The sequence below is a fragment of the Arachis stenosperma genome, chromosome 1, assembly GCF_014773155.1.
Source record: "Arachis stenosperma cultivar V10309 chromosome 1, arast.V10309.gnm1.PFL2, whole genome shotgun sequence".
NCBI lineage: Eukaryota > Viridiplantae > Streptophyta > Magnoliopsida > Fabales > Fabaceae > Arachis > Arachis stenosperma.
This window is the reverse complement of record NC_080377.1, coordinates 58,006,658-58,078,746: the sequence shown is the minus strand read 5'-3', so window position 1 is coordinate 58,078,746 and position 72,089 is coordinate 58,006,658. Positions and strand designations below refer to the sequence as shown.

Genomic DNA, 72,089 nt, shown 5'->3' with positions numbered 1-72,089 from the left:
GGTCACAGCACCAGTCATCTCTGCACCAGACTGGACATTACCTTTTAAACTGATGTGTGATGCCGTGACCATGCCATTGGTGCAGTGTTGGGACAAAGGCATGACAAGCTTCTGCACGTCATTTACTATGCCAGTCGTATTTTAAATGACGCATAGAAGAACTACACAACCACAGAAAAAGAGCTACTTGCAGTGGTTTATGCCATTGACAAGTTTAGATCCTATTTAGTAGGATCAAAAGTGATTGTGTACGCTGACCATGCTGCTCTTAAATATCTACTCACAAAGCAGGATTCAAAAGCCAGACTTATTAGATGGGTGTTGCTTCAGCAAGAGTTTGATATAGAAATAAGAGACAGAAAAGGGACAGAGAACCAAGTAGCAGATCACCTGTCCCGAATAGAACCAGTAGAAGGGGTGTCCCTCCCTCTTACTAAGATCTCTGAAAACTTTCCGGATGAGCAACTCTTTGCCATCCAGGAAGTGCCATGGTTTGCAGACATTGCAAACTACAAGGCAGTAAGGTTTATACCTAAAGAGTACAGTAGGCAGCATTCAAAGAAATTGATCACAGATGCAAAGTATTATCTTTAGGATGAACCATATCTCTTCAAGAGATGTGCAAATGGAGTAATCCGTAGATGTGTGCCTAAAGAAGAAGCACAGAAGATCCTCTAGCACTGCCATGGATCACAGTATGGAGGACATTTTGGAAGTGAGCGAACAGCCATAAGAGTCCTCCAATGCGGCTTCTACTGGCCTACTCTCTATAAAGACTCCCGAGTGTTTGTACTTAACTGTGACAGTTGCCAAAGATTTGGCAATCTGCCTCACAGTTATGCCATGCCTCAACAAGGGATCTTGGAGATTGAGTTGTTTGATGTATGGGATATTGACTTCATGGGGCCTTTCCCACCATCATACTCAAACACTTATATTCTGGTGGCAGTGGATTATGTATCCAAATGGTTGAAGCTATTGCAACACCCACTAATGACACTAAGATAGTGCTAAAATTCCTCCAGAAATACATCTTCAGCAGATTTGGTACCCCTAGAGTATTAATCAGTGATGGGGTCACTCATTTCTGCAATAAACAGCTTTACTCTGCTTTGGTTCGTTATGGAGTTAGCCACAGGGTAGCCACTCCATATCATCCACAGACAAATGGGCAAGCTGAAGTCTCTAACAGAGAACTTAAAAGAATCCTGGAACGGACTGTAATTAACCGTAGAAGGGATTGGGCAAGAAGCTTGGATGATGCTCTGTGGGCATACAGAACAGCATTCAAGACTCCCATAGGAACTTCTCCATACCAGCTTGTGTATGGAAAAGCCTGTCACTTGCTAGTGGAACTAGAACATAAGGCCTACTGGACAACCAGGTTCCTAAACCTTGATGCCAAGTTAGCTGGAGAAAAATGTTTGCTCCAGTTAAATGAGCTAGAGGAATTCAGACTCAATGCTTTCGAGAATGCAAAAATTTACAAAGAGAAAGCAAAAAGATGGCAAGATAAGAAATTATCATCCAGTGTCTTTGAGCCAGGGCAGAAAGTTTTGCTATTTAATTCTAGGCTCCGATTATTTCCCGGGAAATTGAAGTCCCGGTGGAGAGGACGATATGTGATTACAAGTGTGTCACCATATGGATACGTAGAGCTCCAGGATAATGATTCTAACAAAAAGTTCATTGTTAATGGACAAAGAGTCAAACATTATCTTGAAAGTAATTTTGAGCAAGAATGCTCAAAACTGAGACTTAACTAAAGCTCAGTAATAGTTCAGCTAAAGACAATAAAGAAGCGCTTGCTGGGAGGCAACCCAGCCATTTACAAAGCTTATTTGTTAATTAATTGATTTTTACAGGTATATATCATGTATCATCAAGGTAAAATAGCAACTTCTTAAGTTCACAGAGTTACAGAAGGATTCAGAGGATAAAACAGCAAAAAAGGAAGCTCACTGGTGCGAAAAAGCTCGTAAAAGCTGTTTTGGGCGTTGAACGCCCAAAAGAAGCACCTACTGGGCGTTCAATGCCAGTAAGGATAGCCATCTGGGCGTTAAACGCCAGAAAGGAGCATCTTCTAGGCGTTGAACGCCGGAAAGAAGCACCTTCTGGGCATTCAACGCCAGATTTACAACGTCCTGGGTGTTCAGAAAAATGCGCAGTGACAAAGGACTTCCTGGCGTTCAACGCCAGAAAGAAGCAACAGCTGGGCATTGAATGCCCAGGAGAAGCTGCACATGGGCGTTAAATGCCCAAAACATGCAGCGTTTGGGCGTTTAATTCCAGGATGGTGGGGAGGAGGTAAATTCGTTTTCAATTCAAATTTTTTCCAATTTTCATGTTTCAATTCATGATTTCTTACATAAACATGTTACAAACTCTCATCTTTCAACTTCAATTTCAAAAAAAAATGTTAATCCTAAACATATTTCTTGATTTTTCTTTAATTTCTTCTCATATCTTTTTCAACTCATCATATCTTTTGAATTTCGAAATTGTCTCTCCTTCTATTCCTCTCCTTTCCTTTCTTTTGCTTGAGGACAAGCAAACCTCTAAGTTTGGTGTGATTTGCCATGATCACAGAGCTAAAACTCATCAAGATCATGGCACCTAAGGGAACAGAAAGAGCAAGGATGTGACTTGAAGGAATTGAAGCGTCAGAAATTATCTCTTGAAGGATCAAGCACCCCACAGCCTAGAGCAACACTGATGAGCGGATAATTTATACGCTTTTTGGCATTGTTTTTAGGTAGTTTTTAGTAAGTTCAAGCTACTTTTAGGGATGTTTTCATTAGTTTTTATGTTAAATTCACATTTCTGGACTTTACTATGAGTTTGTGTGTTTTTCTGTGATTTCAGGTAATTTCTGGCTGAAATTGAGGGACTTGAGCAAAACTCTGAAAAAGGCTGACAAAAGGACTGCTGATGCTGTTGGAATCTGACCTTCCTGCACTCGAAATGGATTTTCTGGAGCTAAAGAACTCCAAATGGTGCGCTCTCAACGGCGTTGGAAAGTAGACATCCAGAGCTTTCCAGCCATATATAATAGTTAATACTTTATTCGGAAATTGACGACGTAAATTGGCGTTGAACGCCAAGTACATGCTGCTGTCTGGAGTTAAACGCCAGAAACACGTCATGATCCGGAGTTGAACGCCCAAAACACGTTATAACTTGGAGTTCAACTCCAAGAAAAACCTCAGCTCGTGGATAGATCAAGCTCAGCCCAAGCATACACCAAGTGGGCCCCGGAAGTGGATTTATGCATCAATTACTTACTCATGTAAACCCTAGTAGCTAGTCTAGTATAAATAGGATAATTTACTATTGTATTAGACATCTTTTGACAGTTTAATCTTTTGACAGTTTATTCATTTGACAGTTTAATCTTTTGACTGTTTAAGTCTTTGATCATTCGGTCTTTTGATCATTCAGGGGGCTGGCCATTCGGCCATGCCTGAACCTTTCACTTATGTATTTTCAATGGTGGAGTTTCTGCACCCTATAGATTAAGGGTGTGGAGCTCTGCTGTACCTCAAGTTTCAATACAAATACTATTATTTCTATTCAATTCTCTTTTATTCTTATTCCAAGATATACGTTGCACTTCAACTTGATGAATGTGATGATCCGTGACACTCATCATCATTCTCACCTATGAACGCGCGTGACTGACAACCACTTCCGTTCTACTTTAGGCCAGGCTTATATCTCTTAGATTCCCCAACAGAATCTTTGTGGTATAAGCTAGATAGATGGCGGCATTCATGGGGATTCGGAAAGTCTAACCTTGTCTTTGGTATTCCGAGTAGGATCCCGGGAATCCGGAAAGTCTAACCTTGTATGTGGTATTCCGAGTAGGATTCCGGTATTGAATGACTATGACGAGCTTCAAACTCATGAAGGCTGGGCGTTAGTGACAGATGCAAAAGAATCAAGGGATTCTATTCCAACCTGATTGAGAACCGACAGATGATTAGCCGTGCTGTGACAGAGCATCTGGACCATTTTCACTGAGAGGATGGGATGTAGCCATCAACAAGGGTGATGCCTCCAGACGATTAGCCATGCAGTGACAGCGCATAGGACCATTTTCCCGAGAGGATGAAAAGTAGCCATTGAAGACGGTGATGCCCTACATACAGCTTGCCATGGAAAGGAGTAAGAAGAATTGGATGAATGTAATAAGAAAGTAGAGATTCAAGAGGAGCACAGCATCCCCTTACGCCTATCTGAAATTCCCACTATTGATTTACATAAGTATTTCTATCCTATTTTATTTCTGTTTATTATTAATTTTTGAACTCATCATAAACCAATTTAATCTGTCTAACTGAGATTTACAAGGTGACCATAGCTTGCTTCATACCAACAATCTCTGTGGGATCGACCCTTACTCACGTAAGGTATTACTTGGATGACCCAGTACACTTGCTGGTTAAGTTGAACGGAGTTGTGTCCACACATAGCCAATAGCCATTAAATAAATCTCATGCAAATACAAAGAAGGTCACAATTTCGTCCACCAAACACCCACTTCCCAAAATAAAGGTTGTTGAGTCCTAATCTTTGCCTTAACTCTGTGATAATTGTTCTTATTATGAATTTACCTTAGAAGTTATATATTAGTAGTAGTAATTAGTATCTCTATTTTGATTTTATCTCCAATTAAGCTATAATTTATTTTTCTCATCATCATCAAACATGAATAAAATAGTAGATTTTTAGAATAAAGAGGCAATAATTTTTTTGAGTTCTTAATAAGGAAAATTCTAATTATTTATATGTGGTGGCAATACTTTTTGTCTTCTAAATGAATGCCTGAACAGTGCATATTTTTTATATTGAATTTTATGAATGTTAAAATTGTTGGCTCCTGAAAGAATGATGAATAAGAGAAATGTTATTGATGATCTGAAAAATCATGAAATTGATTCTTGAAGCAAGAAAAAGAAGTGAAAAACAAGCTTGCGAAAGAAAAAAAAATGAAAAGTCAGTAATTTGCGAAAAAAAAAGCAAAAGAGGTAGAAAAAGCCAATAGCCCTTTAAACCAAAAGGCAAGGGTGAAAAGGATCCAAGGCTTTGAGCATCAATGGATAGGAGGGGCCAAGGAAATAAATCCAGGCCTAAGCGGCTAAATCAAGCTGTCCCTAACCATGTGCTTGTAGCATGCAGGTCCAAGTGAAAAGCTTGAGACTGAGTGGTTAAAGTCGTGATCCAAAGTAAAAGAGTGTGCTTAAGAACTCTGGACACCTCTAATTGGGGTCTCTAACAAAGCTAAGTCACAATCTAAAAAGGTTCACCTAGTTATGTGTCTGTGGCATTTATGTATCCGATGGTAATACTGGAAAACAAAGTGCTTAGGGTCACGGCCAAGACTCATAAAGTAGCTGTGTTCAAGAGTCAACATACTAAACTAGGAAAACCAATAATACTATCGGAATTCTGAGTTCCTATGGATGCCAATCATTCTGAAGTTCAAAAGATAAAGTGAGATGCCAAAACTGTTTGGAAGCAAAAAGCTACTAGCCGCGCTCATCTAATTAGAATATGAGCTTCACTTAAAACTCTGAGATATTATTGCTTCTTGATTTCTTTTTATCCTCTTTTATTTATCTAGTTTGTTGGGGACAAGCAACAGTTTAAGTTTGATGTTGTGATGAGCAGATATTTTATACGCTTTTTGGGAGTAATTTCATGTAGATTTTAGTATGTTTTAGTTAGTTTTTAGTAGATTTTTATTAGCTTAGGCAAAATTCATATTTTTGGACTTTACTATGAGTTTGTGTGTTTTTCTATAATTTCGGGTATTTTCTAGCTGAAATTGAGGGAGCTGAGCAAAAATCTGATTTAGGATGAAAAAGGACTGCTGATGCTGTTGGATTCTGACCTCCCTGCACTCAGAATAGATTTTGTGGAGCTACAGAAGTCCAATTGGTGCGCTCTCAATTTGGCTGGAAAGTAGACATCCAGGGCTTTCCAGAAATATATAATAGTCCATACTTTGCGCGAAGATGGACGACGTAAACTGGCGTTCAACGCCAGTTCCATGTTGCAGTCTGGCGTCCAGCGCCAGAAACAAGTTGGAGTTGAACGCCAAAAACACGTTACAACCTGGCGTTCAACTCCAGAAATAGCCTAGGCACGTGAGAAGCTTAAGTCTCAGCCCCAGCACACACCAAGTGGGCCCCAGAAGTGGATTTCTGCACCAATTATCTTAGTTTACTCATTTTCTGTAAACCTAGGTTACTAGTTTAGTATTTAAACAACTTTTAGAGACTTAATTTGGATCTCATGACATTTTTAGATCTGAAATTTGTACATTTTGGCAGCATGAGTCTCTAAACCCCATTGTTGGGGGTGAGGAGCTCTGCAGCGTCTCGATGAATTAATGCAATTATTTCTGTTTTCCATTCAAACACGCTTGTTCCTATCTAAGATGTTCATTCGCGCTTCACTATGAAGAAGGTGATGATCCGTGACACTCATCACCTTCCTCAATCCATGAACATGTGCCTGACAATCACCTCCGTTCTACATCAGATTGAATGAGTATCTCTTAGATTCCTTAATCAGAATCTTCGTGGTATAAGCTAGAATTGATGGCGGCATTCATGAGAATCCGGAAAGTCTAAACCTTGTCTGTGGTATTCTGAGTGTTGGGCGTGATGACAAACGCAAAAGAATCAATGGATTCTATTCCGACATGATCGAGAACCAACAGATGATTATCCGTGCTGTGACAGAGCATTTGGACCATTTTCACTGAGAGGATGGGAAGTAGCCATTGACAATGGTGATGCCCTACATACAGCTTGTCATGAAAGGAGCCTTGCAATTTCTGAAAGTAAGAAAGTAGTATGTTGTAGAGATTCAGAAGACAAAGCATCTCCAAAACTCCAACATATTCTCCATTACTGCATAACAATTATTTATTTTATGCCCTAAAAATTTTTATTGATATTATATCCTGAATAAGAGTTACAAAATAACCATAGCTTGCTTCAAGCCAACAATCTCCGTGGGATCGACCCTTACTCACGTAAGGTATTACTTGGACGACCCAGTGCACTTGCTGGTTAGTTGTGCGGATTGCAAAAGTGTGATTGCAATTTTATGCACTAATGCATAATCTCATGACTTTGGCTATAGCTTTGATGCACTTTAATTGCTTGATTTTAGGGCAAAGGAAGCAAGGAAGAACCACGTTAGTATTCACGTTAACCTAGTTAACATGAACACTAACGTGGAATGGTAAAGCTTGCAACGTTAATGAGAAAAGTGATCACCAATAACGCCTGCGAAGCCATCCATAGCCCACGTTACTTGCCACGTTAACTAAGTTAACGTGGTAGTTAACGTAGAAGCAAAAGGGAACTCCAACGTTAAGAGAAAACGTGAACACCAATAACATTTTCCTCCAATGTTAGTGGTAAAAGTGAACACCACTAACGTTGGAGAACTTGGCAATGACCCACGTTAAGAGTCAGGTTAACTTAGTTAACGTGAACTCTAACGTGGAAGAGGAAAACAAAAGCCAACGTTAGTGACACTCACTTTTGTCACTAACGTTGGACCCACTAGCATTGGCTACCTTAACTTTCACGTTAAGACCATTAACGTGAAAGTTAACGTGGAGTTGAGATCAAGGAGCCAACGTTAGTGACACTCACTTTTTGTCACTAACGTTGGGAAATGGCATCACTACTACGTTAAGAGCCACGTTAACTTAGTTAACGTGAGTTCTAACGTAGAGAATTTGGGCATTTGGAGCGTTAGTGACAAAGGTGGGTGTCACTAACGCTCTTGAAGGTGAAACACACCCACGTTAAGAGTCACGTTAGCTATACTAACGTGAACTCTAACGTAGGAACAAAGGGCACTAAGCAACGTTAATGGAAAAAGTGATTCCCATTAACGTTCGCGAAGGGGTATAAGCCAACGTTATTGGGAAAAGTGAGTCCCAATAACGTTGGCCAAAAATTGAAAAGGCAACATTAGTGGTCACGTTAAGACCACTAACGTTGGAGTTAACGTGGGTATATAAGGTTGGAACGTTAGTGGAAAAAGTGAATGCCACTAACGTTCTCGAACCCACAATGGCACTCAACGTTAATCTCACTAAATACCCAAGCCTAATTCATATTTCTCTACAAGCTGGGCCCACTAAAGATGAAAACTGCTTCAACTCAAGATCCAGAGCCCACATCCAAGACTTGAAGAACTCACTAGAAGATCAAGAGGAGTAGTATATATAGGAGTAATTTTGAACTATAGAGAAGCTTAGCACTTTTGGGAACTGCTCTCTATAGATTTACTTTTCTGCACTTTTAGCAGGGATTCTTCTTTTCTGCCATTTTTTATTTCTAGAGCTATGAACAACTAAACCCCTTTCATTGGGTTAGGGAGCTCTGTTGTAATTTGATGGATCAATTATAGTTTTCATTCTTCTTCTTCTTTCTTTTCTCTTGATCTTACTAGAAAGCTTACGATCTTAATTCAATTGGTTAGTTGTCCTGGAAAAGAAACTCTCCATAATTGGATCTCCTTTGAGCCTTGAAAAAGGGATGAGGAGATCATGCTAGAAATGCTTTCTCATATTGGACCAAATTAGGGTCTGGGCGGATATAGTGACATGTAATCCTCCCAACACTTTGATTTGGAAATACATGTGGTATAATCAGTGACCACACTTCATCTCTTCCCATGAGCAATTAAATCAAGGAATTGGGTAATTGTTCAAGCTTAGAGAGATTGGATTGCCAAGGAATTGGGATCAAATCACTTAAGATTGCCAAGGAGATCTGGTGGACGAAATTGTGATCCATATTCCTTGTATTTGTATGAAATCATTATTATGGCACCAGTTGAATTCACAACTCCGTTCAACTAACCAGCAAGTGTACTGGATCGTCTAAGTAATAAACCTTACGTGAGTAAGGGTCGATCCCACAGAGATTGTTGGTATGAAGCAAACTATGGTCACCTTGTAAATCTCAGTTAGGCAGATTAAATTTGTTTATGGTTTCGAAAATTAATAATAAAATAGAAATAATAAAAGGGATAGACTACTTATGCAGATTCATTGGTGGGAATTTCAGATAAGCGAATGGAGATACTGTATGGCTCAAGAACGCCTACTTTCCTACTGCTTCAACTCAATCCTTCTTACTCCTTTCCATGGCAAGCTGTGTATAGGGGTTCACCGTTCGACGATGGCTACTTTGTATCCTCTCTGGAAAATGGTCCTCTGCGCTGTCACTCGCATGGCTAATCGTCTGGACGCATCACACTGGCCGAAGGCTACATCCCATCCTCGCAGTGAAAACTACGCTCACGCGCTCTGTCACAGCACGGCTAATCACTGGTTGGTTCCCGCTCCTGCTGGAATAGAATCCCTTGATTCTTTTGCGTCTGTCACTAACGCCCAGCACTTGCGAGTCTGAAGCACGTCACAGTCATTCATTACCGGAATCCTACTCAGAATACCACAGACAAGGTTAGACTTTCCGGATTCCCAAGATCCTACTCGGAATACCACAGACAAGGTGAGACTTTCCGGATCCTCATGAATGCCGCCATCTATCTAGCTTATACCACGAAGATTCTGTTGGGGAATCTAAGAGATACACATTCAAGCTCGGTTGCATGTAGAACGGAGGTGGTTGTCAATCACGCGCGTTCATAGGTGAGAATGATGATGAGCGTCACATAATCATCACATTCATCATGTTCTTGGGTGCGAATGAATATCTTGAAATAAGAATAAGAGAGAATTGAATGAAAAGTAATAGTAATTGTATTGAAACTTGAGGTACAGCAGAGCTCCACACCCTTAATCTATGGTGTGCAGAAACTCTACCGTTGAAAATACATAAGTAAAAGGTTCAGGCATGGCCGAATGGCCAGCCCTCTGAGTGATCAAGAGACCGAATAATCAAAGGCTCAACAGTCAAGAGATTAAACTGTTAAAAGATGTCTAATACAATAGTTAAATGTTCTATTTATAATAAACTAGCTCCTAGGGTTTACATGAATAAGTAATTGATGCATAAATCCACTTCCGGGGCCCACTTGGTGTATGCTTGGGCTGAGCTTGATCAATCCACGAGCTGGGGCTTCTCTTGGAGTTGAACTCCGAGTTATGACGTGTTTTGGGCGTTCAACTCCGGATCATGACATTTTTCTGGCGTTTAACTCCAGACAGCAGCATGTACTTGGCGTTCAACGCCAAGTTACGTCGTCAATTTCCGAGTGAAGTATGGACTATTATATATTGCTGGAAAGCTCTGGATGTCTACTTTCCAACGCCGTTGAGAGCGCGCCATTTGGAGTTCTGTAGCTCCAGAAAATCCATTTTGAGTGCAGGGAGGTCAGATTCCAACAGCATCAGCAGTCCTTTTGTCAGCCTGTTTTCAGAGTTTTGCTCAAGTCCCTCAATTTCAGTCAGAAATTACCTGAAATCACAGAAAAACACTCAAACTCATAGTAAAGTCCAGAAATGTGAATTTAACATAAAAACTAATGAAAACATCCCTAAAAGTAGCTTGAACTTACTAGAAACTACCTAAAAACAATGCCAAAAAGCGTATAAATTATCCGCTCATCACAACACCAAACTTAAATTGTTGCTTGTCCTCAAGCAACTGAAAATCAAATAGGGTAAAAAGAAGAGAATATACTATAAATTCCAGAATATCAATGAATATTGATTATAATTAGATGAGCGGGACTTGTAGCTTTTTGCTTCTGAACAGTTTTGGCATCTCACTTTTTCCTTTGAAGTTTAGAATGATTGGCTTCTCTAGGAACTTAGAATTTCGGATAGTGTTATTGACTTTCCTAGTTAAGCATGTTGATTCTTGAACACAGCTACTTATGAGTCTTGGCTGTAGCCCTAAGCACTTTGTTTTCCAGTATTACCACCGGATACATAAATGCCACAGACACATAACTGGGTGAACCTTTTCAGATTGTGACTTAGCTTTGCTAAAGTCCCCAGTTAGAGGTGTCCAGCGCTCTTAAGCACACTCTTTTGCTTTGGATCACGACTTTAACCACTCAGTCTCAAGCTTTTCACTTGGACCTTCATGACACAGCACATGGTTAGGGACAGCTTAGTTTAGCCGCTTAGGCCTGGATTTTATTTCCTTGGGCCCTCCTATCCATTGATGCTCAAAGCCTTGGATCCTTTTTACCCTTGCCTTTTGGTTTTAAGGGCTATTGGCTTTTTCTGCTTGCTTTTTTTTTCGCCAATTTTTTTTTTCGCCATTCACTGCTTTTTCTTGCTTCAAGAATCAATTTCATGATTTTTCAGATTATCAATAACATTTCTCTTTGTTCATCATTCTTTCAAGAGCCAACAATTTTAACATTCATAAACAACAAGATCAAAAGACATATGCATTGTTCAAGCATTCATTCAGAAAACAAAAAGTATTGTCACCACATCAATATAATTAAATTAAATTCAAGGATAATTCGGAATTCATGTACTTCTTGTTCTTTTGAATTAAAACATTTTTCATTTAAGAGAGGTGAAGGATTAATGGATTTTATTCATAGCTTTAAGGCATGGTTACATACTAATGATCATGAAGTAGAGACACAAAACATAGATAAACACAACATTAAAAACCGAAAAACAGAAAGAAATAAAGAACAAGGAATGAATCCACCTCTAGTGGCGTCTTCTTCTTGAAGGTCCAACAATGTCCTTAAGCTCTTCTATGTCCCTTCCTTGCCTTTGTTGCTCCTCCCTCATTGCTCTTTGATCTTCTCTTATTTCTTGGAGAATGATGGAGTGCTCATGATGTTCCACCCTTAATTGTTCCACATTGTGGCTCAAACCTTCTAAGGAAGTGTTGAGTTGTTCCCAATAATTGTTGGGAGGAAAGTACATCCCTTGAGGCATCTCAGGGATTTCTTGATGATGAGCTTCCTCATGCATCTCTTGAGAACCGTGAAGGGTCTCTCTTGTTTGCTCCATCCTCTTCTTGGTGATGGGCTTATCCTCTTCAATGAGGATGTCTCCTTCTATGATAACTCCAGCTGAGTAACATAGATGGCAAATAAGGTGAGGAAAAGCTAGCCGTGCCATGGGTGAAGGCTTGTCGCTATTTTGTAGATTTCATTGGAGATGACCTCATGAACTTCTACTTCCTCTCCAATCATGATGCCATGAATCATGATGGCCCGATCCACAGTAACCTCAAATCGGTTGCTAGTAGGAATGATGGAGCGTTGAATGAACTCCAACCATCCTCTAGCTATAGGCTTGAGGTCCAGTCTTCTTAGTTGGACTGGCTTGCCTTTGGAGTCTCTCTTCCATTGAGCTTCTTCCACACAAATGTCCATAAGGACTTGGTCCAACCTTTGATCAAAGTTGACCCTTCTAGTGTAGGGGCGTTCATCTCCTTGCATCATAGGCAAGTGAAACGCCAACCTCACATTTTCCGGACTAAAATCCAAGTATTTCCCCCGAACCATTGTGAGATAATTCTTTGGACTCGGGTTCATACCTTGATCATGGTTCCTAGTGATCCATGCATTGGCATAGAACTCTTGAACCATTAAGATTCTGACTTGTTGCATGGGGTTGGTTAGGACTTCCCAACCTCTTCTTCGGACTTCATGTCGGATCTCCGGATACTCATTTTTCTTGAGCTTGAAAGGGACCTCAGGGATCACCTTCTTCTTTGCCACAACATCATAGAAGTGGTCTTGATGGCTCTTGGAGATGAATCTTTCCATCTCCCATGGCTCGGAGGTGGAAGCTTTTGTCTTCCCTTTTCCTTTTCTAGAGGATACTCTGGCCTTAGGTGCCATTGATGGTAATGGAAAAAAAACAAAAAGCTTATGCTTTTACCACACCAAACTTAAAATATTGCTCACCCTCGAGCAAGAGAAGAAAGAAGAGAAGAAGAAGAAGAAAATATGGTAGAGAAAGGGAAGTGATGGTTCGGCCAAGGGTGAGAAGAGGGGGTTGTGTTGTGTGAAAATGAAGTAGAATGGAAGGGTATTTATAGGGAGAGGGGGGATGGTGTGTTCGGCTATTTAGGGTGGGAATGGGTGGGAAATTGGTTTTGAATTTTTGAAGGTAGGTGGGGTTTATGGGGAAGAGTGGATGGATGTGAATGGTGAAGGGAGTAATTGGGAAGAGGAATTGAGGTGATTGGTGAAGGGTTTTGGGAAAGAGTGTTCATTGGGAAGAGAGAGATTCAGAGATTGAAGTTGTTGGGAAGTGTGACATGGGGAAGAGAAATCACAAAAATAGGATTAGGAGGTAAGTGGGAATATGTTAGGTGGGGATCCTGTGGGGTCCACAGATCCTGAAGTGATCCTGTGGGGTCCACAGGTCATGAGGTGTTAAGGAATTCCATCCCTGCACCAAATAGGCATGTAAAATGCCTTCGTGCATCATTCTAGCGTTTAAACGCCCATTGGTGCACATTCTGGGCGTTCAACGCCCATGTAAAGCATGTTTCTGGCGTTGAACGCCAGTTTCATGCTTGTTACTGGCGTTCAGCGCCAGTTTTTCCTCTCTGGGCACATTCCTGGCGTTCAGCGCCAGAATGTTGCTTGTTTCTGGCGTTCAGCGCCAGAATGATGCTCTGTTCTGGCGTTGAATGCCAGCCAGATGCATCTTACTGGCGTTGAACGCCAGCCTGTGCGTCCTCCAGGGTGTGATTTTTTTCGTCTGCTGTTTTTGATTCTGTTTTTAATTTTTATGATTTTTTGTGACTCCTCATGATCATGTACCTAATAAAACACAAAATAACAATAAAATAGAATAAAATAAAATTAGATAAATAAAATTGGGTTGCCTCCCAACAAGCGCTTCTTTAATGTCAATAGCTTGACAGTGGCTCTCATGGAGCCACAAGGTGATCAGGTCAATGTTGTATAGTTGCCAACACCAAACTTAGAGTTTGGATATGGGGTCTTAACACCAAACTTAGAGTTTGGTTGTGGCCTCACAACACCAAACTTAGAGTTTGACTGTGTGGGCTCTTCTTGACTCTGAACTGAGAGAAGCTCTTCATGCTTACTCTCTTCTGTCACAGAGGGATGGCCATGTGCCTTAAACACAAGGTAGTCCCCATTCAATTGAAGGACTAGTTCACCTCTGTTGACATCTATCACAGCTCCTGCTGTGGCTAGGAAAGGTCTTCCAAGGATGATGCAATCATCCTCTTCCTTCCTATTGTCTAAGATTATGAAATCAGCAGGGATGTAAGGCCTTCAACCTTTACTAACACGTCCTCTACTATTCCATAGGCTTGTCTCAATGACTTGTCTGCCAGTTGTAATGAGAACAAGGCAGGTTGTACCTCAATGATCCCCAGCTTCTCCATTACAGAGAGTGGCATAAGATTTATCCCTGACCCCAGATCACACAGAGCTTTTTCAAAGATCATGGTGCCTATGGTACAAGGTATTAAGAATTTGCCAGGATCTTGTTTCTTTTGAGGTAGAATTTTCTGAATCCAAGTATCCAGTTCATTAATGAGCAAGGGAGGTTCACTTTCCCAAGTCCCATTACCAAATAACTTGGCATTCAGTTTCATGATAGCTCCTAAATATTGAACAACTTGCTCTCCAGTCACATCTTCATCCTCTTCAGAGGATGAATAGTCTTCAGAGCTCATGAATGGCAGAAGGAGATTCAATGGAATCTCTATGGTCTCTGTATGAGCCTCAGATTCCTTTGGATCCTTAATAGAAAACTACTTCTTGCTTGAGGAACGTCCCAGGAGGTCTTCCTCACTAGGATTTTCGTCCTCCTCCTCCCTTGTGCATTCGGCCATATTGACTATGTCAATGGCTTTGCACTCTCCTTTTGGATTCTCTTCTATATTGCTTGGGAGAATACTGGGAGGAGTTTCAATGACTTTCTTACTCAGCTGGCCCACTTGTGCCTCCAGATTTCTAATGGAGGATCTTGTTTCACTCATGAAACTGAAAGTGGCCTTTGACAGATCAGAGACTACATTGGCTAAATTAGAGGTGTTTTGTTCAGAATTCTCTGTCTGTTGCTGAGAAGATGATGGATATGGCTTGCTATTGTTCAGCCTGTTGCGTCCACCATTGTTAAAGCCTTGTTGAGGCTTTTGTTGATCCTTCCATGAGAAATTTGGATGATTTCTCCATGATGGGTTATAAGTGTTTCCATAAGGTTCACCCATGTAATTAACCTCTGCCATGGCAGGGTGCTCAGGATCATAAGCTTCTTCAGAAGCTACCTCTCTAGTACTGTTGGATGCATGTTGCCATCCATTCAGATTTTGAGAGATCATGTTGACCTGTTGAGTCAACACTTTGTTCTGAGCCAATATGGCATTCAGAGTATCAATTTCAAGAACTCCTTTCTTCTGAGGTATCCCATTGTTCACGGAATTCCTCTCAGAAGTGTACATGAACTGGTTATTTGCAACCATGTCAATGAGTTCTTGAGCCTCTTCAGGCGTTTTCTTCATGTGAATAGATCCACCTGCAGAATGGTCCAATGACATTTTTGAAAATTCAGAGAGACCATAATAGAATATATCTAATATGGTCCATTTTGAAAACATGTCAGATGGACATCTTTTGGTCAGCTGCTTGTATCTTTCCCAAGTTTCATAGAGGGATTCACCATCTTTTTGTTTGAAAGTTTGAACATCCACTCTCAGCTTGCTCAGCTTTTGAGGAGGAAAGAATTTGTCCAAGAAGGCAGTGACCAGCTTATCCCATGAGTCCAGGCTATCCTTGGGTTGTGAATCCAACCATATTCTAGCTCTGTCTCTTACAGCAAAAGGGAAAAGCATGAGTCTGTAGACTTCAGGATCAACTCCATTCGTCTTTACAGTCTCACAGATCTGCAAGAACTCAGTTAAAAACTGATAAGGATCTTCAGATGGAAGTCCATAAAACTTGCAGTTTTGTTGCATTAAAGCAACTAGTTGAGGCTTAAGCTCAAAATTATTGGCTCCAATGGCAGGAATGGAGATGCTTCTTCCATCAAACTTGGATGTTGGCTTTGTGAAGTCAACAAGCATTCTCCTTGCATTATTATTATTTTCGGCTGCCATCTCCTTCTCTTGTTCGAAAATTTCTGAAAGGTTGTTTCTGGATTGTTGTAATTTAGCTTCTCTTAATTTTCTCTTCAAAGTCCTTTCAGGTTCTGGATCAATTTCAACAAGAGTGCCTTTATCCCTGTTCCTGCTCATATGAAAGAGAAGAAAACAAGAAAAGAAAGAGGAATCCTCTATGTCACAGTATAGAGATTCCTTTATGTTAGTAGAAAAAGAAGGGAGTAGAAGAATGAAGAAGAATTCGGATTTTTAGATGAAGAGAGGTGAAGAGAAGTGTTAGTAAACAAATAATTAAATAGAAGAAGAAAAGAGAAAGAAAATTTCGAAAATAATTTTATAAAGGGGTTAGTGATTTTCGAAAATTAGGGATAAATTTAAAATTGAAATTATTAATTAATTAAAAAGAATTTTTGAAAAAGAAAGAGGTATTTTCGAAAATTAGAGGGGGCGAAGTAGTTAGGTGGTTTTGAAAAAGATAAGAAACAAACAAAAAGTTAGTTAGTTGATTGAAAAAGATTTGAAATCAAAATTTAAAAAGATAAGAAGATAAGAAGTTAGATAAGATATTTTGAATTCAAATTTTGAAAAAGATAAAATTTTGAGAAGGATAAGATAAAAAGATAAGATAAAAGTTTTAAGAAAAAGATATTTTGAAAAAGATTTAATTTTTAAAATGGCTTAACTAACAAGAAACTACAAGATAAGATTCTAGAATTTAAAGATTGAACCTTTCTTAACAAGAAAGTAACAAACTTCAAATTTTTGAACCAATCACATTAATTGTTAGCTAATTTTCGAAAATTAGATATAAAAGCTAAGAAAAAGATTTTTGAAAAATAATTTTCAAAATTTTCGAAAATAATAAAAAAATGAAAAAGATATGATTTTTGAAAAAGATTTTGAAAAGATAAGATTTTTAAAATTGAAATTTTGACTTGACTTGTAAGAAACAACTAATTTTGAAAATTTTTGACCAAGTCAACCCAAAATTTCGAAAATTTGGAGGGAAATAAGGAAAAGATATTTTTTTGAATTTTTGAGTTTTTAATTATGAGAGAGAAAAACAACAAAAATACTCAATGCATGAAATTTTTAGATCAAAACAATGAATGCATGCAAGAATGCTATGAATGTCAAGATGAACACCAAGAACACTTTGAAGATTATGATGAACATCAAGAACATAATTTTGAAAAATCTTTGATGCAAAGAAAACATGCAAGACACCAAACTTAGAAATTTTTAATGCTTGGAAAATATGAATGCAAAGATGCACATGAAAAACAAGAAAAGACACAAAACAAGAAAACATCAAGATCAAACAAGAAGACTTACCAAGAACAACTTGAAGATCATGAAGAACACTATGAATGCATGGAATTTTCGAAAAATGCAAGAAAAATTTTTAAAGCATGCAATTGACACCAAACTTAAAAATTGACTCAAGACTCAAACAAGAAACACAAAATATTTTTGATTTTTATGATTTATTAATTTTTTTGGATTTTTATTAATTTTTTTTCGAAAATAAAGTTTAGAAAAACGAAAAATAAAAAGAAAAATTTTGAAAAAGATTTTTGAAAAGAAAATTACCTAATCTGAGCAACAAGATGAACTGTCAGTTGTCCATACTCGAACAATCCCCGGCAACGGCGCCAAAAACTAGGTGGACGAAATTGTGATCCATATTCCTTGTATTTGTATGAAATCATTATTATGGCACCAGTTGAATTCACAACTCCATTCAACTAACCAGCAAGTGTACTGGGTCGTCCAAGTAATAAACCTTACGTGAGTAAGGGTCGATCCCACAGAGATTGTTGGTATGAAGCAAGCTATGGTCACCTTGTAAATCTCAGTTAGGCAGATTAAATTTGTTTATGGTTTCAAAAATTAATAATAAAATAGAAATAATAAAAGGGATAGAATACTTATGCAGATTCATTGGTGGGAATTTCAGATAAGCGAATGGAGATACTGTATGGCTCAAGAACGCCTACTTTCCTACTGCTTCAACTCAATCCTTCTTACTCCTTTCCATGGCAAGCTGTGTATAGGGGTTCACCGTTCGACGATGGCTACTTTGTATCCTCTCTGGAAAATGGTCCTCTGCGCTGTCACTCGCATGGCTAATCGTCTGGAGGCATCACACTGGCCGAAGGCTACATCCCATCCTCGCAGTGAAAACTACGCTCACGCGCTCTGTCACAGCACGGCTAATCACTGGTTGGTTCCCGCTCCTGCTGGAATAGAATCCCTTGATTCTTTTGCGTCTGTCACTAACGCCCAGCACTTGCGAGTCTGAAGCACGTCATAGTCATTCATTACCGGAATCCTACTCGGAATACCACAGACAAGGTTAGACTTTCCGGATTCCCAAGATCCTACTCGGAATACCACAGACAAGGTGAGACTTTCCGGATCCTCATGAATGCCGCCATCTATCTAGCTTATACCACGAAGATTCTGTTGGGGAATCTAAGAGATACACATTCAAGCTCGGTTGCATGTAGAACGGAGGTGGTTGTCAATCACGCGCGTTCATAGGTGAGAATGATGATGAGCGTCACATAATCATCACATTCATCATGTTCTTGGGTGCGAATGAATATCTTGGAATAAGAATAAGAGAGAATTGAATGAAAAGTAATAGTAATTGTATTGAAACTTGAGGTACAGCAGAGCTCCACACCCTTAATCTATGGTGTGCAGAAACTCTACCGTTGAAAATACATAAGTAAAAGGTTCAGGCATGGCCGAATGGCCAGCCCTCTGAGTGATCAAGAGACCGAATAATCAAAGGCTCAACAGTCAAGAGATTAAACTGTCAAAAGATGTGTAATACAATAGTTAAATGTTCTATTTATAATAAGCTAGCTCCTAGGGTTTACATGAATAAGTAATTGATGCATAAATCCACTTCCGGGGCCCACTTGGTGTATGCTTGGGCTGAGCTTGATCAATCCACGAGATGAGGCTTCTCTTGGAGTTGAACTCCGAGTTATGACGTGTTTTGGGCGTTCAACTCCGGATCATGACGTTTTTCTGGCATTTAACTCCAGACAGCAGCATGTACTTGGCGTTCAACGCCAGGTTACGTCGTCAATTTCCGAGTGAAGTATGGACTATTATATATTGCTGGAAAGCTCTGGATGTCTACTTTCCAACGCCGTTGAGAGCGCGCCATTTGGAGTTCTGTAGCTCCAGAAAATCCATTTTGAGTGCAGGGAGGTCAGATTCCAACAGCATTAGCAGTCCTTTTGTCAGCCTGTTTTCAGTGTTTTGCTCAAGTCCCTCAATTTCAGTCAGAAATTACCTGAAATCACAGAAAAACACACAAACTCATAGTAAAGTCCAGAAATGTGAATTTAACATAAAAACTAATGAAAACATCCCTAAAAGTAGCTTGAACTTACTAGAAACTACCTAAAAACAATGCCAAAAAGCGTATAAATTATCCGCTCATCAAGATCAATGAATGCATTGATTGAGGAAGAGAAGAGAATGAACTTGATCCAGAGAATACAAAATCTTCTGAACCCAATGATTACCCCATTTCTGATCTTACCCATTCTCTTTACTTTCTGCCATTTATTTTCATGCTCATTATCCCAAATCCCCATTTAAGATTCTGCACTTCAATTTCTGTCATTTACTTTTTAGTCATTTAAATTTCTGCAAGTTCTCAATCTAAATTTTGTTTAGCTCAACTAGCATATTCTTCTAACTATAGTTGCTTGACCAATCAATCCTTGTGGGATTCGACCTCACTCTATTGTGAGTTTTACTTGACGACAATTCGGTATACTTGCCGAAGGGAAATTTGTTGAGAGACAAGTTTTCATGCATCAGCGGGAAAGATAAATGACATGGAATATAAATTTGCAGAATCTTATATGGGGGATTGGGGAGATGAGCATGAAAGTAAATAACAGAAAGTAAAGAGATTAGGTAAGATCAGAGATAGGAAATTCATTGGGCTTAGGAGATGTTGCATTCTCTGGATCAAGTTCATCTTCATCTCTTCCTCAATCAATGCATTCATTGATCTCCTTGGCAATCTTAGGTGATTGGATCTCAATTCCTTGACAACCCAATCTCTCTAAGCTTGAACAATTTCCCAATTCCATGATTTAATTGCTCATGAGAAGAGATGAAGTTTGGTCACTAATTATACCACACACCTTCATAGATCAAAGTATTGGTAGGATTACATGTCACGATATCCATCCAACCCCCAACCTAATCCAATGTGAGAAAGCATTTCTAGCATGATCTCCTCATTCATCTTCCAAGGCTCAGAGTGATGTGTGGAAAATGATCCAACACAAAACACACCGGCAAGTATACCGGGTCGCATCAAGTAATAATAACTCACATGAGTGAGGTCGATCCCACATGGATTGAGGGATTGAGCAATTTTAGTTCAGTGGTTGATTTAGTCAAGCGAATCAAGTATTGGTTGAGTGATTTTGTATCCAACAGTAAGTAAATAACAGAAAATGTAAAGGGGAAGGGAAGATTTGCAGAAATTAAAGAGAACTGAAATTAAAAGAGCTGAATCTTAAAGAGCATGAAATTAAATGACTAAAACTTAAAGTGCAAGAAATGTAAATTGCAGTAACTTAAAATGCAAGGAATATAAATTGCAGTAATGAAAAGGGATTTGAGGATTGGGATTTCAGAACTCTAGCAAGGAAAATTAAATTGCAACAATTAATAAAGCAGAAATTGAATTAGAAGTAGCAGGGGTTCACAGAAGAACCAAAAAGGAAAATGTGATCTCAGGACCCTAGAGACTAGATAGCAAAGTCTAGATCTCAATTGCCTTCCCAGATCTAAATTCTCAAAGCAATTAACAAGAAATTAATGAAGAAGCAGTAAAGGGAATGTAATTGACTCAATTATGCAGAAAAGGGATTCAAGAGATCTTGAATGGAGATTGAGACAGAAATTCCTCAATTCTTCACACCCAAGACTCAAACAAGAAAAGTAAAAATGCTCAAGCAAGAATGAGGAAAAAGAGAGATCAATTTTCCTCCCCAATTCTCTGAAATCTCAGTTCCTAGCTCTCAAAATTCAAAAATCAAAAGAAGCTCTCAATTCAAAAATGAAAAAGAAAGCTCAAAGTAAAGGTTCAAAGTAAAAAAAAGGGTCCTAATTACATCAAACTAACTCCTATTTATACACTTTCTATTCTTGGATTTTGGAATTTGGATGGGCTTTTGATTTGGTGAAGAATTGAATTTAATTGGGTTTTTAATCCAATTTCAGCCCATGAAGAAAGTAGCTCCCAGGAGGCTGCCCTGCCCTTGTGGAGGGCAGGGCAAGAAATGATGCGTGCGGCCTTGTGCGTGGTGCGTGGTGCGTTGATGCTTGTAGGATGCTGCCCTGCCCTTGTGGAGGGCAGGGCAGAGTTTTTTTTGGTGCGCCAGATTTTGCTGCCCGTGCGTGTGTGCTTGCTGGCCGAGGCTCCTTGGTGCGCCAATCTTGTGCGCGTGTGTGCATCACCAAAATGCTGCCCTGCCCTTGTGGAGGGCAGGGCAATGTGCCAAGGTTGAAGCTCCGCGTTCGAAACTCGGGTGACGCGCACGCTACCTCTTTTCCTTGATTTTCTTGGCACCAAAGTAAGGCCTAGTTCCTTGCTTCCTCATGGTGCCGTGTTCGATCCTTGTGGCAAGCATTGGTGAGCTTCTTCCTTGAATTTATTCCTTTGATGAGCCCGATATTGCCCTTGAGGAGGGCAGGGCAGAGTTTTTGTTTTCCTTGATCCTTGGCATCAAATTGTGCTCCGCCCTTGAGGAGGGCAGGGCATTGTTGCTTCTCAAGCTTGTTTCATTATGTTGCCCTCCTGGAGGGCAGTGTGCCCTTGTGGAGGGCAATGTTTGCTTCCTCCCTTCCATGCGGCACACTTCTCCTTCCCTTGGGCCACGCTTTCTTTAAGCCACGCTTTTCCTCTTTTATTCCTTTCTTCATCTACAAGAAACCAAAACAACCACTCAAAGTATCTCTAAACTCATAAGGTTTATAATTCATTAAAAATCACTTAATTCTTGCTTAAACCTCATGATTTAGCATCAATTTAATGATGGTTGCTTGATTTAAAGAAGCTATGCATTTTCATTCCAAATCACTTACTTAAGATGCAAGAAAGTGCATAAAGACTAGTAAAACAAGTGAAATTAGCTTGAAAAATGGGTATATGATGACCCGTCATCACAACACCAAACTTAATTCTTGCTTGTCCCCAAGCAAGCATCAAAACTAAGAGAAAATGAAATGAACAAGAAAAGAAACATATCCTTATTAGGCATATAGCAGAACTTAACTTATGGAGTTTTTATGCAGACAATGATAACTCAATTATTGTTGCTGTTACATAATATACATTCTTCCTCAAAAGCTTGCTAAACTTGCTGTTATAAGGTTTATTCTTTCTTTGCTCCCTTGCTAACTTTTCTTTTCTCATGTTGCTTATCAAGCTTATTATTCTTTGAAGGCTTGGTGTCTAATGTTGTAGTAGTAGCCTTTGGCTTTATTTTTAATCAACATCTTCCACCACAGACACATGGCTCACTACTTCTTCCTAGGATCATTGATGCCCAGCATCTCTTTGGATAACTAAATGCTTTGTATCTAGGTTGCTCTTTATTGTGGACTTTCAATTGGTCATCCCAAATCAGTTGATCTAAGTGACCGGGTTTTGAAATACCCCTCAGAATTTACTTATCCAAGCATATCCTAGTACAAGAACACCACAGGCATGTGTCCTAGGGTCCAAGCTATTGGTGTCCAGCCTTTATTCTTTTGTTTTTCTTGCCACATTGGCTTTTTCTTCTTCCTTTTCTTTCTGTTTTATTTTTGTTTTCAAGGGCTTTTTCTTTACTAATAAGAACCTTTATAATAGCAAGCTAGCTCACTCTTTAATGAAAATGACATCATGCAGCAATTATTTTATGAGTTATGCATTTAATTAAACACATACACCACCATTAACTTCCATTCTAACTTATGCAACATTGGATATTTACTTTCTAATTCAAACAATTCTCTTTTATTCAAGCATGTGGGAAACAAAACAAAATTCAAGCTAAGTGATGAATGACAAGCATTATGCAGATCATTATACTTGATTAAACAACTTCACTTGCAACTAGATAAACACTTTAGCAGGATATATAATGGTTCCCATGTTCAAAACAATTCACAGAAGCAAGGATTAAGTTTAGATACAACCTTTGAAGTTGCAGACCTTTGATTCTTCCTTCTGTTGTGTTTTCTTTGAGTTAAGATGCACAATATCTTCAATTGTTGACTCATGTCCTGCATAATTCTCAAAGTTGCTTGCTTCTCAAGCCCTTAAGTGTATGGTTAGTATGCATAAATTGAGTGTGGCTCTTAGATTTATTTTGGTGTGGGAACACCAAACTTAATTGTTTGCCACTGTCTCTGATGCAACAAGTTAACCATATGTGAGACCTTGTGTCTTTGCTAAAGATTATGGAATTAAAGCTAGAAAGCAACTAAATAGTTGAAAAATTTGTTTGATTGCTTAGAGCTAGCACTTTGCAAAAGGTGAGAATGTGTTTTTAAATGAAATTTTTGGTGGAACACAAAACTTAGAATCTTTCATTCTCCCTTAAATTGTTTTGGTGTGCAACACCAAACTTAGCTCCTTGCAATGCATACCAATTATTCAACATTTTATTGAAAAGGCTATGAAAAGAAAACTACCTCAGGTTGGGTTGCCTCCCAACAAGCGCTTCTTTATTGTCACTAGCTTGACATTTTCCATTCTGCTGATCATGAAAGTTGCAAATTACAGTGCCTTAGCTTGTCTTTCTTCACTGTGAACTTCCTTCCGGTTTCCTCTTTGATGACCTCTATGAATTCCTGTGGAAGGATCTTAGTCACAATGTAGTGATCAGACAACTATGGGGACACCTTCATGGTTTGAATGTTTATCATTACTCTATCCCCTAGTGAAAATTTTCCAGTGGGGATTTTCTGCTTTTCTTTAATTCTGTCCTCTGTCTCACCTTGAACGAATTCCTTGTTGTGTTTTTCTTGACTGGTACTTTCTTTGTCCAAGGTTTTTTCACTTTCCTCTATGATCCTTTTCCATCCCTCCTTCTTTGTGGCATCTTCATTGTTAGTTGGTTTGTCTTCAGTGGCTCTGAGGAAAGTATTTGTTTTCTTCTCACCCATTTCTGCAAAGTACTTTGCCAATTGAGCTATCTGCTCCTCAATTCCTTTGATTGACATCTCTTGGTTCCTTGTTATCTCCTCTTGGTGTTTCATCATTCTCTCTATTAAGATTTCCAAGTTCGTGATCCTTTAAGAGTCTTGTGAGATTGGTCGGTTATGAGATGTTAAAGGTTGGAAGGGTGGGTGTGGTGGCGGCATGTAGTGGTTGTTATTATCATAATGGTGTTTTTGCTGGTTTGTGAAGTTGGGGTTGTTGTAATTGAAGTTCCTTGGTTCGTGATTTTGGTACTCGGTCCTTCTCCAGTTGAAGTGAGTCTGGAAGTGTGTGTTTTGTGAGTATTGGCTTTGATTGGCATTGGTGGATGAGTGATGTTGATTGTTTGTGGTCATGGATTTGCCCTGGTTGAAACTTCCTTGTTCTTGATGTCGGGACTCCCCCATTCTTAGATAAGAATGGGGCCTCCATGGTGGAAATTGGGCATTCACTGCAGCAGACTGCAGGCAATCAACTTTTCTATCCCTCAGCTCCATGTGTTGATGTGTTTGATGGTGCATTTGTTTGTTCAGGTTCATGGATGTCTTCATTCCTTCAAGTTTCATCACTTCTTTTTCTGAAATTGCATTCTGTGGTTTCTCGCATGAGTGTTGGTTGATGACTCCTTTGTCATTGAAATTTGCAATTCCTTGGGCAGTTGTTGTTACTTTGAGTAGGCCATCGGAGAAGTAATCCACTGCTTTTCTTGTTTCTGGGGTTAGTCCTTCATAAAAAGTTCGGAAACCCACTTTATCAGTTGCTTTCTTGTATCTTTCCCAGGACTTGAAGAGTGGTTCTTCTTCCCCTTGTGTGAATAGATGTTCCTCCTCTTTTAGCTGGATGATCTGTCTGGATGAGGTGAATTTGGCCAGAAATTTGGTGACCAAATCATCCCAACTAGTGATACTTCCTTGGGGAAAAGTTTCAAACCATTGTGCAGCTTCACCCTTTAATGAGAAAGGGAATAACAGGATCTTATAAGTGTCATGATCTGGACCATCAATTTTAACAGCATTACAAGTCCTCAGAAAAGTGGATATGTCATGTTGAGGATCTTCCAATGGATTTCGGTCATAAGAACAATTGTTCTTGATGAGTGTAATGAGTGGTGGCTTCATGTCATGATACTCTTCGTCTGTAGAGACTTGATTTCCTGTGGTACGCAAACAATCAGGAGGAACAAACAGTAGCACGCTTGAGAATTGAGTGCAGTTAGTTGAGATAAACTCTCAAACTGTTAGTGAGTTGATAGAGGCAAATTCTCAAACAGTTAATGTGTTAGTTAAAAAAAAAAAGAAAAAGTGCTTGATCTAGATCTCCACTTCACGTAATCATTGTCAATCTATTTCAATCCCCGGCAACGGCGCCAAAAACTTGATGTGTGGAAAACGATCCAACACAAAACTCACCGGCAAGTGTACCGGGTCGCATCAAGTAATAATAACTCACAAGAGTGAGGTCGATCCCACAGGGATTGAGGGATTGAGCAATTTTAGTTCAGTGGTTGATTTAGTCAAGCGAATCAAGTATTGGTTGAGTGATTTTGTATCCAACAGTAAGTAAATAACAGAAAATGTAAAGGGGAAGGGATGATTTGCAGAAATTAAAGAGAACTGAAATTAAAAGAGCTGAATCTTAAAGAGCAAGAAATTAAATGACTGAAACTTAAAGTGCAAGAAATGTAAATTGCAGTAACTTAAAATGCAAGGAATATAAATTGCAGTAATGAAAAGGGATTTGAGGATTGGGATTTCAGAACTCTAGCAAGGAAAATTAAATTGCAACAATTAATAAAGCAGAAATTGAATTAGAAGTAGCAGGGGTTTGATGAGCGGATAATTTATACGCTTTTTGGCATTGTTTTTAGGAAGTTTTTAATAAGTTTAAGCTACTTTTAGGGATGTTTTCATTAGTTTTTATGATAAATTCACATTTCTGGACTTTACTAGGAGTTTGTGTGTTTTTCTGTGATTTCAGGTAATTTCTGACTGAAATTGAGGGATTTGAGCAAAACTCTGAAAAAGGCTGACAAAAGGACTGCTGATGCTGTTGGATTCTGACCTCCCTGCCCTCGAAATAGATTTTCTGGAGCTACAGAACTCCAATTGGCGCGCTCTCAACGGCGTTGGAAAGTAGACATCCAGGGCTTTCCAGCAATATATAATAGTCCATACTTTATTCGGAAATTGACGACGTAACTTGGCGTTGAACGCCAAGTTCATGCTGCTGTCTGGAGTTAAACGCCAGAAAAACGTCATGATCCGGAGTTGAACGCCCAAAACAAGTCATAACTCGGAGTTCAACTCCAAGAGAAGCCTCAGCTCGTGGATTGATCAAGCTCAGCCCAAACATACACCAAGTGGGCCCCGGAAGTGGATTTATGCATCAATTACTTACTCATGTAAACCCTAGGAGCTAGTTTATTATAAATAGAACATTTAACTAATGTATTTGACATCTTTTGATCACTTTAGATCTTAGGATCAGATCTCTGGACGCCTAGTCCTTAGACCTTGGGGGGCTGGCCTCTCGGCCATGCCTGAACCTTTCACTTATGTATTTTCAACAGTGGAGTTTCTGCACACCATAGATTAAGGGTGTGGAGCTCTGCTGTACCTCAAGTTTCAATGCAATTAGTATTATTTTCTATCCAAATCAATTTTATTCTTAATCCAAGATATACGTTGCACTTCAACTTGATGAATGTGATGATCCGTGACACTCATCATCATTCTCACCTATGAACACGCGTGACTGACAACCACTTCCGTTCTACCTTAGGCCGGATTCCCCAACAGAATCTTCGTGGTATAAGTTAGATTGATGGCGGCATTCATGAGGATCCGGAAAGTCTAAACCTTGTCTATGGTATTCCGAGTAGGATTCTGGGATTGAATGACTGTGACGAGCTTCAAACTCCTGAAGGCTGGGCGTGATGACAAGCGCAAAAGAATCAATGGATTCTATTCCAACCTGATTGAGAACCGACAGATGATTAGCCATGCGAGTGACAGCCGCAGAGGACCATTTTCACTGAGAGGATGGGATGTAGCCATTGACAACGGTGATGCCCTACAAACAGCTTGCCATGGAAAGGAGTAAGAAGGATTGGATGAAAGCAGTAGGAAAGCAGAGATTCAAGAGGAGCATAGCATCTTCATACGCTTATCTGAAATTCCCACTATTGAATTACATGAGTATTCCTATCCCTTTTCAATTATTTTATTATTAATTTTCGAGACCCATAACTATTTAATCTGCCTATCTGACAAATACAAGGTCACCATAGTATGCTTCATACCAACAATCTCCGTGGGATCGACCCTTACTCACGTAAGGTATTACTTGGACGACCCAGTGCACTTGCTGGTTAGTTGAGCGAGACTGTGAAGTTGATTTTAGACCATGGTATTGTGCACCAAGTTTTTGGAGCCATTACCGAGGAATATTATTCGAGTTGTGTGAAAGTATAAATCACAATTTCGCCCACCAAGTTTTTGGCGCCGTTGCCGGGGATTGTTCAAGTATGGACAACTGACGGTTCATCTTGTTGCTCAGATTAGGTAATTTTTATTTTATTTAAAAAAAAAATTTTTTCGAAAAACTTTTCAAAATCTTCTCCCTATTTTCGAAAATTATTCAAAAATTTTTTTACTATGCATTCTGGAGCTTCATGAAGCATGTTGAAGCCTGGCTGGCTGTAAAGCCATGTCTAAATTCTTTTGGACTGAGGCTTCCTCTTCACATGCTTGAACTATGTATTCTAAAGCTTGGCTGGCCATTGGCCATGTCTAGTGTTTTGGACTGGAGCTTTCATTGAAAGCTTGGCTGGCTATTAAGCCATGTCTAATTCCTGGACCGAAGCTTTAGACTAACGTTGCATGATTCCTGGAATTCATATTAAAAATTTTGAATTTCTTATTTTCCTTTTCTTATATGTTTTTCGAAAAAATCAAATAAAATACAAAAAAATTAGAAAAATCATAAAAATCAAAAATATTTCGTGTTTCTTGTTTGAGTCTTTTGTCAAGTCATAAGTTTGGTGTCAATTGCATGTTCATCTTTTTCTTGCATAAAATTTTCGAAAAATTCATGCATTCATAGCATTCATCATGATCTTCAAGTTGTTCTTGATGAACTTTCTTGTTTGATCTTCATATTTTCTTGTTTTGTGTTGTATGTTGTTTTTCATATGCATTCTTGCATTCATAGAGTCTAAACATGAAAAATTTCTAAGTTTGGTGTCTTGCATGTTTTCTTTTCTTGAAAATTTTTCAAAAATATGTTCTTGATGTTCATCATGATCTTCAAAGTGTTCTTGGTGTTCATCTTGACATTCATAGTGTTCTTGCATGCATCATGTGTTTTGATCCAAAATTTTCATGCATTGAGTATTTTTAGTGTTTTTCTCTCTCATCAAAAAAAAAATTTCAAAAATCAAAAAAATATCTTATCTTTTTAAATCTTATCTTTTTAAAATCTTTTTCAAAAATCATATCTTTTCCATCTTTTCATCATTTTCGAAAATTTCAAAAATATTTTTCAAAATATTTTCAAAATCTTTTTCTTATCTTTACATCATATTTTCGAAAATTGCATCAAAAATTAATGTTTTGATTCAAAAAATTTCAAGTTTGTTACTTTCTTGTTAAGAAAGATTCAAATTTTAAGTTCTAGAATCATATCTTGTGATTTCTTGTGAGTCAAGTCATTAATTGTGATTTTAAAATTCAAATCTTTTTCAAAACTAATTTCAATCTTATCTTTTCAAAACCATATCTTTTTAAATCATATCTTTTATATCATATTTTTTAAAATTTTATCTTTTTCAAAAAAAAAAAATTTTTAAATATCTTTTCTAACTTCTTATCCTCTTATCTTTTCAAATTTGATTTTAATATCTTTTTCAACTAACTAATTAATTTTTTGTTTGTTTCTTATCTTTTTCAAAACCACCTAACTACTTTTCCCTCTCTAATTTTCGAAAATACCTCCCTCTTTTTCAAAAATTCTTTTTAATTAATTAATTGTTTCAAATTTTAGTTTTAATTTTTGAAAATTACTAACCCATTTTTCAAAATTATTTTCGAATTTCTCTCCCCCTCATCTCTTTCTATTTATTTTATTTATTTACTAACACTTCTCTTCACCTCTCTTCATCTCCAATCACTGCCTCTATCCTCACCATTGTGATTGGATTCTCCACTTTTATTCCTTTCTTCTTCTACTAACAATAAGGAACCTCTTTACTGTGACATAGAGGATTCCTCTTTCTTTTCTTGTTCTCTTCTTCCCTATATGAGCAGGAGCAAGGACAAGAACATTCTTATTGAAGCAGATCATGAACATGAAAGGACTCTGAAGAGGAAGTCAAGAGAAACTAAAAATCAACAATTCAGAGAAACCTCAAAAAAAAAAAGAAGAAAAAAAAGAGAAAAAGGAAGACAAAAAAGCTTCTACCTCTGAGTCATGGGAGATGGAAAGACTAATATAAGCCGTCATAGCTCAGTGGTAGAACATGTGGCTGCAAATCAAGAGATCCCTGAGATACCTCAGGGGATAAGTTGTCCTCCACACAAATATTGGAAGCAACTAAGGGGAGGAACACCAAAATTACTAGGAATCATTCAAAAGAAGCAAGGAAGAGACATAGAGGAGCTCAAAGAGCACCATTGGTTCTTCAAGAAGGCGCCACCCTCACTCAGGTGGATTCATTCCTTGTTCTTATTTCTTTCTGCTTTTCGGTTTTTAATGCTGTGTTTATCTATGTTTTGTGTCTTTATTTCATGATCATTAGTATGTAACCATGCCTTAAAGCTATGAATAAATTCCATTAATCCTTCACTTCTCTTAAAAGAAAAATGTTTTAATTCAAAAGAACAAGAAGTACATAAGTTTCGAAAATAGCTCTTGAATTTAGTTTAATTATATTGATGTGGTGACAATACTTTTTGTTTTCTGAATGAATGCTTGAACAGTGCATATGTCTTTTGATCTTGTTGTTTATGAATGTTAAAATTGTTGGCTCTTGAAAGAATGATGAACAAAGAGAAATGTTATTGAGGATCTAAAAAATCATGAAATTGATTCTTGAAGCAAGAAAAAGCAGTGAAAAAGAAGAAGCATTCGAAAAAAAAAAAGAGTATATAGAAAAAGAAGGAGCAGTAAAAGCCAATAGCCCTTAAAACCAAAAGGCAAGGGTAAAAAGGATCCAAGGCTTTGAGCATCAATGGATAGGAGGGCCCAAGGAAATAAAATCCAGGCCTAAGCGGCTAAATCAAGCTGTCCCTAACCATGTGCTTGTGTCATGAAGGTCCAAGCAAAAAGCTTGAGTCTAAGTGGTTAAAGTCGTGATCCAAGACAAAAGAGTGTGCTTAAGAGCTCTGGACACCACTAACTGGGGACTTTAGCAAAGCTAAGTCACAATCTGAAAAGGTTCACCCAGTTATGTGTCTGTGGCATTTATGTATCCGGTGGTAATACTGGAAAACAAAGTGCTTAGGGCCACAGCCAAGACTCATAAGTAGCTGTGTTCAAGAATCAACATGCTTAACTAGGAAAGTCAATAACACTATCCAAAATTCTAAGTTCCTAAAGAAGCCAATAATTCAGAACTTCAAAAGAAAAAGTGAGATGCCAAAACTGTTCAGAAGCAAAAAGCTACAAATCCCGCTCATCTAATTATAATTAATATTCATTGATATTTTGGAATTTATAGTATATTCTCTTCTTTTTATCCTATTTGATTTTTAGTTGCTTGGGGACAAGCAACAATTTAAGTTTGGTGTTGTGATGAGCGGATAATTTATACGCTTTTTGGCATTGTTTTTAGGAAGTTTTTAATAAGTTTAAGCTACTTTTAGGGATGTTTTCATTAGTTTTTATGATAAATTCACATTTCTGGACTTTACTAGGAGTTTGTGTGTTTTTCTGTGATTTCAGGTAATTTCTGACTGAAATTGAGGGATTTGAGCAAAACTCTGAAAAAGGCTGACAAAAGGACTGCTGATGCTGTTGGATTCTGACCTCCCTGCACTCGAAATGGATTTTCTGGAGCTACAGAAATCCAATTGGCGCGCTCTCAACGGCGTTGGAAAGTAGACATCCAGGGCTTTCCAGCAATATATAATAGTCCATACTTTATTCAGAAATTGACGACGTAACTTGGCGTTGAACGCCAAGTTCATGCTGCTGTCTGGAGTTAAACGCCAGAAAAACGTCATGATCCGGAGTTGAACGCCCAAAACACGTCATAACTCGGAGTTCAACTCCAAGAGAAGCCTCAGCTCGTGGATTGATCAAGCTCAGCCCAAACATACACCAAGTGGGCCCCGGAAGTGGATTTATGCATCAATTACTTACTCATGTAAACCCTAGGAGCTAGTTTATTATAAATAGAACATTTAACTAATGTATTTGACATCTTTTGATCACTTTAGATCTTAGGATCAGATCTCTGGACGCCTAGTCCTTAGACCTTGGGGGGCTGGCCTCTCGGCCATGCCTGAACCTTTCACTTATGTATTTTCAACAGTGGAGTTTCTGCACACCATAGATTAAGGGTGTGGAGCTCTGCTGTACCTCAAGTTTCAATGCAATTACTATTATTTTCTATCCAAATCAATTTTATTCTTAATCCAAGATATACGTTGCACTTCAACTTGATGAATGTGATGATCCGTGACACTCATCATCATTCTCACCTATGAACACGCGTGACTGACAACCACTTCCGTTCTACCTTAGGCCGGGCGCATATCTCTTAGATTCTCCAACAGAATCTTCGTGGTATAAGTTAGATTGATGGCGGCATTCATGAGGATCCGGAAAGTCTAAACCTTGTCTATGGTATTCCGAGTAGGATTCTGGGATTGAATGACTGTGACGAGCTTCAAACTCCTGAAGGCTGGGCGTGATGACAAGCGCAAAAGAATCAATGGATTCTATTCCAACCTGATTGAGAACCGACAGATGATTAGCCATGCGAGTGATAGCCGCAGAGGACCATTTTCACTGAGAGGATGGGATGTAGCCATTGACAACGGTGATGCCCTACAAACAGCTTGCCATGGAAAGGAGTAAGAAGGATTGGATGAAAGCAGTAGGAAAGCAGAGATTCAAGAGGAGCATAGCATCTTCATACGCTTATCTGAAATTCCCACTATTGAATTACATGAGTATTCCTATCCCTTTTCAATTATTTTATTATTAATTTTCGAGACCCATAACTATTTAATCTGCCTATCTGACAAATACAAGGTCACCATAGTATGCTTCATACCAACAATCTCCGTAGGATCGACCCTTACTCACGTAAGGTATTACTTGGACGACCCAGTGCACTTGCTGGTTAGTTGAGCGAGACTGTGAAGTTGATTTTAGACCATGGTATTGTGCACCAAGTTTTTGGAGCCATTACCGAGGAATATTATTCGAGTTGTGTGAAAGTATAAATCACAATTTCGCCCACCAGGGTTCACAGAAGAACCAAAAAGGAAAATGTGATCTCAGGACCCCAGAGACTAGATAGCAAAGTCTAGATCTCAATTGCCTTCCCAGATCCAAATTCTCAAAGCAATTAACAAGAAATTAAAGAAGAAGCAGTAAAGGGAATGTAATTGACTCAATTATGCAGAAAAGGGATTCAAGAGATCTTGAATGGAGATTGAGACAGAAATTCCTCAATTCTTCACACCCAAGACTCAAACAAGAAAAGTAAAAATGCTCAAGCAAGAATGAGGAAGAAGAGAGATCAATTCTCCTCTCCAATTCTCTGAAATCTCAGTTCCTAGCTCTCAAAATTCAAAAATCAAAAGAAGCTCTCAATTCAAAAATGAAAAAGAAAGCTCAAAGTAAAGGTTCAAAGTAAAAAAAAAGGGGTCCTAATTACATCAAACTAACTCCTATTTATACACTTTCTATTCTTGGATTTTGGAATTTGGATGGGCTTTTGATTTGGTGAAAAATTGAATTTAATTGGATTTTTAATCCAATTTCAGCCCATGAAGAAAGTAGCTCCCAGGAAGCTGCCCTGCCCTTGTGGAGGGCAGGGTAGGAAATGATGCGTGCGGCCTTGTGCGTGGTGCGTGGTGCGTTGATGCTTGCAGGATGCTGCCCTGCAGGGCAGGGCAGAGTTTTTTAGGTGCGCCAGATTTTGCTGCCCGTGCGTGTGTTCTTGCTGGCCGAGGCTCCTTGGTGCGCCAATCTTGTGCGCGTGTGTGCATCACCAAAATGCTGCCCTGCCCTTGTGGAGGGCAGGGCAATGTGCCAAGGTTGAAGCTCCGCGTTCGAAACTCGGGTGATGCGCACGCTACCTCTTTTCCTTGATTTTCTTGGCACCAAAGTAAGGCCTAGTTCCTTGCTTCCTCATGGTGCCGTGTTCGATCCTTGTGGCAAGCATTGGTGAGCTTCTTCCTTGAATTTATTCCTTTGATGAGCCCGATATTGCCCTTGAGGAGGGCAGGGCAGAGTTTTTATTTTCCTTGATCCTTGGCATCAAATTGTGCTCCGCCCTTGAGGAGGGCAGGGCATTGTTGCTTCTCAAGCTTGTTTCATTATGTTGCCCTCCTGGAGGGCAGTGTGCCCTTGTGAAGGGCAATGTTTGCTTCCTCCCTTCCATTCGGCACACTTCTCCTTCCCTTGGGCCACGCTTTCTTTAAGCCACGATTTTCCTCTTTTCTTCCTTTCTTCATCTACAAGAAACCAAAACAACCACTCAAAATATCTCTAAACTCATAAGGTTTATAATTCATTAAAAATCACTTAATTCTTGCTTAAACCTCATGATTTAGCATCAATTTAATGATGGTTGCTTGATTTAAAGAAGCTATGCATTTTCATTCCAAATCACTTACTTAGGATGCAAGAAAGTGCATAAAGACTAGTAAAACAAGTGAAATTAGCTTGAAAAATGGGTATATGATGACCCGTCATCACAGAGGAAATTCAATTATGGAGAGTTTCTTTTCCAAGATAACTAACCAATTGGTTGAAGACCGAAAGCTTTCAGGCAAAATCAAGAGAAAAGAAAGCGGAGGAAGAATGAAAACTATAATTGATCCATCAAATTACAACAGAGCTCCCTAACCCAATGAAAGGGGTTTAGTTGTTCATAGCTCTGGGAATGGAACGCATAAAAGAAAAGTGCATTGTAAACTAACTAGAATTTGCAGAGTAAATATACCGAGTGTAGCTCCCAATAATGCCAACCTCCTTTCTAGTTCAAAACTACTCCTATATATACTACTCTTCTAATCTTCTAGTTAGCTCTCCATGTCTTGGATTTGGGCCTTTGATCTTTAGTTGAAGCAGTTACAGTCCGCAGTGGGCTCATCTTTGCTTGCAAAAAGAGGGTGAGTCAGGCATGGTATGTAGTTAGTCAGGACGTTAGTGGTGTTAACGTTAAGTGTGAATTCTGGTTCGAAGATGTTAGTGACACTGACTTTGTCACTAACGTCCCAACCTACTTGAGCCACGTTAACTCCAACGTTAGTGGCACTAATGTGACCACTAACGTAGCCTTTCCATCCTTCACCAGCGTTATTGGCGCTAACTTTGCCAATAATGCTACCTTCTTGCCCTTTCTCCCACGTTAATGGTCCACGTTAGTGTAACTAACATGACCATTAACGTAGGCATGCCATGACACGAAGGCGTTAGTGACACTAACTTTGTCACTAACGCTACAAAACTCTTTCTCTTCCACGTTAGTGCTCACGTTAATTGCATTAACGTGGCCACTAAAGTGGGTGTACTTCGCCATCTCCAACGTTAGTGACAAAGTTAGAGTCACTAACATTGGCATCTTCATGCCTTGCTCCACGTTATCCTTCACGTTAGTGGCATTAACGTGGCCACTAATGTAGGTAATATTGGCCTGGTCTAACGTTAGTGACAAAGTTAGTGTCATTAACGTTGGCGTCTCTTTTTGCTCCACATTAGAGTTCACATTAATTACATTAATGTGGCCCTTAACGTGGTGATGTGTGGCATTTTGCAACGTTAGTGGTGATAACTTTACCACTAACGTTGCAAGCTTGCTCCCTTTCCACGTTAGTGGTCACGTTAGTGATACTAACGTGGTCTTTCCATGATTCCTTTGTCCTGAAATCAAACAAACAAGGTGCATCAAAGCTTTGTTCCAGGTCATGAGATCTTGCATTATATAAAATTGGTATTCAATTCATGAATTATTCTCATGAAATCATGTAAGGTTCACAATGTTTGCTTGAATCAAGATGTAAGTGTACATTCACCCAAAACTTGCTTATTTCCTAATAAAATACATGAAACTACCTAAAAACAGTAAAGAAAAGACTAGTAAAACTGGCCAAGATGCCCTAGCATCAGTCACCCCACCTTAAAACCGTGACCATAGCCTTATCTTTGGTCACGGTTTTCACCGTGGCCATAGCTTATCTATGGTCACAGTTTTTCGCCGTGACCATTGCCTTATCTATGATTACTATTTTCACCGTGGCCGTAGCTTATCTATGGTCACCTTATTTTTAAATGGTGACCATAGCCTTTTTTTTTTTTTTTGAAATTTAATTTTTTTAAAAGCATAATCACATCCCAAAATGATGATAATCACAAAATAAATCTAAGAATGAGAAATTCAATAAATCTAAATCATAAAAATTTCATTAAAAACTAGATATCCATTACAACACTAATCAAAATAAGGTGTAATTTATCCATTACATGTAATATCGGATAAAGTCTCTTATCAAAAAGGAAAGAACATTCGAAGTTGTTATAAACGGTGCCGCAGCAACTAGTCAACTCCTGTTGTCTTTACCAGTATGAAAAAGTTATCCTGTACACAACAAAGCCATAACAAATTTCAAGAGAAGGTAAAGAACATTTGATAGTAGGAAACAAAATAATCAATTAACAAATACTAATCCTAAAAGAAACGAAAAGAAAAAGATAAAAGAAAAAAGTATTCCCTACATAGTTATCTCCATCAAGATACAAGAACTTAGAATCCAATTGCATGAAAGTAATTAAATTATCCCAACAAAAAAATGAAAAAGAAAGTCTGCATGAAGACTTCAATTTTTCTTCTCTTCTTAGTTGTACTTCAAATAATTAACACTAACACAACTAAATTCCATATAGCCGTCCTTGTTGTTTAATATGATTTCAATAAAATATAATAATCCGATGATGATAACTTTGTGTTGAGCTATATATTAATTATTCAATTTAATTCTAAAAGAATGCAACATTAACTTTTACCTATTTTTGACACTCATAAATTACTAAGAATAACTTAGAGCAATTTTAGTTATAAATAAAAACTGATTAGAAAAAAGGAACGGACAACATTAGTGCTGCACTGCTACAATTTCACAAAAGACCTAAATTAAAACTAATTAAACTAATAATAACAAAAATAGGAGTTTTCTTGGACATTTCAACTTTCATATCAGAACCCATTTCCTAGAAAAAGCCTTGATGCCTACAATATATGTAACAAAACAAACAAACAAAATTTGGATAAGAAAGAAACATTAAACAAATCGCGTCAACATTCAATTTTTTCGTTAATTAATAGGTAACATCATGCATATATCAGACCCTGAAATTTTAATTGATGGATACCATTTAACTAAAAAGAAATGTAAGCAAGCATCATAATGCTTTACAACAACACAATTAGGCGAAAAAAGGAAACAGAATATTCAGCATTTACATCATAAACCAACTTGTGTTAGTAGATATTATTACATAAGCATAAGCGTTCTAAGTAATACAAACATTCGAACATAGTCTTTCTAACTCTTACCTATTTGTACGGACTCAGATTCACAAGGTCAAAACCATAAATCCCAGATCTCTGAAATCCCTTAACATGAGTCACCCCTTTTATACAAAGAGACCAAACCCAAAAAGCTCAAATCTTTGACTATGGGTAACATACAAAACAAAGAACCCAAATCTACCCAGTTTTCAAAAAAAGTAAACTTTTTATATCAAAAACAGCGAATGCTTTCTGGGTATGGCAAATGTGAGTGTAAATCTGAACTTTAAGTGGTGGTGGATGAGAATTGAGAAGAAGAGTAACAGTTTTAACAACAAATACACACATATGATAATAGAAACTTGAATAAGCAAAAATAGTTTTAATAGTTTCAATTCGATTAAAATAAAATATTGTTTTACCAAATCAACAGAATTCTTAATAATCAACATATTTTATAGCCATATAATTTTAGTCATTTTAAATTATTTATAGACCCTCAAAATTATTGTTTCAGTAAGAAATCAATTTTAAGAAATCAGTTTAGAAATCCAGGCTCAATCTATTTTTGGTTCATCAAACCTCAATCTCCACAATTCACTAACCTTCTTCTCAACAACAATCAGAACAGCAAGGTTCTCAACCCATTCAATTTAGTGACCAAATTTATTGATAATATAACCAAAATTTACAACAAGCACTCATTCTCAATATTCAAAAAATAGTCGCAATTAAACCATCATTACAATAATTCCATACCGTGCACAAGCCTAAATCAATTCAACACTCAACAGAATATTATCCGGTCAAATTAAATTAACATATCCAGTAACCAATGATTCTCAAACAAGTTTGCAACAATATCCAAATAAATCTCAATTCCACAACTAAATCAAGAAGTCAGCGTAACCAGGAATTCGAGTAATTAATCACTTTCGAACAATTAAATCATTATTCACAAATCACAACCTCAAGTCAAAATCAGTCTCAAAACCACACCAATCACATTTTTTTACAACCTCAAACAAAGCTAATTCCGCCAATTAATCATGCATAACAACAAAACCAAGTTGATTTCTATCAATTAATCACAAAACATTCACAAATTATTTGCAGTTAATTTTAAAATAAATCCCCTACCTTAATTAATCGGAACTCGAAGAAATCTATAACTGTGACAAATTCCTTTTTTCCCTATCTCGCAGCAGTAGTAACCTCACACAGAACTAGCAATAGCTAGAACAGTCCCAAAACAGCATCGACACCAATACTAGTTGTAACAGAAATTTAGAAGTAAAGTGGCAGAACTAAAATAAGAATATATCAGACTATGATTAGAACAAGAACATGGCAGAGGAACAAGTTTGAAGCAGAACAAGGATGAGAGGGTTACAGTTTCAAAAATGGAGGAATCGAAACCAAAATAGCAACTCCGGTGTTCTTTTCCAGCATCAAGGGCAACGTTTAGTTCACCACCATTAGCGGCACACAGCTCAACGGCGGACTCCACCCGCGGTCACGGTGGCAGCGGCGGCAACAACGGCAACGACAACGGCTCCTCTAGCTCGCGGTTCCTTCTCTCCCTTCGCGAGCTTCCTTGGCGGCGGCAGAAGCTCGGGCCACGGCAGCGCGACGTGGATCTAACGGCTATGATGTGTGGCTCATGATGATGGCGGCGATGGCTCCACAACACCGGAACAGCGACGGGAATGGGTGACTCGACGGCAGTAAGGAGGCACGGCAGCTGGGTGACAGCGTTGCTTCTTCTTCTCTCTCAAATCTCTATCACTCTTTCGGCCTTCCTCTCTCGCGCACGGCTCCACTGGGAAGACGACGGCAGCATCAAGACGCGGTGGCGGTACAGCAGCAGTTCCCCCTGCTCTCTTCTCTCTTCCCCATCGCAGCCTCACTCTAGGATCTCTCTCTCTCCCTTTTTGTTTCTTTCTTCTGATTTCTGTTGCTGTGTGTTTGCATGTTAGAAGAAAGGGAAAGCAGTGTGGCGGGGTAAATGGCGGTGGAGATTAGGGTTTGGGTGTCTTTTGAAATTAGGGTTAGGATTGAGGCAGTTGAGATAATTATAATAAAATTTAAAGGTGGTAGAGTAAATTAAAAATTAATTTTAATCCAACACTAATATTTATAAAAGTACTTTATTAATTATTAATTTATAAATTTATTTTTAAATAAATACTTTAATTCAATAACTAGAAATAATTAAATTAATTTTCTTTTAATCATAAAATAAAATTCTAAAATCTAATTATTTAAATTAAAGCAAATAAAATTCTCATTATTTTTCAATCACTAAAATTTTAAATTACTAATAAAAAGGTTTTCAATTAATATAAAAATCTCTGAAAATATATTATGGAATAAATAAAATAAATCATAAATAGTTTAGTTTTCAAAATCTGGGGTCTTACACTATATGTGCTTTGAACTTTGAGTGTCTCCCAACACCGCATCACCATCTCAAACTGAAATTAACTATGATGGAGCTTCCAATCATGGCGACACAGCTTCCAACGACAGCGACAGATCTGTCTGCAGTGGCTGTGCCGCTGTGTGCTGCGTGGCTGTGGGGTTGCGGGGAGGTGCAGCGGCTACGGGGACAGATGCGGGGACTGCGTGGATGCAGTGGCGGTAGAGACTGCCATGGTTGTGGGGGCGGGGCTGCAGTGCTGGGTGGCTGGAGGCTAGGTTTAGTTCATTGATGCTGTGTAGTTTCAGAGAGGAGAGGATCATGGTGCTGGGTGATTGTGGGTGGTGCTACGTTGGTTTCCTTAGCTTCTTTAGTTTTAGGGTTTTGACGTTTCTTTGTTTTTTTTAAAGCACAAAACTTAATAATTATTAAGTTTTAAATCATTTTTTAATTTAAAATTAATAATATTCAACTTAATTTTTTATATATAAAATTAGATTTAAAATTTTAATATTTTAAAGTAAATCACATAAAAATTTTATTAACTTTTAATTATTAAAATTTTTAAATTTTAAATATATAAAATATTTAAAATTATAGAAATATATAAAAATCTTAATTAATTTAAATTCAAATGATTAAAACTGTGACTATAGATCCTTTTAGATTAACTCTCAAAACCGTTATCATAGACCATTTTAGATCACCCCTCAAAACCATGACCATAGACCCATTTAGGTCACCCTTTCAAAAAATCGTAACCATGGACCCTTTTAGGTCACTCCCCAAAACCGTGACCATAGATACCTTTAGGTCACCCTCCACAGCCATGACTATAGACCCTTTTAGGTCACATTTTCAAAAAACCGTGACCATAGACCTTTTTAGGTCACTCCCAAAACCGTGACCATAGATCCCTTAGGTCACCCCCCCAAAACTGTGACCATAGACCCCTTTAGGTTACCCCACAAAACCGTGACCATAGATCCCTTTAGGTCACTTCCAAAACCGTGAACATAGACCGTTTTAGGTCACCCTTCTGAAAAGTCGTGACGATAGACCCTTTTTGGTCAATGTAAAAAACCGTGACCATAGACCCCTTTAGGTCACCCCAAAAAACCGTGACCATCGACTCTTTTAGGTCACCCCCCAAAACCGTTACCATAGACCCTTTTTGGTCATTGTAAAAAACTGTGACCATAGACACCTTTAGGTCACCCCCAAAACCGTGACCATAGACCCTTTTAGGCCACCCCCAAAACCGTGACCATAGACCCTTTTAGGTCACCCTTTTTTGAAACACTGTGACCATAGACCTTTTTTGGTCATTGTAAAAAACTGTGACCATAAACCCCTTTAGGTCACCCCTCAAAACCGTGACCATAGACCCTTTTAGGCCACCCTTTTTTAAAAAACCATGACCATAGATACTCTATGGTCACCCTTTCCAAAAACACCATGACCATAGCTTTTTTTTTTGTCACGCTGAGAAACCGTGACCATAGAAGGTCTATAGTCACGTTTTTTTACCGTGACAAAAAAAATCGTAGCCATAGACCCAAAATATTATAGTGGGTCTAATTGTTTCATTATGAATTATTCACTTCCAAACTTCACTTCATGGTTTTATACTTGTTTCTCATCTTATTTTGAATCCAGCTCACTTGGGTCTTAGTCTCTTATTCTTGTTTTGCAACAACTTATCATTGACTCTATGTGGAAATAAACTAATTTAATTGATGCAATGAAAACTTAACAAGAGACATTTTTTTTCTAAAAATGAAAACTAGAAATCCAAGGACTCATAGAAAGACTCTAGAACTAACAGCAGGCATATCAAATCAAAAGGAACATTAAGTAGTGATGAGCGGATAATTTATACGCTTTTTGGCATTGTTTTTAGTATGTTTTTAGTAGTTTTAGTTGAGTTCTTAGTATATTTTTATTAGTTTTTAATTAAAATTCACTTTTCTGGACTTTACTATGAGTTTGTGTGTTTTTCTGTGATTTCAGGTATTTTCTGGCTGAAATTGAGGGATCTGAGCAAAAATCTGATTCAGAGACTGAAAAGGACTGCAGATGCTGTTGGATTCTGACCTCCCTGTACTCGAAGTGGATTTTCTGGAGCTACAGAAGCCCAATTGGCGCGCTCTCAACGGCGTTGGAAAGTAGACATCCTGGGCTTTCCAGCAATATATGATAGTCCATACTTTGCCCAAGATTTGATGGCCCAAACCGGCGTTCAAAGTCACCTACAGAAATTCCAGCGTTAAACGCCGGAACTGGCACCTAAATGGGAGTTAAAAGCCCAAACTGGCATAAAAGCTGGCGTTTAACTCCAAGAAGAGTCTCTACACGAAAATGCTTCATTACTCAGCCCAAGCACACACCAAGTGGGCCCGGAAGTGGATTTTTATGTCATTTACTCATCTCTGTACACCCTAGGCTACTAGTTTTCTATATATAGAACCTTTTACTATTGTATTTTCATCATCTGATCTTTGGAACCTTTTTCTGGAGATCTTTTGATCACTTTGGGAGGCTGGCCATTCGGCCATGCCTAGACCTTGTTCTTATGTATTTTCAACGGTGGAGTTTCTACACACCATAGATTAAGGTGTGGAGCTCTGCTGTACCTCGAGTATTAATGCAATTACTATTGTTCTTCTATTCAATTCCGCTTGTTCTTTGTCCAAGATATCACTTGTTCTTCAACTTGATGAATATGATGATCCGTGACACTCATCATCATTCTCACTCATGAATAAAGTGACTGACAACCACTCTTGTTCTACAAGCATCTGAGGCTTAGTGAATATCTCTTGGATTCCTGATACACGATGCATGGTTGATCGCCTGACAACCGAGTGCTCGCCTGACAAACGAGCCAGCCATTCCGTGAGATCAGAGTCTTTGTGGTATAGGCGAGAACTGATGGCGGCATTCAAGAGAATCCGGAAGGTCTAACCTTGTTTGTGGTATTCTGAGTAGGATTCAATGATTGAATGACTGTGACGTGCTTCAAACTCCTAGCAGGCGGGGCGTTTGTGACAGACGCAAAAGGATCAATGGATTTTATTCTGGCCTGACCGAGAACCGACAGCTGATTAGCCATGCTGTGACAGAGCATAGGAACATTTTCACTGAGAGGATGGGAGGTAGCCACTGACAACGGTGAAACCCTTGCATGAGCTTGCCATGGAAAGGAGTAAGAAGGATTGGATGAAGACAGTAGGAAAGCAGAGAGACGGAAGGGAAGGCATCTTCATACGCTTGTCTGAAGCTCTCACCAATGATATACATAAGTATCTCTATCTTTATCTTTATGCTTTATTCGTTTATCACTATACCCAATTGAGTCTGCCTGACTGAGATCTACAAGGTGACCATAGCTTGCTTCATACCAACAATCTCCGTGGGATCGACCCTTACTCGCGTAAGGTATTACTTGGACGACCCAGTGCACTTGCTGGTTAGTTGTGCGAAGTTGTGTTTATGCCATGGTATTGAGCACCAAGTTTTTGGGATTCATTACCGGGGATTGTTTTGTGTAAAAGTGTTGATCACAATTTTGTGCACCAAGTTTTTGGCGCCGTTGCCGGGGATTGTTTGAGTATGGACAACTGACGGTTCATCTTGTTGCTTAGACTAGGTATTATTTTTCTTCAGAGTTCTTAAGAATGAATTCTAGTGTTTCAAGGTGATGTTCTTATCATCACCAAAGCTGATTGATCATCATCAATTTAGCTCTTGAATGCAATGACCTGCTGAAGCTTGGCTAGCTATGTCTAATTCCTTTAGACTAAAGCTTTAGACTAACATTGCATGATTCCTGGAATTCTCATTAAGAATTTTGATACCTTTGTTTTCTTTTCCACTTAATTTGCGAAAAATCCAAAAAATTACAAAATCATAAAAACCAAAAATATTTCTTGTTTAAGTCTGGTGTCTCATTTTAAGTTTGGTGTCAATTGCATGTTTCTGTTCTTCTTGCATTTTTCGAATTTATGCATGTGTCTTCATTAATCTTCAAGTTGTTCTTGATGATTTCCTTGTTTTGATCCTTGAATTCTATTGACTTGAGTATTTTTGTTGTTTGTCATATGCATTCTCATTTTGTTAGTGTCAGTAGTATACAAACTGCTAAGTTTGGTGTCTTGCATGCATTGTTATTTGACTTTAGTTGCATTTTGATTATTCCTCATTATTAAAAATCCAAAAATATTTTTAATTTGTGTCTTTTCAAGTCAATAATACAGAGAATTGAAGATTCAGAACATACTGCAGAGGAATCACACAGAAAAAGCTGGGCATTCAAAAATGCCCAGTGAAGAAGACAGACTGGCGTTTAAACGCCAGCCAGGGTGCCTGGCTGGGCGTTTAACGCCCAAAAAGGTAGCATTTTGGGCGTTAAACGCCAGAATGTATACCATTCTGGGCGTTTAACGCCAGGATGGTGCTAGGGGGAAGATTTTGTTTTTCAAATCAATTTTTTCAAGTTTTCAAAAGTTTTTCAAAATCAAATCTTTTTCAAATCATATCCTTTCAATCAAATGTTTTAAAAATCAATTTCTTTCCTTTTTCAAAAATACTTACTAACAATTAATGATTTGATTGAACATCTCAAGTTTGTTGCCTTTTCTGTTGAGAAAGGTTTAATGTTTGAATCATATCTTTTCTTGTTAGGCAAGTCATTAATTTTTAAAATCAAATCTTTTTAAATTTGTCTTTAAATCATATCTTTTAAAATTGTTTTCAAATCATATCTTCTCAATCACACCTTTTTCAAAATAAATTTTCAATCAAATCTTTTTGACTTCTAATTTCAAAATCTTTTTCAAAAATCACTTGATTTCTTTTCCACTTTGAATTTTCGAAAATTATCAATCAATTTTTCAAAATGTTTTTGACATCTTTTTAATTAATTTTCGAAAATTCTATTCCCTTCTTCCCACATCCTTCTATTCATGGAGTACTACTCCTTCTTAATGCACAATTCGAACTCTATCTAATCAAGTTCGAATTCTTCTACCTCCTTCTTCTATTTTTCTTTTCCTCTGACACCTCAAGGAATCTCTATACTGTGACATAGAGGATTCCATATTTTCTTGTTCTCTTCTCTTTCATATGAGTAGGAACAAAGACAAAGGCATTCTTGTTGAAGCTGACCCTGAACCTGAAAGGACCTTGAAGCGAAAGCTAAGAGAAGCTAAGGCACAACTCTCTGTAGAGGACCTGACCGAATTCTTCAAAGAAGAAGAACCCATGGCAGCCGAAAACAACAACAATGCCAACAATGCAAGGAAGGTGCTGGGTGACTTTACTGCACCTACTCCCGATTTCTATGGGAGAAGCATCTCTATCCCTGCCATTGGAGCAAACAACTTTGAGCTTAAGCCTCAATTAGTTTCTCTAATGCAACAGAATTGCAAGTTCCATGGACTTCCAATGGAAGATCCTCATCAGTTTTTAGCTGAGTTCTTGCAAATCTGTGACATAGTCAAGACTAATGGGGTTGACCCTGAGGTCTACAGACTGATGCTATTCCCTTTTGCTGTAAGAGACAGAGCTAGAATATGGTTGGACTCTCAACCTAAAGAAAGCCTGGACTCTTGGGAAAAGCTAGTCAATGCCTTCTTGGCAAAATTCTTTCCACCTCAAAAATTGAGTAAGCTTAGAGTGGAAGTCCAAACCTTCAGACAGAAGGATGGTGAATCCCTCTATGAAGCTTGGGAAAGATACAAACAATTAATCAGAAAATGTCCCTCTGATATGCTTTCTGAATGGAGCATCATAGGTATATTCTATGATGGTCTCTCTGAACTATCCAAGATGTCCTTGGATAGCTCTGCTGGAGGATCTCTTCATCTGAAGAAGACGCCTACAGAAGCTCAATAGCTAATTGAAATGGTTGCAAATAACCAATTCATGTACACTTCTGAAAGGAATCCTGTGAACAATGGGACAAGTCAGAAGAAAGGAGTTCTTGAGATTGATGCTCTGAATGCCATATTGGCTTAGAACAAGATATTGACTCAACAAGTCAATTTGATTTCTCAAAGTCTGTCTGGAATGCAAAATACACCAAGCAGTACTAAGGATGCTTCATCTGAGGAAGAAGCCTATGATCCTGAGAACCCTTCAATGGAAGAGGTGAATTACCTAGGAGAACCCTATGGAAACACCTATAATTCTTCATGGAGAAATCACCCAAATTTCTCATGGAAGAATCAAGAGAAACCTCAACAAGGTTTCAACAACAATAATGGTGGAAGAAATAGGTTTAGCAATGGCAAGCCTTTTCCATCATCTTCTCAGCAACAGACAGAGAATTCTAAGCAGAACCCCTCTGACTTAGCAACCATGGTCTCTGATCTAATCAAAACCACTCAAAGTTTCATGACTGAGACAAGGTCTTCCATTAGGAATTTGGAGGCACAAGTGGGACAGCTGAGTAAGAAAATTACTGAACTCCCTCCAAGCACTCTTCCAAGCAATACAGAAGAAAATCCAAAAGGAGAGTGCAAAGCCATAACCATGGCCGAATTTGGAGAGGAAGGAGGGGAAGTAAACGCCACTGAGGAAGGCCTCAATGGGCATGCACTGACCTCTACTGAGTTTCCCAATGAGGAACCATGGAAATCTGAGGCTCAAAATGAGACCATAGAGATTCCATTGGACTTACTTCTGCCTTTCATGAGCTCTGATGAGTATTCTTCCTCTGAAGAGGATGAGTATGTCACTGAAGAGCAAGTTGCTAAATACCTTGGAGCAATCATGAAGCTAAATGACAAGTTATTTGGAAATGAGACTTGGGAGAACAAACCTCCTTTGCTCACCAAAGAACTGAATGACTTGTCTAGGCAGAAATTACCTCAAAAGAGACAAGATCCTGGGAGGTTTTCCATACCTTGTACCATAGGCACCATGACCTTCAAGAAGGCCCTGTGTGACTTAGGGTCAAGTGTGAACCTCATGCCTCTCTCTGTAATGGAGAAGCTAGGGATCTTTGAGGTACAAGCTGCAAGAATCTCACTAGAGATGGCAGACAACTCAAGAAAACAAGCTCATGGACTTGTAGAGAATGTCTTGGTAAAAGTTGAAGACCATTACATCCCTACTGATTTCATAGTCCTAGAGACTGGGAAGTGCATGGATGAATCCATCATCCTTGGCAGACCCTTCCTAGCCACAGCAAAGGCTGTGATTGATGTTGATGGAGGTGAACTGATCATTCAAGTGAATGAAGAATTCTTTGTGTTTAAGGCTCAAGGATATCCTTCTGTCATCATGGAGAGGAAGCATGAAGAGCTTCTCTCAAATCAGAGACAAACAGAGCCCCCACAGTCAAACTCTAAGTTTGGTGTTGGGAGGCCACAACCAAACTCTAAGTTTGGTGTTGAACCCCCACATTCAAACTCTAAGTTTGGTGTTGGGAGGTTCCAACATTGCTCTGAGTATCTGTGAGGCTCCATGAGAGCCCTCTGTCAAGCTACTGACATTAAAGAAGCGCTTGTTGGGAGGCAACCCAATGATTATATTTTATATTTTCTTTTGTTATTTTATTTTTTTTTGTAGGTTGATGATCATAAGAAGTCACAAAATCCATTGAAAAAGCAAAAACAGAATGAAAAACAGGAAGAAAAATAGCACACCCTGGAGGAAGAATTCACTGGCGTTTAAACGCCAGTGAGGCTAGCAGTTGGGCGTTTAACGCCCAGTCTGGCACCCTTCTGGGCGTTTAACGCCAGAAAGGGGCACCAGACTGGCGTTAAACGCCAGAAAAGGGCAAGAACCTGGCGTTAAACGCCAGGAATGGGCACCAGCCCGGCGTTTAACGCCAGAAATGCCTCAAAACGTGATTTTGAGTGCCAATTGGTGCAGGGATGACTTTTCCTTGACACCTCAGGATCTGTGGACCCCACAGGATCCCCACCAACCCCACCACTCTCTCTTTTCTTCACCCATTCACCAATCACCTCACTACCTCTTCCCCAAAAACCCTTCACCTATCAAATCCCATCTTTCTCTTCACCACTCACATCCATCCTTCATAAAACCCCACCAACCTCACCCTTCAAATTCAAACCACTTTCCCTCCCAAACCCACCCATAATGGCCGAACCCCATCTCCCCCCTCTCCTATATAAACCCTTCTTCACCCCTTCATTTTCACACAACCTAAACACCACTTCTCCCCCTCCTTGGCCGAATACATAAGCCACTCCCTTCTTCCTCATTTCTTCTTCTTCTACTCTCTTCTTTCTTCTTTTGCTCGAGGACGAGCAAACCTTTTAAGTTTGGTGTGGTAAAAGCGTTGCTTTTTCGTTTTCCATAACCATTTATGGCATCCAAGGCCGGAGAAACCTCTAGAAAGAGGAAAGGGAAGGCAAAAGCTTCCACCTCCGAGTCATGGGAGATAGATAGATTCATCTCAAGGGTGCATCAAGATCACTTCTATGAAGTTATGGCCTTGAAGAAGGTGATCCCCGAGGTCCCCTTTTCACTCAAAAAGGGTGAATATCCGGAGATCCGCCATGAGATCCGAAGAAGAGGTTGGGAAGTGCTTACCGACCCCATTCAACAAGTCGGAATCTTGATGGTTCAAGAGTTCTATGCCAATGCATGGATCACCAAGAACCATGATCAAAGTGTGAACCCGGATCCAAAGAATTATCTTACTATGGTTCGGGGGAAATACTTGGATTTCAGTCCGGAAAATGTAAGGTTAGCATTCAACTTGCCCATGATGCAAGGAGATGAGCATCCTCACACTAGAAGGGTCAACTTTGATCAAAGGTTGGACCAAGTCCTCACAGTTATATGTGAAGAGGGCGCACAATGGAAGAGAGATTCAAGAGGGAAGCCGGTTCAATTGAGAAGGCATGACCTCAAGCCCGTGGCTAGAGGATGGTTGGAGTTTATCCAACGCTCAATCATTCCCACTAGCAACCGGTCTGAAGTTACTCTAGACCGGGCCATCATGATTCATAGCATCATGATTGGAGAAGAAGTAGAAGTTCATGAGGTCACAGCCCAAGAACTCTACAAAGTGGCGGATAAGTCTTCCACCTTGGCAAGGCTAGCCTTTCCTCACCTCATTTGTCACCTCTGTTATTCAATGGGAGTTGACATAGAGGGAGACGCCCTTATTGATGAAGACAAGCCCATCACCAAGAAAAGGATGGAGCACACAAGAGACCCTACTCATCATGAGATCCCTGAGATACCTCAAGGGATGCACTTTCCTCCACAAAACTATTGGGAGCAACTAAACATCTCCCTAGGAGAATTGAGTTCCAACATGGGACAACTAAGGGTGGAGCATCAAGAACACTCCATTCTCCTCCATGAAATTAGAGAAGATCAAAGAATCATGAGAGAGGAGCAACAAAGACAAGGAAGAGACATTGAGGAGCTCAAGCACTCCATAAGACCTTCAAGAGGAAGAACAAGCTGCCATCACTAAGGTGGACCCGTTCTTTAATCTCCTTGTTCTTTATTTTTTTGTTTTTCGAAATTTAGTGCTTTATGTTTGTCCATGTTTGTGTCTTATGATCATTAGTGTCTTAGTGTCTATGCCTTAAAGTTATGAATGTCCTATGAATCCATCACCTTTCTTAAATGAAAACTGTTTTTATCACAAAAGAACAAGAAGTACAGGATTTCGAATTCATCTTTAAAACTAGCTTAATTAGTTTGATGTGGTGACAATACTTTTTGTTTTCTGAATGTATGCTTGAACAGTGCATATATCTTTTGAATTTGTTGTTCATGAATGTTAAAATTGTTGGCTCTTGAAAGAATGATGAAAAAGGAGACATGTTACTGAGGATCTGAAAAATCATAAAAATGATTCTTGAAGCAAGAAAAAGCAGTGAATACAAAAAAAAAAAAAGAAAGCAAGCGAAAAAAAAAGAAAGAAAGAAAGAAAGAAAGTTGTGATCCAAGGCAATAAGAGTGTGCTTAAGACCCTGGACACCTCTAATTGGGGACTCTAGCAAAGCTGAGTCACAATCTGAAAAGGTTCACCAAATTATGTGTCTGTGGCATGTATGTATCCGGTGGTAATACTGGAAGACAGAGTGCTTTGGGCCACGGCCAAGACTCATAAAGTAGCTGTGTTCAAGAATCATCATACTTAACTAGGAGAATCAATAACACTATCTGGATTCTGAGTTCCTAAAGAAGCCAATCATTCTGAATTTCAAAGGATAAAGTGAAATGCCAAAACTGTTTGGAGGCAAAAAGCTACTAGTCCCGCTCATCTAATTTGGAGCTAAGTTTCATTGATAATTTGGAGTCTATAGTATATTCTCTTCTTTTTATCTTATTTGATTTTCAGTTGCTTGGGGACAAGCAACAATTTAAGTTTGGTGTTGTGATGAGCGGATAATTTATACGCTTTTTGGCATTGTTTTTAGTATGTTTTTAGTAGTTTTAGTTGAGTTCTTAGTATATTTTTATTAGTTTTTAATTAAAATTCACTTTTCTGGACTTTACTATGAGTTTGTGTGTTTTTCTGTGATTTCAGGTATTTTCTGGCTGAAATTGAGGGATCTGAGCAAAAATCTGATTCAGAGACTGAAAAGGACTGCAGATGCTGTTGGATTCTGACCTCCCTGCACTCGAAGTGGATTTTCTGAAGCTACAGAGACCCAATTGGCGCGCTCTCAATGGCGTTGGAAAGTAGACATCCTGGGCTTTCCAGCAATATATGATAGTCCATACTTTTCCCAAGATTTGATGGCCCAAACCGGCGTTCAAAGTCACCTACAGAAATTCCAGCGTTAAACGCCGGAACTGGCACCTAAATGGGAGTTAAACGCCCAAACTGGCATAAAAGCTGGCGTTTAACTCCAAGAAGAGTCTCTACACGAAAATGCTTCATTACTCAGCCCAAGTACACACCAAGTGGGCCCGGAAGTGGATTTTTATGTCATTTACTCATCTCTGTACACCCTAGGCTACTAGTTTTCTATATATAGAACCTTTTACTATTGTATTTTCATCATATGATCTTTGGAACCTTTTTCTGGAGATCTTTTGATCACTTTGGGAGGCTGGCCATTCGGCCATGCCTAGACCTTGTTCTTATGTATTTTCAACGGTGGAGTTTCTACACACCATAGATTAAGGTGTGGAGCTCTGCTGTACCTCGAGTATTAATGCAATTACTATTGTTCTTCTATTCAATTCCGCTTGTTCTTTGTCCAAGATATCACTTGTTCTTCAACTTGATGAATATGATGATCCGTGACACTCATCATCATTCTCACTCATGAACAAAGTGACTGACAACCACTCTTGTTCTACAAGCATCTGAGGCTTAGTGAATATCTCTTGGATTCCTGATACACGATGCATGGTTGATCGCCTGACAACCGAGTGCTCGCCTGACAAACGAGCCAGCCATTCCGTTAGATCAGAGTCTTCGTGGTATAGGCGAGAACTGATGGCGGCATTCAAGAGAATCCGGAAGGTCTAACCTTGTCTGTGGTATTCTGAGTAGGATTCAATGATTGAATGACTGTGACGTGCTTCAAACTCCTAGCAGGCGGGGCGTTAGTGACAGACGCAAAAGGATCAATGGATTTTATTCCGGCCTGACCGAGAACCGACAGCTGATTAGCCATGCTGTGACAGAGCATAGGAACATTTTCACTGAGAGGATGGGAGGTAGCCACTGACAACGGTGAAACCCTTGCATGAGCTTGCCATGGAAAAGAGTAAGAAGGATTGGATGAAGACAGTAGGAAAGCAGAGAGACGGAAGGGAAGGCATCTTCATACGCTTGTCTGAAGCTCTCACCAATGATATACATAAGTATCTCTATCTTTATCTTTATGCTTTATTCGTTTATCACTATACCCAATTGAGTCTGCCTGACTGAGATCTACAAGGTGACCATAGCTTGCTTCATACCAACAATCTCCGTGGGATCGACCCTTACTCGCGTAAGGTATTACTTGGACGACCCAGTGCACTTGCTGGTTAGTTGTGCGAAGTTGTGTTTATGCCATGGTATTGAGCACCAAGTTTTTGGGATTCATTACCGGGGATTGTTTTGTGTAAAAGTGTTGATCACAATTTCGTGCACCAAGTAGTAAACTCAGAGAGTAGATTTTTAACATGAAACTCAACAACCTTTGCTCATTATGGTGTAGCTTCAATGCACATGTTCCTGCTCCTTTATCCTTCTTCTTGGACACATCACTACAAGAAAAATACCATTCAGCCACACTTTTTTTAAGCTACATTTGAAAAGCATAGCCTATTCTATGAATAGGCTACGCTTTTCTCTGTGTTGCCTTTTTATAAGAGAAAAGGATACACAAATGCGGTATCATTTAAAAAGCGTAGCCTTAGGTATTATAGAAATCATTTATAAAGCGTAGCTGTATGTTGAAATCTATAGGTTCAGTTTTCGTATCAAAGAAGACGCTTTTAGAGGGTAGCCTATTTGTTAAGTTTTGGGTGTGCTTTTGAAGTGTTTTCTAATATATTCATGTATACTTAATGAATTTTGTTTTTCTTTTCAGAAGCCCTCCTCCTTCAGAAACCCGTGCCTTGCTCTCTCTTTTTCAGAAAGCTTCACGCCACCACCACTCACCTTTGCTAACCACCACTCACCGTCGCCCTTTTCCTTCGTCTTCACCTTTGCTCACCCCACTCACCGTCGCCCTTCTCCTTCGTCTTCTCACCTTCGCTCACCACTCACCGAGACATTGAAGCTCTTCTCTCTCAAAGAAAAACCCTAGCCACTGCTCTCTTCTTCAAGCTGTGTCGCCGCCGTCAAATCTGGTTCAGCCGCCGTCCCCACTCCCACTACTCCAGCGCCATCGCAGCTCGTCTTTATCGTCGCATTACATCGCTTCTGTTCCACGGCCGTTGTCTGTTCCAATTCCATCGCCTGTGCTCCACTGCTCCATCTCCCTCAACTCGGTTTGAGTTCTGGCCCTCATCTGAGTTTGAATTCTGTCTGTTATTATTTTTTTTCTTATTTTTATTGTGTTATTGTGATTTAATTGTTGATATTGTTGCTGTGTAACTTATAATTCCTCCTGTTGGTGATGTGAATCTGAATAACAGAGAGTGATGACATATTTATTCTAAATCTGAATAGTATTATTTAATAGAAAAGCAATAATTAGAGGACATGTACTAAAAATTTTATGTTAAATCTAAATAATATTGATTCTTTCTTCCTTTGTTATAAGCTATTTCAATAGTAAATAATGCATGCTGGGCTATTGGAGAACTTACAGTTAATTTATGTTAATGTTCTAATCACACTCTTGCAGTTATCTAAACTGACCAAGAGTTGAATGGCACTCTTGTTAGACATTAGGCTTTAGATATCTTTGAAGAAATCAATATTGCTCCAGCTTTTTGTTTTGGAATAGATTCCTATAACTTGGCATTAGAGTTTCAGCTCAAATATTCTAATCACACTCTTTCATAAAACTCGCATTCATGTATAGTTTCTGATTGTCTTCTTATTTATTAGGGACTCAACAAGTCACTCATAGAGGGAATAAAGAGGGAAAAGAGGAATTGCTTGTAGTGTTACAGAGTGGTGCACGAAATTGTGATCTCTACTTTGCACAACTCAAACAATCCCCGGTAATGGCTCCAAAAACTTGGTGCTCAATACCATGGTCTAAACATAATTTCACAACTTCGCACAACTAACCAGCAAGTGCACTGGGTCGTCCAAGTAATAAACCTTAAGCGAGTAAGGGTCGATCCCAGGGAGATTGTTGGTATGAAGCAAGCTATGGTCATCTTGTAAATCTCAGTCAGGCAGAATCAAATGGTTATGAATGATATATGAATAAAGCATAAAATAAAGATAGAGATACTTATGTAATTCATTAGTGAGAATTTCAGATAAGCGTATGGAGATGCTTTGTCCCTTCCGTCTCTTTGCTTTCCTACTGTCTTCATCCAATCCTTCTTACTCCTTTCCATGGCAAGCTGTATGTTGGGCATCACCGTTGTTAGTGGCTACAGTCCAGTCCTCTCAGTGAAAATGTTCAACGCGCTCTGTCACAGCACGGCTAATCATCTATCGGTTCTCAATCAGGTTGGAATAGAATCCAGTGATTCTTTTGCGTCTGTCACTAACGCCCAGCCTTCAGGAGTTTGAAGCTCGTCACAGTCATTCAATCGTTGAATCCTACTCAGAATACCACAGACGAGGTTTAGACCTTCCGAATTCTCTTAAATGCCGCCATCAATTCTAGCTTATACCATGAAGATTCTGATTAAGGAATCCAAGAGATATTCACTCAATCTAAGGTAGAACGGAGATGGTTGTCAGGCACACGTTCATAGATGAGAATGATGATGAGTGTCACGGATCATCATATTCATCAAGTTGAGGAACAAGTGATATCTTAGAACAAGAATAAGTTGAATTGAATAGAGGAACAATAGTAATTGCATTAATACTCGAGGTACAGCAGAGCTCCACACCTTAATTTATGGTCTGTAGAAACACCACCGTTGAAAATACATAAGAACAAGGTCTAGGCATGGCCGTGAGGCCAGCCCCATGATCTAAGATAGCATAAAACTACTCAAAGATAGCTATCCCGAAAAAATTACAATAGCAAAAGGTCCTATTTGTAGAGAACTAGTAGCCTAGGGTTTACAGAAATGAGTAAATGACATAAAAATCCACTTTCGGGCCCACTTGGTGTGTGCTTGGGCTGAGCATTGAAGCTTTCATGTGTAGAGACTTTTCTTGGAGTTAAACACCAGCTTTTGTGCCAGTTTGGGCATTTAACTCCCATTCTTGTGTCAGTTCCGACGTTTAATGCCGGGCAGTTTTGAGCTGATTTGGAACACCGGTTTAGGCCATCAAATCTCGGGCAAAGTATGGACTATTATACATTGCTGAAAAGCCCAGGATGTCTACTTTCAAACGCAGTAGAGAGGGCGCCAATTGGGCTTTTGTAGCTCCAGAAAATTCACTTCGAGTGCAAGGAGGTCAGAATCCAACAGCATCTGCAGTTCTTTTCAGCCTCTGAATCAGATTTTTGCTCAGGTTCCTCAATTTCAGCCAGAAAATACCTGAAATAACAGAAAAATACACAAACTCATAGTAAAGTCCAAAAAAGTGAATTTTAACTAAAAACTAATAAAAATATAATAAAAACTAACTAAAACATGCTAAAAAATACTAAAAACAATGCCAAAAAGTGTGTAAATTATCCGCTCATCATAATACCAAACTTAAATTGTTGCTTGTCCCCAAGCAACTGAGAATCAAATAAGATAAAAAGAAGAGAATATGCAATGAATTCCAAAAACATCTATGAAGATCAGTATTAATTAGATGAGCGGGGCTTTTAGCTTTTTGCCTCTGAATAGTTTTGGCATCTCACTCTATCATTTGAAATTCAGAATGATTGGCTTCTATAGAAACTCAGAATCCAGATAGTGTTATTGATTCTCCTAGTTAAGTATGATGATTCTTTAACACAGCTACTTTATGAGTCTTGGCCGTGGCCCAAAGCACTCTGTCTTCCAGTATTACCACCGGATACATACATGCCACAGACACATAATTGGGTGAACCTTTTCAGATTGTGACTCAGCTTTGCTAGAGTCCCCAATTAGAGGTATCCAAGGTTCTTAAGCACACTCTTTTTACCTTGGATCACAACTTTATTTCTTTCTCTTCCTCTTTTTTTTTCTTTAAATATTCACTGCTTTTTCTTGCTTCAAGAATCAATTTTATGATTTTTCAGATCCTCAGTAACATGTCTCCTTTTTCATCATTCTTTCAAGAGCCAATCATTCATGAACAACAAATTCAAAAGACATATGCACTGTTCAAGCATACATTCAGAAACCAAAATATTGCTACCACATCAAAATAATTAATCTGTTATAAAATTCAAAACTCATGCAATTCTTCTCTTTTTCAATTAAGAACATTTTTCATTTAAGAAAAGTGATGGATTCATAGGATATTCATAACTTTAAGGCATAGACACTAAGACACTAATGATCATGTAATAAGACACAAACATAGATAAACATAAGCATGAAAATTCGAAAAACAGGAAAATAAAGGACAAGGAAATTAAAGAACGGGCCCACCTTAGTGATGGCGGCTTGTTCTTCCTCTTGAAGATCTTATGGAGTGCTTGAGCTCCTCAATGTCTCTTCCTTGCCTTTGTTGCTCCTCTCTCATGACTCTTTGGTCTTCTCTAATTTCATGGAGGAGGATGGAATGTTCTTAGTGCTCCACCCTTAGTTGTCCCATGTTGGAACTCAATTCTCCTAGGGAGGTGTTGATTTGCTCCCAATAGTTTTGTGGAGGAAAGTGCATCCCTTGAGGTATCTCAGGGATTTTATGATGAGTGGGATCTCTTGTTTGCTCCATCCTTTTCTTAGTGATGGGCTTGTCCTCATCAATGAGGATGTCTCCCTCTATGTCAATTCCAACTGAATAACAGAGGTGAAAAATGAGATGAGGAAAGGCTAACCTTGCCAAGGTAGAGGACTTGTCCACCACCTTATAAAGTTCTTGGGCTATAACCTCATGAACTTCTACTTCCTCTCCATTCATGATGCTATGAATCATGATGGCCCGGTCTATAGTAACGTCAGACCGGTTGCTAGTGGGAATGATTGAGCGTTGGATAAACTCCAACCATCCCCTAGCCACGGGCTTGAGGTCATGCCTTCTCAGTTGAACCGGCTTCCCTCTTGAATCTCTCTTCCATTGAGCGCCCTCTTCACATATGTCTATGAGGACTTGGTCCAACCTTTGATCAAAGTTGACCCTTCTAGTGTAAGGGTGTTCATCTCCTTGCATCATGGGCAAGTTGAATGCCAACCTTACATTTTTCGGACTAAAATCTAAGCATTTACCCCAAACCATTGTAAGCCAATTCTTTGGGTCCGGGTTCACACTTTGATTATGGTTCTTGGTGATCCATGCATTGGCATAGAACTTTTGAACCATTAATATTCTGACATGTTGAATGGGGTTGGTAAGAACTTCCCACCCTCTTCTTTGGATCTCATGTCAGATCTCTGGATATTCATTCTTTTTGAGTTTGAAAGGGACCTCGGGGATCACCTTCTTCATGGCCACAACTTCATAAAAGTGGTCTTGATGCACCCTTGAGATGAATTCTCTATCTCCCATGACTCGGAGGTGGAAGCTTTTGCCTTCCCTTTCCTCTTTCTAGAGGTTCTCCGGCCTTAGATGCCATAAATGGTTATGGAAAAACAAAAAGTAATGCTTTTACCACACTAAACTTAAAGGGTTTGCTCATCCTTGAGCAAAAGAAGAAAGAAGAGAGTAGAAGAAGAAGAAATAGAGGAGATGGAGGTGGCTTTGTGGTTCGGCCAAGGCGAAAGAAGTAGTGTTTAGGTTGTGTGGAAATGAAGGGGTGAAGATGGGTTTATATAGGGGTGGAGAGAGGGGTAGGGGTCGGTCATGTATGGGTGGGTTTGGGAGGGAAAGTGGTTTGAATTTGAATGGTAAGGTAGGTGGGGTTTTATGAAGGATGGATGTGAGTAGTGAAGAGAATAGTAGGATTTGATAGGTGAGGGGTTTTTGGGGAAGAGGTATTGAGGTGATTGGTGAATGGGTGAAGAAGAGAGAGAGTGGTGGGGTAGGTGGGGATCCTGTGGGGTCCACAGATCCTGAGGTGTCAAGGAAAATTCATCCCTGCACCAAGTGGCGAGCAAAAATGCTCTTTATGCCAATTCTGGCATTAAACGCCGGGCTGGTGCCCATTTCTGGCGTTTAACGCCAGCTTGATGCCCATTCCTGGCATTAAACACCAGTCTGGTGCCCCTTTCTGGCGTTAAACGCCCAGAATGGTGCCAGACTGGGCGTTAAACGCCCATTTGCTGCCCTTACTGGCGTTTAAACGCCAGCAAGGTTTTCCTCCAGGGTGTGCTGTTTTTCTTTCTGTTTTTCATTCTATTTTTGCTTTTTCAATTGATTTTGTGACTTCCCATGATCATCAACCTATAGAAAACATAAAATAACAAAGGAAAATAGATAAATATAACATTGGGTTGCCTCCCAACAAGCGCTTCTTTAATGTCAGTAGCTTGACAGTGGGCTTTCATGGAGCCTCACAGATTTTCAGAGCAATGTTGGAACCTCCTAACACCAAACTTAGAGTTTGAATGTGGGGGTTCAACACCAAACTTAGAAGTTGGTTGTGCCTCCCAACACCAAACTTAGAGTTTGACTGTGGGGGCTCTGTTTGACTCTGTTTTGAGAGAAGCTCTTCATGCTTCCTCTCCATGGTTATAGAGGGGTATCCTTGAGCCTTAAACACAAAGAATTCTTCATTCACTTGAATAATCAATTCTCCTCTATCCACATCAATCACAGCCTTTGCTGTGGCTAGGAAGGGTCTGCCAAGGATGATGGATTCATCCATGCACTTCCCAGTCTCTTGGACTATGAAATCAGTAGGGATGTAATGGTCTTTAACCTTTGCCAGAACATCCTCTACAAGTCCATAAGCTTGTTTTCTTGAATTATCTGCCATCTCTAGTGAGATTCTTATAGCTTGCACCTCAAAGATCCCTAGCTTCTCCATTACAGAGAGAGGCATGAGGTTTATGCTTGACCCTAGGTTACACAGAGCCTTCTCAAAGGTCATGGTGCTTATGGTACAAGGTATTGAGAACTTCCCAGGGTCCTGTCTCTTTTGAGGTAATTTCTGCCTAGACAAGTCATCCAGTTCTTTGGTGAGCAAAGGGGGTTCATCCTCCCAAGTCTCGTTACCAAATAACCTGTCATTTAGCTTCATGATTGCTCCAAGATACTTAGCAACTTTCTCTTCAGTGACATCTTCATCCTCTTCAGAGGAAGAATTCTCATCAGAGCTCATGAATGGCAGAAGTAAATCCAATGGAATCTCTATGGTCTCATTATGAGCCTCAGATTCCCATGGTTCCTCATTATGGAACTCATTGGAGGCCAGTGGACGTCCATTGAGGTCTTCCTCAGTGGCGATCACTGCCTCTTCCTCCTTTCCAAGTTCGGCCACGTGGATCATGTTAATGGCCTTGCATTCTCCTTTTGTATTCTCTTCTGTATTTCTTGGAAGAGTACTAGGAGGGAGTTCAGTAATTTTCTTGCTCAGCTGTCCCACTTGTGCCTCCAAGTTTCCAATGGAGGACCTTGTTTCAGTCATGAAACTTTGAGTGGTTTTGATTAGATCAGAGACCATGGTTGCTAAGTCAGAGTGGCTCTGCTTAGAACTCTCTGTCTGTTGCTGAGAAGATGATGGAAAAGGCTTGCCATTGCGAAACCTGTTTCTTCCACCATTATTATTGTTAAAACCTTGTTGAGGTCTCTGTTGATCCTTCCATGAGAAATTTGGATGATTTCTCCATGAAGGATTATAGGTGTTTCCATAGGGTTCTCCCATGTAATTCACCTCTTCCATTGAAGGGTTCTCAGGATTATAAGCTTCTTCTTCAGATGAAGCGTCCTTAGTACTGCCTGGTGCAGCTTGCATTCCAGACAGACTTTGAGAAATCATATTGACTTGCTGAGTCAATATTTTGTTCTGAGCCAGTATGGCATTCAGAGTATCAATCTCAAGAACTCCTTTCTTCTGATTCGTCCCATTGTTCACAGGATTCCTTTCAGAGGTGTACATGAATTGGTTATTTGCAACCATTTCAATGAGTTCTTGAGCTTCTGCAGGCGTCTTCTTCAGATGAAGAGATCCTCCAGCAGAGCTATCCAATGACATCTTGGACAGTTCAGACAGACCATCATAGAAGATACCTATGATGCTCCATTCAGAAAGCATGTCAGAGGGACACTTTCTGATCAATTGTTTGTATCTTTCCCAAGCTTCATAGAGGGATTCACCTTCCTTCTGTCTAAAGGTTTGGACTTCCACTCTAAGCTTACTCAATTTTTGAGGTGGAAAGAACTTTGCCAAGAAGGCATTGACTAGTTTTTCCCAAGAGTTCAGGCTTTCTTTAGGTTGTGAGTCCAACCATATCCTAGCTCTGTCTCTTACGGCAAAATGGAATAGCATAAGTCTGTAGACCTCAGGGTCAACCCCATTGGTCTTGACAGTGTCATAAATTTGCAAGAATTCAGCTAAAAATTGATAAGGATCTTCCAATGGAAGTCCATGGAACTCGCAATTCTGTTGCATTAGAGAAATTAATTGAGGCTTAAGCTCAAAGTTGTTTGCTCCAATGGCAGGGATAGATATGCTTCTCCCATAGAAGTTTCAGGAGTAGGTGCAGTAAAGTCACCCAGTACCCTCCTTGCATTGTTGGCATTGTTGTTGTTTTCGGCTGCCATGGGTTCTTTTTCTTTGAAGATTTCTGTTAGGTCCTCTACAGAGAGTTGTGCCTTAGCTTCTCTTAGCTTTAGCTTCAAGGTCCTTTCAGGTTCAGGGTCAGCCTCAACAAGAATACTTTTGTCTTTGCTCCTGCTCATATGAAAGAGAAGAGAACAAGAAAATATGGAATCCTCTATGTCACAGTATAGAGATTCCTTGAGGTGTCAGAGGAAGAGAAAAATAGAAGGAAGAGGTAGAAGAATTTGAACTTATCAAGAAAGATAGGGTTCGAATTGTGCATTTAGGAGGAGTGTTAGTCCATAAATAGAAGGATGTGAGAAGAAGGAAAGAAATTTTTGAAAATAAATTAAAAGGATTTTAAAACATTTTGAAAAATTGATGAATGATTTTCGAAAAATATGATTAGGAAAGAAATAAAGTGATTTTTGAAAAAGATTTTGAAATTAGAAATCAAAAAGATATGATTGAAAGCTATTTTGAAAAAGATGTGATTAATAAGATATGATTGAAAAGTTATGGTTTTAAAAAGATGTGATTGAGAAGATATGATTTGAAAAACAATTTAAAAAGATTTGATTTTGAAAATTAATGACTTGGCTAACAAGAAAAGATATGATTCAAACATTAAACATTTCTCAACAGAAAAGGCAACATACTTGAAATGTTGAATCAAATCATTAATTGTTAGTAAGTATCTTTGAAAAAGGAAAGAATTTGATTTTGAAAAAATATGATTGAAAAGATATGATTTGAAAAAAATTTGATTCTGAAAAATTTTGAAAACTTGAAAAAAATTTGAATTAAAAACAGAATCTTCCCTCTTGTGCCATCCTGGCGTTAAACGCCCAGAATGGTATCCATTCTGGCGTTTAACGCCCAAAACACTACCCTTTTGGGCGTTAAACGCCCAGCCAGGCACCCTGGCTGGCGTTTAAACGCCAGTTTTCCTTCCTCACTGGGCGTTTTGAACGCCTAGCCTTTTTTTGTGTAATTCCTCTGCTGCATGTTTTGAATCTTTAATTCTCTGTATTATTGACTTAAAAAGACACAAATAAAAATATTTTTGAATTTTTAATGATAAGGAATAATCAAAATGCAACTAAAATCAAATAACAATGCATGCAAGACACCAAACTTAGAAGTTTGTATACTACTGACACTAACAAATTGAGAATGCATATGAGACACAACAAAACACTCAAACTTGAAGATCAGAGCAAGGAAATCATCAAGAACAACTTGAAGATCAATGAAGACACATGAATGAATTCGAAAAATGCAAGAAGAAAAGAAACATGCAATTGACACCAAACTTAAAATGAGACACTAGACTCAACAAGAAACACACAATATTTTTGGTTTTTATGATTTTGTAAATTTTTTTGGTTTTTTCAAAAATTAAGTGGAAAAGAAAATAAAGATATCAAAATTCTTAATGAGAATTCCAGGAATCATGCAATGTTAGTCTAAAGCTTTAGTCTAAAGAAATTAGACATGGCTAGCCAAGCTTCAGCAGGACATTGCATTCAAGAGCTAAATTGATGAAAATCAATCAGCTTTGGTGATGATAAGAACATCACCTTGAAACACTAGAATTTATTCTTAAGAACTCTGAAAAATACCTAATCTAAGCAACAAGATGAACCGTCAGTTGTCCAAACTCGAAATAATCCCCGGCAATGGCGCCAAAAACTTAGTGCACGAAATTGTGATCTCTACATTTCACAACTCAAACAGTCCCTGGTAATGACTCCAAAAACTTGGTGCTCAATACCATGGTCTAAACATAATTTCACAACTTTGCACAACTAACCAGCAAGTGCACTGGGTCGTCCAAGTAATAAACCTTACGCGAGTAAGGGTCGATCCCACGGAGATTGTTGGTATGAAGCAAGCTATGGTCACCTTGTAAATCTCAGTCAGACAGATTCAAATGGTTATGGATGATATATGAATAAAGCATAAAATAAAGATAGAGATACTTATGTAATTCATTGGTGAGAATTTCAGATAAGCGTATGGAGATGCTTTGTCCCTTCCGTCTCTCTGCTTTCCTACTGTCTTCATCCAATCCTTCTTACTCCTTTCCATGGCAAGCTATATGTTGGGCATCACCATTGTCAGTGGCTACAGTCCCGTCCTCTCAGTGAAAATGTTCAACGCGCTCTGTCACAACACGGCTAATCATCTGTCGGTTCTCAATTAGGTTGGAATAGAATCTATTGATTCTTTTGCGTCTGTCATTAACACCCAGCCTTCAGAAGTTTGAAGCTCATCACAGTCATTCAATCATTGAATCCTACTCAGAATACCATAGACAAGGTTTAGACCTTCTGGATTCTCTTGAATGCCGCCATCAATTCTAGCTTATACCACAAAGATTCCGATTAAGGTATTCTAGAGATAAACATTCAAGCTTTGTTTTCTTGTAGAACAGAAGTGGTTGTCAGGCACTTGTTCATAAGTGAGAATGGTGATGAGCGTCACATAATCATCACATTCATCATGTTCTTGGGTGCGAATGAATATCTTAGAACAAGAATAGGCTGAATTGAATAAAAGAACAATAGTAATTGCATTAATACTCGAGGTACAGCAGAGCTCCACACCTTAATCTATGGTGTGTAGATACTCCACCATTGAAAATACATAAGAACAAGGTTCAGGCATGGCCGTGAGGTCAGCCTCCAAGACGTGATCAAAAGATTCAAAGATCTAAAGATGATCAAAGATCCAAAGATGAAAATACAATAGCAAAAGGTCCTATTTGTAGAGAACTAGTAGCCTAGGGTTTACAGAAATGAGTAAATGACATAAAAATCCACTTTCGGGCCCACTTGATGTGTGCTTGGGCTGAGCATTGAAGCTTCTATGTGTAGAGACTTTTCTTGGAGTTAAACGCCAGCTTTTGTGCCAGTTTGGGCGTTTAACTCCTATTCTTGTGCCAGTTCCGGCGTTTAACGCCGGGCAGTTTTGAGCTGATTTGGAACACCGGTTTGGGCCATCAAATCTCGGGCAAAGTATGAACTAGTATACATTGCTGGAAAGCCCAGGATGTCTACTTTCCAACGCAATTGAGAGCGCGCCAATTGGGCTTCTGTAGCTCCAAAAAATCCACTTCGAGTGCAGGGTGGTCAGAATCCAACAGCATCTGCAGTCCTTTTTAGCCTCTGAATCAGATTTTTGCTCAAGTCCCTCAATTTCAGCCAGAAAATACCTGAAATCACAAAAAAATACACAAACTCATAGTAAAGTCCAGAAAAGTGAATTTTAACTAAAAACTAATAAAAATATAATAAAAACTAACTAAAACATACTAAAAACATACTAAAAACAATGCCAAAAAGCGTATAAATTATCCGCTCATCAGTTTTCTAACTAAAGATCTTTACTCTAATAAAGGCTGCTTCGCGGAATGTTATCAACTGCTTGAGATGTATTTATGTATGGTTGCTTATAACTATTTTATCTGTTATTACTTGTGAATTGATCATGAATGATTCTGTTTGTTAATCCAAATATTTTCAAAAAAAAAGTACCTCGCAAAATAGCTACGTTTTTAATAACGAATCAGGCTCATATAATACATAATAGATAATAATTAGGAAGACAAGTTGGTAACGCTCAGTTTCCGGTATGATCTAGACATACTGAAAATTGGGTCGTTACACTTAGGCCAGGATTTTATTCCTTTGGACCCTCCTATCCATTAATGCTCAAAGCCTTGGATCCTTTTTACCCTTGCCTTTTAGTTTAAAGGGCTACTGGCTTTTTCTGGTTGCTTTTTTTTCTTTCTTTTTCGCCATTTTTCTCTCTCTTTTTTTTCTTTCTTTTTTGCCATTTTTCTCTCTCTTTTTTTCCGCAAGCTTTGTGTTCTTCACTGCTTTTTCTTGCTTCAAGAATAAATTTTATGATTTTTCAGATTGTCAATAACATTTCTCTTTTTTCATTACTCTTTCAAGAGCCAACAATTTTAACATTCATAAACTTCACTATCAAAAATATGCACTATTCAAGCATTCATTCAGAAAACAAAAAGTATTGCCACCACATCAAAATAATTAAACTAATTTCAAGATAGAATTCAAAATTCATGCACTTCTTGTTCTTTTGCAAATAGAAACATTTTTCATTTAAGAAAGGTGAAGGATTCATGGAACATTCATAGCCTTAAGATATAGACACTAGACACTAATGATCATGTAATAAAGACACAAACATAGACAAAACATAAAGCATAAAAAAACCAAAAAACAGAAAAATAAGAACAAAGAAATTAAAGAACAGGTCCACCTTAGTGATGGTGGCTAGTTCTTCCTCTTGAAGATCCTATGGAGTGCTTGAGCTCCTCAATATCTCTTCTTTGACTTTGTTGTTCCTCCTTCATGGCTCTTTGGTCCTCTCTAATATCATGGAGGATAATGGAGTGCTCTTGGTGCTCCATCCTTAGTTGCTCCATGTCGGAACTCAAATCTCCTAAAGAGGTGTTGAGTTGCTCCCAATAGTTGTGTGGAGGAAAATGCATCCCTTGAGGCATCTCAGGGATTTCTTGATGAGGGACTTCCTTATGTTCTTGTTGAGGTCCATGAGTGGGCTCTCTTATTTGCTCCATCCTCTTTTTAGTAATGGGTTTGTCCTCTTCAATGAGGATGTCTTCCTCTATGACAATTCCGGCTAAATTGCATAGGTGACAGATGAGATGAGGGAGGCTAACCTTGCTAAAGTGGAGGGCTTGTCAGCCACCTTATATAGTTCTAGAGGTATGATCTCATGAACTTCCACTTCCTCTCCAATCATGATGCTATGGATCATGATAGCCTGATCCACAGTTACTTCGGATCGGTTTCTAGTAAGAATGATAGAGCGTTGGATAAACTCTAACCATCCCCTAGCCATGGGTTTGAGGTCAAGCCTTCTCAGTTGAACCGACTTGCCTTTGGAGTCTCTCTTCCATTGGGCTCCTTCCACATAGATGTCCATGAGGACTTGGTCTAACCTTTGATCAAAGTTGACCCTTCTTGTGAAAGGATGAAGATCTCCTTGCATTATTGGCAAGTTAAATGCCAACCTCACATTTTTCGGACTGAAATCTAAGTATTTCTCCCGAACCATTGTGAGCCAATTCTTTGGGTTCGTGTTCATACTTTGATCATGGTTCTTAGTGATCCATGCATTAGCATAGAACTCTTGAACCATTAAGATTCTGACTTGTTGGATGGGGTTGGTGAGAGCTTCCAAACCCCTTTTTCGAATCTCTTGTCAGATCTCCGGATATTCGCTCTTTTTGAGCTTGAAGGGGACCTCGGGGATCACCTTCTTCTTGGCCACAACTTCATAAAAATGGTCTTGATGGACCTTTTAGATGAATCTCTCCATCTTCCATGACTCGGAGGTAGAAGCAATTGTCTTCCCTTTCATCTTTCTATAGGTTTCTCCGGCCTTAGGTTCCATTAATGGTTATGGAAAAAAAAAATAAAAAGCAACGCTTTTTCCATACCAAACTTAAAAGGTTTGCTCATCCTCGAGCAAAAGAAGAAAGAAAGGAGTAGAAGAAGAAGAAATGGAGGAGTGGTTCGGCCAAGGGGGGTTTGAAGTGTTTGTGTTGTGTGAAAATAAAGGAGTTGGAGGGAAATGGTTTGAATTTGAGTGGGTGGGGGTAGGTGGGTTGTATGATGAGAAATAGTGGATGGATGTGAGTGGTGAAGAGGTTATGGGGAAGATGGTAGGATTTGATAGGTTAGTGCACGAAATTGTGTATGCCAATATTAATAGACTATTTCTCATAGCTTCGCACAACTAACCAGTAAGTGCACTGGGTCGTCCAAGTAATACCTTACGTGAGTAAGGGTCGAATCCCACGGAGATTGTTGGTTTGAAGCAATCTATGGTTATCTTGTAACTCTTAGTCACGATATCAATTTTTATTATCAGTTTGAATTGCAAATAAATACTTATTATGCAGTAATGGAGAATATGTTGGAGTTTTGGAGATGCTTTGTCATATGAATTTTAGCTTTTCCCTTGTTCTCTTCTTCACACACGCAAGGTTCCTCCTATGGCAAGCTATATGTAGGGTGTCACCGTTGTAAATGGCTACTTCCCATTGGTGCACGAAATTGTGATCACTGCAACTTCGCACAACTAACCAGCAAGTGCACTGGGTCGTCCATGTAATAAACCTTATGCGAGTAAGGGTCGATCCCACGGAGATTGTTGGTATGAAGCAAGCTATGGTCACCTTGTAAATCTTAGTCAGGCAGACTCAAATGGGTATAGATGATGAATGAATAAAACATACAGATAAAGATAGAGATACTTATGTATATCATTGGTGAGAGCTTCAGATAAGCGTATGAAGATGCTTTCCCTTCCGTCTCTCTGCTTTCCTACTGTCTTCATCCAATCCTTCTTACTCCTTTCCATGGCAAGCTTATGCAAGGGTTTCACCGTTGTCAGTGGCTACCTCCCATCCTCTCAGTGAAAATGTTCCTATGCTCTGTCACAGCATATGGCTAATCAGCTGTCGGTTCTCGGTCAGGCCGGAATAGAATCCAGTGATTCTTTTGTGTCTGTCACTAATGCCCCGCCTGCTAGGAGTTTGAAGCACGTCACAGTCATTCAATCATTGAATCCTACTCAGAATACCACAGACAAGGTTAGACCTTCCGGATTCTCTTGAATGCCGCCATCAGTTCTCGCCTATACCACGAAGATTCCGGTTAAAGAATCCAAGAGATAAACACTAGAGCCTTGTTTGCTTGTAGAACAAAAGTGGTTGTTAGTCACTTTGTTCATAGGTGAGAATGATGATGAGTGTCACGGATCATCACATTCATCAAGTTGAAGAACAAGTGATATCTTGGACAAAGAACAAGCGGAATTGAATAGAAGAACAATAGTAATTGCATTAATACTCGAGGTACAGCAGAGCTCCACACCTTAATCTATGGTGTGTAGAAACTCCACCGTTGAAAATACATAAGAACATGGTCTAGGCATGGCCGTGAGGCCAGCCTCCCAGGGTGATCAAAAGATCTCAAGAAAAGGTTCCAAGATCAGAAGATATCAAATACAATAGTAAAAGGTACTTATAGAAAACTAGTAGCCTAAGGTGTACAAAGATGAGTAAATGACATAGAAATCCACTTCCGGTCCCACTTGGGTGTGCTTAGGCTGAGCAATGAAGCATTTTCGTGTAGAGACTCTCCTTGGAGTTAACGCCAGCTTTTATGCCAGTTTGGGCGTTTAACTCCCATTTTGGTGCCAGTTCCGGTGTTTAACGCTGAATTTCTGAGGGTGACTTTGAACGCCGGTTTGGGCCATCAAATCTTGGGCAAAGTATGGACTATCATATATTGCTGGAAAGCCCAGGATGTCTACTTTCCAAAGCCGTTGAGAGCACGCCAATTGGGCTTCTGTAGCTCCAGAAAATCCACTTCGAGTGCAGGGAGGTCAGAATCCAACACATCTGTAGTCCTTTTCAGTCTCTGAATCAGATTTTTGCTCAGGACCCTCAATTTCAGCCAGAAAATACCTGAAATCACAGAAAAACACCACAAACTCATAGTAAAGTCCAGAAAAGTGAATTTTAACTAAAACTAATAAAAAATATACTAAGAACTCAACTAAAACTACTAAAAACATACTAAAAACAATGCCAAAAAGGGTACAAATTATCGCATCACAACACCAAACTTAAATGTTGCTTGTCCCAAGCAACTGAAAATCAAATAAGATAAAAAGAAGAGAATATACTAGACTCCAAATTATCAATGAAACTTAGCTCAAATTAGATGAGCGGACTAGTAGCTTTTTGCCTCCAAACAGTTTGGCATCTCACTTTATCCTTTGAAATTCAGAATGATTGGCTTCTTTAGGAACTCAGAATCCAGATAGTTATTGATTCTCTTAGTTAAGTATGATGATTCTTGAACACAGCTACTTATTGAGTCTTGGCCGTGGCCCAAAGCACTCTGTCTTCCAGTATTACCACCGGATACATACTGCACAGACACATAATTGGGTGAACCTTTTCAGATTGTGACTCAGCTTGCTAAAGTCCCCAATTAGAGGTGTCCAGGGTTCTTAAGCACATCTTTTTGCCTTGGATCACAACTTTATTTCTTTCTTTTTCTTTCTTTTTCTCTTTCTCCCTTTTTTTTCGTTTTTTTTTGTATTCACTGCTTTTTCTTGCTTCAAGAATCATTTTTATGATTTTTCAGATCCTCAGCAACATGTCTCCTTTTTCATCATTCTTTCAAGAGCCAACAATTTTAACATTCATGAACAACAAATTCAAAAGACATATGCACTGTTCAAGCATACATTCAGAAAACAAAAAATATTGTCACCACATCAAACTAATTAAGCTAGTTTTAAAGATGAATTAGAAATCCTGTACTTCTTGTTCTTTTGTAATAAAAACAGTTTTCATTTAAGAAAGGTGATGGATTCATAGGACATTCATAACTTTAAGGCATAGACACTAAGACACTAATGATCATAAGACACAAACATGGATAAACATAAGCATGAAAATTTCGAAAAACAAGAAAATAAAGAACAAGGAGATCAAAGAACGGGTCCACCTTAGTGATGGCGGCTTGTTCTTCCTCTTGAAGGTCTTATGGAGTGCTTGAGCTCCTCAATGTCTCTTCCTTGTCTTTGTTGCTCCTCTCTCATGATTCTTTGATCTTCTCTAATTTCATGGAGGAGGATGGAATGTTCTTGGTGCTCCACCCTTAGTTGTCCCATGTTGGAACTCAATTCTCCTAGGGAGGTGTTAGTTTGCTCCCAATAGTCTTGTGGAGGAAAGTGCATCCCTTGAGGCATCTCAGGGATTTCATGATGAGTGGAGTCTCTTGTTTGCTCCACCCTTTTCTTAGTGATGGGCTTGAGGTCATGCCTTCTCAGTTGAACCGGCTTCCCTCTTGAGTTTCTCTTCCATTGAGCGCCCTCTTCACAAATGTTTATGAGGACTTGGTCCAACCTTTGATCAAAGTTGACCCTTTTTGAATTTGAAAGGGATCTCAGGGATCACCTTCTTCAAGGCCTCAACTTCATAGAAGTGGTCTTGATGCACCCTTGAGATGAATCTCTCCATCTCCCATTACTCGGAGGTGGAAGCTTTTGCCTTCCCTTTCCTCTTTCTAGAGGTTTCTTCGGCCTTGGATGCCATAAATGGTTATGGAAAAACAAAAAGCAATGCTTTTACCACACCAAACTTAAAAGGTTTGCTCGTCCTCGAGCAAAAGAAGAAAGAAGAGAGTAGAAGAAGAAGAAATGAGGAAGAAGGGAGTGGCTTTGTGTTCGGCCAAAGAGGGAAGAAGGGGTGTTTAGGTTGTATGAAAATGAAGGGGTGAAGAAGGGTTTATATAGGAGAGGGGGGCTTCATGGTTCGGTCATGTGTGGGTGGGTTTGGGAGGGAAAGTGGTTTGAATTTGAATGGTGAGGTAGGTGGGGTTTTATGAAGAGGTATTGAGGTGATTGGTGAATGGGTAAAGAAGAGAGAGGGTGGTGGGGTTGGTGGGGGTCCTGTGGGGTCCACAGGTCCTTAGGTGTCAAGGAAAAGTCATCCATGCACCAAATGGCATTCAAAAACACGTTTTGAGCCAATTCTGGCGTTAAACGCCGGGCTGGTGCCCATTTCTGGCGTTTAACGCCAGGTTCTTGCCCTTTCCTGGCGTTTAACGCCAGTCTGGTGCCCCTTTCTGGCGTTAAACGCCCAGAATGGTGCCAGACTAGGCGTTAAACGCCCAACTGCTAGCCTCACTGGCGTTTAAACGCCAGTGAGTTCTTCCTCCAGGGTGTGCTGTTTTTCTTCCTGTTTTTCATTCTGTTTTTGCTTTTTCAATTGATTTTGTGACTTCTTATGATCATCAACCTACAAAAAACATAAAATAACAAGGAAAATGGATAAAATATAATCATTGGGTTGCCTCCCAACAAGCGCTTCTTTAATGTCAGTAGCTTGACAGAGGGCTCTCATGGAGCCTCACAAATGCTCAGAGCAATGTTGGAACCTCCCAACACCAAACTTAGAGTTTGATTGTGGGGGTTCAACACCAAACTTAGAGTTTGGTTGTGGCCTCCCAACACCAAACTTAAAGTTTGACTGTGGGGGCTCTGTTTGTCTCTGATTTGAGAGAAGCTCTTCATGCTTCTTCTCCATGGTGACAGAGGGATATCCTTGAGCCTTAAACACAAAGGATTTTTCATTCACTTGAATGATCAATTCACCTCCATCAACATCAATTACAGCCTTTGCTGTGGCAAGGAAGGGTCTGCCTAGGATGATGGATTCATCCATGCACTTCCCAGTCTCTAGGACTATGAAATCAGTAGGGATGTAATGGTCTTCAACTTTCACCAAAACATCTTCTACAAGTCCATGAGCTTGTTTCCTTGAGTTGTCTGCCATCTCTAGTGAGATTCTTGCAGCTTGTACCTCAAAGATCCCTAGCTTCTCCATTACAGAGAGAGGCATGAGGTTTACACTTGACCCTAAGTCACACAGAGCCTTCTTGAAGATCATGGTGCCTATGGTACAAGGCATTGAAAACTTCCCAGGATCTTGTTTCTTTTGAGGTAATTTCTGCCTAGACAAGTCATCCAGCTCTTTGGTGAGCAGAGGAGGTTCATTCTCCCAAGACTCATTTCCAAATAACTTGTCATTTAGCTTCATGATTGCTCCAAGATATTTAGCAACTTGCTCTTCAGTGACATACTCATCCTCTTCAGAGGAAGAATACTCATCAGAGCTCATGAAAGGCAGAAGTAAGTCCAATGGAATCTCTATGGTCTCATTTTGAGCCTCAGATTCCCATGGTTCCTCATTGGGGAACGCATTGGAGGTCAGTGCACGCCCATTGAGGTCTTCCTCAGTGGCGTTCACTTCCTCTCCTTCCTCTCCAAATTCGGCCATGTTGATGACCTTGCACTCTCCTTTTGGATTTTCTTCTGTATTGCTTGGAAGAGTACTTGGAGGGAGTTCAGTAATTTTCTTACTCAGCTGTCCCACTTGTGCCTCCAAATTCCTAATGGAGGACCTTGTTTCAGTCATGAAACTTTGAGTGGTTTTGATTAGATCAGAGACCATGGTTGCTAAGTCAGAGGGGTTCTGCTTAGAATTCTCTGTCTGTTGCTGAGAAGATGATGGAAAAGGCTTGCCATTGCTAAACTTGTTTCTTCCACCATTGTTGTTGTTGAAACCTTGTTGAGGTTTCTCTTGATTCTTCCATGAGAAATTTGGGTGATTTCTCCATGAAGAATTATAGGTGTTTCCATAGGGTTCTCCTAGGTAATTCACCTCTTCCGTTGAAGGGTTCTCAGGATCATAAGCTTCTTCCTCAGATGAAGCATCCTTAGTACTGCTTGGTGCATTTTGCATTCCAGACAGACTTTGAGAAATCAAATTGACTTGTTGAGTCAATATCTTGTTCTGAGCCAATATGGCATTCAGAGTATCAATTTCAAGAACTCCTTTCTTCTGACTTGTCCCATTGTTCACAGGATTCCTTTCAGAAGTGTACATGAATTGGTTATTTGCAACCATTTCAATTAGCTCTTGAGCTTCTGTAGGCGTCTTCTTCAGATGAAGAGATCCTCCAGCAGAGCTATCCAAAGACATCTTGGATAGTTCAGAGAGACCATCATAGAAAATACCTATGATGCTCCATTTAGAAAGCATGTCAGAAGGACATTTTCTGATTAATTGTTTGTATCTTTCCCAAGCTTCATAGAGGAATTCTCCATCCTTCTGTCTGAAGGTTTGGACTTCCACTCTAAGCTTACTCAATTTTTGAGGTGGAAAGAACTTTGCCAAGAAGGCATTGACTAGCTTTTCCCAAGAGTTCAGGCTTTCTTTAGGTTGTGAGTCCAACCATATTCTAGCTCTGTCTCTTACAGCAAAAGGGAATAGCATAAGTCTGTAGACTTCAGGGTCAACCCCATTAGTCTTGACAGTGTCACAGATTTGCAAGAATTCAGCTAAAAACTGATGAGGATCTTCCAATGGAAGTCCATGGAACTTGCAATTCTGTTGCATTAGAGAAACTAATTGAGGCTTAAGCTCAAAGTTGTTTGCTCCAATGGCAGGGATAGAGATGCTTCTCCCATAGAAGTCGGGAGTAGGTGCAGTAAAGTCACCCAGCACCTTCCTTGCATTGTTGGCATTGTTGTTGTTTTCGGCTGCCATGGGTTCTTCTTCTTTGAAGAATTCGGTCAGGTCCTCAACAGAGAGTTGTGCCTTTGTCTTTATTCCTGC

The 72,089-nt window shown here is 39.2% G+C and overlaps 1 long non-coding RNA gene and 3 other non-coding genes across 5 annotated transcripts; 2 read left to right on the top strand and 2 right to left on the bottom strand.

Annotated features, from left to right (window-relative positions):
• Positions 1 to 34,522: 34,522 nt before the first annotated feature.
• LOC130960260 (uncharacterized) lies at positions 34,523 to 39,104 on the bottom strand. 2 transcript variants are annotated; one of them, XR_009079048.1, is made up of 3 exons: positions 38,466 to 39,104; positions 36,028 to 36,142; positions 34,523 to 35,427 (listed from the first exon to the last, which is right to left on the bottom strand). It is a non-coding gene; the product is annotated as an uncharacterized LOC130960260 (long non-coding RNA). The 2 variants fall into 2 exon arrangements; XR_009079047.1 differs by lacking the exon at positions 34,523 to 35,427 and having other exon boundaries at positions 35,946 to 36,142.
• A 6,060-nt stretch (positions 39,105 to 45,164) lies between these two features.
• On the bottom strand, positions 45,165 to 45,272 carry LOC130950843 (small nucleolar RNA R71). The gene has a single exon (XR_009073752.1). It is a non-coding gene; the product is annotated as a small nucleolar RNA R71 (small nucleolar RNA).
• A 14,036-nt stretch (positions 45,273 to 59,308) lies between these two features.
• Positions 59,309 to 59,416, top strand: LOC130950928 (small nucleolar RNA R71). The gene has a single exon (XR_009073778.1). It is a non-coding gene; the product is annotated as a small nucleolar RNA R71 (small nucleolar RNA).
• A 12,091-nt stretch (positions 59,417 to 71,507) lies between these two features.
• LOC130955789 (small nucleolar RNA R71) lies at positions 71,508 to 71,615 on the top strand. The gene has a single exon (XR_009076906.1). It is a non-coding gene; the product is annotated as a small nucleolar RNA R71 (small nucleolar RNA).
• The last annotated feature ends 474 nt before the right edge of the window (positions 71,616 to 72,089 follow it).